The sequence below is a fragment of the Rhinatrema bivittatum genome, unplaced genomic scaffold, assembly GCF_901001135.1.
Source record: "Rhinatrema bivittatum unplaced genomic scaffold, aRhiBiv1.1, whole genome shotgun sequence".
NCBI lineage: Eukaryota > Metazoa > Chordata > Amphibia > Gymnophiona > Rhinatrematidae > Rhinatrema > Rhinatrema bivittatum.
This window is the reverse complement of record NW_021820694.1, coordinates 12,727-84,815: the sequence shown is the minus strand read 5'-3', so window position 1 is coordinate 84,815 and position 72,089 is coordinate 12,727. Positions and strand designations below refer to the sequence as shown.

At 44.4% G+C, this 72,089-nt stretch overlaps 1 protein-coding gene across 3 annotated transcripts; it reads right to left on the bottom strand.

Moving 5' to 3' along the window:
* Positions 1-40,013: 40,013 nt before the first annotated feature.
* LOC115081959 (transmembrane protein 242-like) lies at positions 40,014-71,525 on the bottom strand. 3 transcript variants are annotated; one of them, XR_003854045.1, is made up of 5 exons: positions 71,226-71,424; positions 70,723-70,823; positions 60,608-60,745; positions 42,178-42,351; positions 40,014-40,630 (listed from the first exon to the last, which is right to left on the bottom strand). XR_003854045.1 is itself a non-coding variant. In XM_029586199.1 (4 exons), exons 1-4 carry the CDS (start codon positions 71,492-71,494, stop codon positions 40,517-40,519), a joined length of 417 nt encoding a protein of 138 aa, XP_029442059.1. In that variant the 5' UTR covers positions 71,495-71,525; the 3' UTR covers positions 40,014-40,516. The 3 variants fall into 3 exon arrangements, 2 of the variants coding, with proteins under 2 accessions (XP_029442059.1, XP_029442058.1); XM_029586199.1 differs by lacking the exons at positions 42,178-42,351; positions 71,226-71,424 and adding an exon at positions 71,431-71,525; XM_029586198.1 differs by lacking the exon at positions 42,178-42,351.
* Between the last annotated feature and the right edge of the window lie 564 nt (positions 71,526-72,089).

The window sequence follows — 72,089 nt, the reverse complement described above, 5'->3', positions numbered from 1 at the left end:
TACCTCTGTTGGTAATTCCCCATGTACGGGGGTGCTTACTGCGAACCTAACCAAACAAACCTGGTGGCAAACTGAGAATTTGACAATCCCTACTACCATGTGGACTGAAACAGTCCTCAACAAAACGTGGACTGCTGCTGGAGCGCCAACTACTCTCTTCGCTGCACCAGACGGTTACTACTTCGTTTGTGGCCGCCGGGCATATGAATTACTGCCGCTCAACTGGTATGGCACCTGTTTCCTAGCCACCATACGACCAAGTTTCTTTCTCTTACCAATCACAGCGGGTGAAACGTTGGGTGTACCTGTCTATAGCCCTATGAAGCCAAACAAACGTCGCAGAAGCCCTAAAGTTTCTATTGGTGATTGGAAAGATCAGGAGTGGCCCCCTGAGCGAATTGTACAATACTACGGCCCTGCCACATGGGCTGAAGATGGATCCTATGGATATAGAACTCCAATATACATGTTGAATCGCATCATTCGCTTACAAGCAGTACTAGAACTCCTGACCAACGACTCTGCTATGGCACTCAATATCTTGGCCAAACAAAACACCAGAATAATAACAGCTGTCTACCAAAATCGTTTAGCCTTGGACTACCTCCTAGCACAAGAAGGTGGTGTCTGTGGCAAATTTAACCTCTCAAATTGTTGTTTGCAGATCGATGATAAGAGCAAAGTTATCGAGGAAATTACTGATCGCATGATCCGATTAGCTCATGTCCCTGTGCAAACATGGACCGGTATCCTTGATTGGACTTCCTCACTACCAAATTGGCTTACTTCAATCCCCGGATTGAAGGACATCTTCATTCCTCTTTTGTTTTTTATTCTAACTTGCATTCTGTTCCCTCTTTGTTTACCTCTTATTTTCAGAAATCTACGATCTATGATTGAAACCATTGCTGATCGCAGGGCTGCAGCTCATATTATGATGATCAATAAGTATGTGTCGATTTCTACTTTCCCTGATTCTGAAGCATCTGACTCTGATGATATCTCTTTTGATTCTGATAATGATTATTTTGATACTAAACTCTAAAACCACCTAATTCACCGACAGGACCACTTTTGTTACTAGGGAAAGCCGGGCTACAAAGGGGGTTGACGCCAGTAGGGCCCATCCGTCTCAAACCCGTGAAGTAACCAACGACCTAGTAACATTTTAGGGTCCACCTTACAGTTATTAGTATTGATTCTTGCTTCTCTTTTCAGTTACTTAACAGCTGCAAATGATACTTCCACTCTCCATCGGCGTTGAAAGTATCAAAGGGGGGAATGAAGGAGTTCGATTCCATGAACCCCTGAAGACTGCACAGCTGTGATGCCTCTCGTCTCATCATGCTGCAGTGAAACGCACAGCCATCTTGATTTACTAACATTTGCAACGCAAATAACACGTAATGACGTACTTACGCACTAACGTTTAGTGAACGTGACTCCATTTTGGATTCATATTTTGTATTGTATTAATACGAACGCTGTCGCGAATATCTAACCCGTCAATTAAATGACGAAACAATAGTCTGATCATAAGCTACACCTACTAGAGACCACGCTAGCTATTGCTTGTTCAGCAGTTTGTAAAATGTTTGTTCAGCAAAACCAGAACGCATGTGTGAAAGATAAGAACTGTAAAGTGTATAAAGGTTTGCTCCGAAGGGGGCGTGGCATGCAGTTGTACTAAGCCGTTGTCTTAGCTGCATCTTGCTGGCAATAAAAGTCTATCTTCACGGATCAGTTGTCTGGGCCTTCTTACTGACAGAAAAAGAGACGGTTACAATTCTTAGATAGATCTGTACCTTCTAACCGTATTTATTTCCATGCAGTCTGATATTTTGATGCATCACGTACCTTTAAAGATATGTTGGGTATACAATAACAATTGATTTATAGGGTGGTCTTTCACTTCCACGATCATTTGTGCTCCCTTAGAATCTACACAAGATCTGTTTTGTTTTATGTATAAATCTTTTTTTTTTTTATTGCTTTTCATGCATTATAATTCTGTCTCTTTCACATTCATCATATTCACTTCCATTATCCTGTTGGTGTTCTTGATGATCGGACAGTTTCTATGGCAACGTGCAGACGCCAGCGCGCACAAATGACGTTGGTTCCGGCGTTCCTGCATGACCAGTCTCCCGTAATTGAATCCACGCGCTTCTCTTATCGAAGAACAATGCATTCCCTGAATCTGGCTCTTCCGGGCCTTCGTTGTATCATGATAAAGAAAACAAATCAGAATTAAATGATAAATAGGGAGCATGTATATAGTTGTTGTATAGTCATCGTCATAAAATAAAATCCCAATGATATTTGGTACATTTGGTGGGAAAGAGATAGGAGAATGCATTGAATTAAATGAATGGTCTTGAACAGAATTAGAAATGATAACAAATCAAGCGGGATCTCTTTAAAGGAGATTCATCCGCTTAGATGCTGGAAAGGAAGCTGTGGTGAATAGCTATTTGGGAAGGCTGGCTGAATACATTAAGGCAAACAGTGGCTTATGGCTGATAATGAGCATATACTGAGGCATTTGAGGCTGGCTAGCCTCCAGATGGGGAATGCATTACTGGCCTCATTATTCTATGCACAGCCCCTGCCCCAACGTCTTCTGATCTCTCGGGGCACCTGAGGGAGGTCATGGGCCAGTCCTGCACCCATTCTCCCAGGGGAAAGGACAGGGCCCCTTAGTGGCTTTCTGGAGCCTTTCTGCACACTCCACAGTACTAATAATTGTTCAACAAATATAATCCTTTACTGGAAAACTTGATTGCAGGAAGCAAACATCACAGTTAGCACCCTTCTAGTCAGTGCACATGATTGAGCGCACGCTCTCCTAATGCGCGCCAATCGACCTCTCTGGGGTGCCCGACGCAATATGCAAATGAGCTGCCGCGGTAAAAAAGAGGCGCTAGGGGAAATTGTGTGCCCCTAGCACCTCCTCGGCAGCGGGTGCCAGGACAGGGGGCTGTCAGTGGGTTAGGAAAATGGAAGTTCCTTCCTGGGCACCCTGGCTTGATCCATCAAATCTTTGGGAATGGGGTCAGTAGTCAAATCAAGACTAATGGAAGGATCTCAGGGAGGCCCCAACCTATGACATCTCCACGACACTATATTGCTGAAAAATGACAACAGGCTTGGGACTCAAAACAGACAATCCTGGTGAAATTCCAGAGGTAGATGTATCCACCAGTAGGGATCCCGAGGTCAGACAAAATCTCCATCTGTGGTAACCCTGTGTGAGGATCTCCTTTTATGACTAGAAGATAACTACTACTGAGGGAAACAGTTTTTCTCTGCTCCCAAGCATTGACTTTCAGTCCAGGTGGAACTCTCTGCCTCCAGTTGAAGTGGAGAAATAGTTTTCAATGATGGCTGTGGGGCTGGGCCCAACACTTCTTTGCTGTATGTATTGTATGGCTTAGCCATGACCCCATTCCCTGAACTGGGATCCACAGACTCAGGAGCCACTAGACTGGGTTGATGGAAGGGTCCCTGTCATCTCCGACCTTCAGGGTGGGTAAAAATACAGAGGTAAGCAATTTGGGTTTCATTTAAGGCACCTCCCACAGCCTCCAATTGCTTCTCAACAAGTACCTTTCCCTCTGCTATGGATTCCTCTTCAATCTGGACCACCACAAGGTTTTTGAGGGAATGGGGACTCCCGCCGGTCCATAGCAGCTCTTGGCCACCCCCGGAGCACACCGCTGGGCTACCGATGCCTTCGACCGCCTCTGGAGCTCGCCGCCAGCCCATCGCAGCCCTCGACCACCTCTGAAGATCGCCACCAGGCAAGGCCGCTCCTCTTTTCATGAGAGAACCTCCCCCTCGGTGACGTCACCCCAGCGACCTACCACTGCACATAAGCAAGGCCGCGACCTTAGGCAACGCACGCCCGGTGTTGCGCGCCTCAAGGTGTGCGACCTAATGGGCATGCCCCTTAGTGAGCCCCTTTGTGCCGACCCTTTCCTGCAACACACCAGCTCACTCTCACCCTCTAAGCCCCACTCCCTCCAACCCCCTTCCCCCACCCCTGAACTCACAGAAATCTACACCCCTCCAGAAAAAAGAAAATCCTCCCTTGCCTCCCACAGCAAAGCCCCCCTCCACTCAAGTCCACGCTCAACACAGTCCACTCTCCCCCGTCCCTCCCACTCCCCTTTTTCTCACATCCCTCCATGTTCACAATGCTAATCCCAACATGCAGCACATTAACCCACACTCACAAGAATCTTTATAACAAAAGACCCATCATACACTCCAGATCCTTCATCCCAATCACAATTTCCCCCATAATCCAAATGCTCAGCCTCTCCCTGTTCTCCCTTATACTCTCTTCAATGCCCAATCCCTACAAAACAAGACCCCAATACTGCATGACATCCTAACAGACCACAAGCCCAACATCTGCGCCATCACCGAAACATGGCTCAAGCCTACAGACACAGTCCTAATCAATCAACTCCCAACACACATTTATGACATCACCTCCATCCCAAGGATCAAAAAAAGATCCTAGCCACCAAGGATCAAAAAAAGATCCTAGCCACCAAGAAAGAACTCAATTTCAAACTCAAAGAAATATACACTACCCCCAACCATCCAGTGGGAGCATTGAGAGGAGAGGATCTCCTTGCTGATGGCTGAAAGGAATCAGTAAGTTTTTGCTTGGGACATTGTCTTTTTTGGGGGGCAAAGTTAACTATTTGGGAGTTTTATTTAGTGTGTTTGTGCTTTTAATAGGCAGGAAGGCAGCGAATAAACAGAAGTTAGACTGTATTTTTAAATAGTCAGTCAGTAAGGCAGCTAGTATGCAGTAGTTAGTGTGTTTATTTTTAACAGTCTGTAAGGTAGCTAGTAAGCAGAAGTTAGTGTTTGTATATTAAAAACAAAAAAAAAGAAAAAAGTAGCCAGAAGCTAGAAATAAGCTAGGAGCAGTGTATACCTAAGTAAAAAGGTTGAAAAGTTCAGTTCAGTTACTCACCTTGGAAAGGTGTTGAGGTAGTGTGATTGGGTTTGAATAGGTACCAACATTTGTTAGAAAGCAGTGAGTCACTCTGGCTGACTAACTGAAGTGTTAAAGTTGTGTGTTTGATTTGATTAGGTACCATTATTTGTTAATCAGAACAGCAGTGAGTCATTAAGGACAACTAACTGTAATGTAAATCTCCAAAGGGATTGCACTAATTTACCTTAGAAGCACATTGGTTTCTGTTTGAAAAAGAGATTACTCCTGCAAAAAATCAGAAACTTGTTCTAGTATATAACTGAAAGTACTACGCCATGAAAACTGTGCCACCCCTCTGAAATGTAGTGGTTTTCCCATTTATGGTGGCTAAGGTGGCAAGTTTGTGTAATGGGGTTTCTGATGTCACTAGTAGAGTCACCGAGTATCCCAGAGTGAGGGCTAGAAAAAGAGGGCTCTTTCCTGCCGGGTCTTCTGAAAGGAAATAGGGCCCGAAACCCAGCCAGCCAGTCTCTCAGGGATAGAGAGGGAAAGCAGAACCCTGTAATATAAAATAAGGAAGTTCAATTTCAAAACACAAACTTTCAAGATTTATTTTCACTGTAAACAGGGGTATATTTTTTTTTTTACTGAATATTATTATTAGCAAATAATTATAAAGAAAATACCAGAGATGTAATAATAAATACTTCACAACCGTTCCCTTTCTTTTTTTTTCCCAGAAAACCTAGAGTATCAGAAATCAAATATCAAAAATCAGAATATCAGAACCAATTCTGCAAAAGCTATTGGTCTCAGATAAGTATTCTTTAAATGTAACTGGTAGTGGCACAGAGTGTGATTATACCAAAAGGTTTGTGCTTTTCAAGAACTTTGACGTTTTGTGTAAAGCTTTCTTTTCATAGATGTTCCAATGTTGTTGGTCAAAGATGAAAGCTAAGTATGAGCTGTGTTTTTGGTAAGGTATGTATCTGCATTTCTTTATTCTTACTCTGACTCTTTTCTGTCTTTTCCTCTATCATCTGTTTCAGTGTATGTCAGTTTTATCTTGCAGTACTGTGTCTCAGTGACGTGTGCACACTTAGCTGTGAGCCAGAATGTCAATGTGGTCATTCTCCTTGCTGTGGCTGGATAGCACAGAATGCTAACGTTTCTGTTACTGTAACTGTTGGACTCTGCGGAGGTTCTCGCTCTCACTGTTCTTCCATGTCTTCCTGAAACCCATGTACTGTCCATGCCCCGCCCCCTTTTTTATTTCTTTATTTTATCATTTACGCGCCATTCATTGCAGAAGTGAAGATATGCAGCGGGAGACCTTGGCAGGAGTCGGATCACGTTAAGTATGCACGCGCAAATTTATGCTTCAAGTATGGAAACGCCCATGTACTGTCCATGCCCCGCCCCCTTTTTTATTTCTTTATTTTATCATTTACGCGCCATTCATTGCAGAAGTGAAGATATGCAGCGGGAGACCTTGGCAGGAGTCGGATCACGTTAAGTATGCACGCGCAAATTTATGCTTCAAGTATGGAAACGCCCATGTACTGTCCATGCCCCGCCCCCTTTTTTATTTCTTTTTTTTTATCATTTACACGCCATCCTTTGCAGAAGTGAAGTTACACAGCGGGGGACATCTGCATGTGCCTGTTCACGTTAAGTAAGATTGTGCAAATTTATGCTTCAAGTATGGAAATGCCCATGTACTGTCCATTCCCCGCCCACTTTTTTATTTCTTTATTTTATCATTTACATGCCATATATTACGGAAGTGTAGTTACGCAGCGGGGGACATCAGCAGGTCTCGGATCACGTTAAGTATGCACGCGCAAATTTCTGCTTCAAGTATGGAAACGCCCATGCACTGTCCATGCCCCGCCCCCTTTTTTAGAAGTTCTGAGATGTGCGTGCAGCGGCATTTATGCACACTCAGTGCGCCCAAGCCCGACATATTCACACATACCCTAATTAATGCAGGCGTTGGGCTTTTAAAATTCACCATTAAGTATGACTTCTCCTTTTAAGAGTTAAAAAAATAATCCCAACACTTTATAAAAATATTGGACTGATGACTGACTTCAAAATGTCAGGCAGTAATATGAAGAAATCTTCAATTAAACTTACAATGACAAAAATCAATTTGTACTAAAATTATGAAACATTAGAGAGCAGAAGAGGACCAGAAGGCTTATCTGTGTATCCTTCCCAGCTGCCCCCGGGAGAGGACTCCAGAGGTCACAGCGAGCATCTCAGGCTTTGAACTCCACAGCCCCAGTTTCCAGACGCCGTCCTGCACCCCTTTGTAGAAGAGGACTGGAAGGCTCATCTGCATATCCTACCCAGCTGCCCCCGGGAGAGGACTCCAGAGGTCATAGCGAGCAATCCAGGCTTTGAGCTCACAGCTCCAGCCTCCAGAGGCCCCCACTTTGAAACACAGAGCACGCTCCTGGGAGTCTACCTTGGACACCATACCCTCCGAGAGGTGGAGTCTGAAACATGGGAGGCTCAAACTATTCCAGACCTTTCCTTTTGTTCCTGAATATTCAAATTGCATTTAAGGGCAACTTACTGACAAGCAAAGCCCTGTCACACACTTTCACAGCAGCTGCCAATGGATTTAGCAGTAAAAACGTCCCGGCATCGTTTAATGTGCCAAACATTTTTTTTGCACCAGAGCAAAGCTAGAGTTAAACTTTCCTGAATCTGCCCCATAGCATAAAATAGATGTTTATGCAGAACCAAGCAGGTTAGAGTCAGAGAAAGTCTGCTCACTTTAAAATAAAATGTTAAATGTGATTGTATCTTGTACCAGTCCTATCGTGATGCTCTCTCTCTGCATCTTTCCCCTCTCTGCTTGCAGCATCATTGCTAATTATCACATGGAATCTGAAAACCATGAATTGCCTTTCCGTTAGTCCTAGCCATAGTGTGCTTTAACATTTCAACGAGTGCCAGGGTCTTTCTCCAGTAATGGGTATTAGTGGACATTTCATTTAAATTAAGAACACATTGATTGCCATTCCAGTACTGTTCACAGCAATGTACAACATCAATCAACGTGCGATCAAGAGCTTAATCTTTCTAAAATCCAAAACAAATATAGACTTATTTTACATAGAGCTATATAAGAAAAGGCAATCCATCATAGTAGAACACAAGGTAAATGTATTCTTTTTAAATTAAATAATTCTGCTGGCTCTAGGCTAACTGGTGATCTGTGCAAAAAAATCAAAACGGGGCCTTGTCCCAGCCTCCTATGAAAAATATATGTTCCAGTGGCTCTAGTACAGCGCTGCCTCCTACCTCCAGCGCACCGCACCCGCTCTCTGCTCCTCCCCTCACAGGGCAGAGTCTCCCCAGAAAGGAGGCTCACAGACTTCACGAAGCACATGGATGAGACCATGCAGCTTACTGTCAGCGCGGCTGACCTCACGCTCCCTGTGCCTGTGTGTGCAGCCTGCACCTCTGACCTCTGGGGTATAAACAGAACCGAGCCAGCGGGGAACACAGACAGTTCTGGTCAGGGTTATTGGGACGGGTCTCACCAGGACACCGCATCCCTCTTCTTTACACAGAACTAAATTATAAAGCCAGCAATTATCTTGGACAGAGGAGAACAGGCTGACAAATGAAAGCACCGCATTGGATGCATTACTGAAGGAAAACGTGGCTGCTATGTTTGAGGGTAGAAACTGTGGATATATGAGGCGCTTGGCCACGTCTAGAGGATCTTTTGGGAACCTTGTAGAAGGACCTGGAAGAGCAGCGGTTCCGGTTCCTACCAGCACTGCACGTTTTGACGGTGCTGGGAGTTGGACAGGTCACAGCCTGCTCACTGGCCTGAGGTTTCACTGGCTTTATACTTCCCCTTATCGCCTTGATCGACGGTGCCCGGCAGCACTAGCCTGAGCCAGACTGAGGAGCAGAAGCCAAGCAAGGGAATCACAGAACGATCAGGCCAGCCCCGTCCTGTGTCCTTCTGCTCCTCTCTGGCAATTAATCAGCAGCAGCAGTTCATTGCTTTCTATCCAAGGGCAGACAGGGCGATGCCGGATATCCAGAGGGGAGATTTCACCTAGAGCAGTGCACCTGAAGCATGGACCCTCCTATACCGCATGGATGTTGAGCTTCTCGTTACAATTTTATTTCTTCCTCTCCGAGGTCCCTGCTTTCACAGATCTCCCCTGGAGAAAAGTCATCGTAAGAGTGGAGGACAGGGGAGGAGAACCACAACTGAAAGGTCGTGATTTCATCAGATAGGAGCTTCTCTTTCTGACATTTTTATCTATGAATGTTTATGGAAGATGTGCAAATGCAGGACTTACTCAGCACAAGGGCAGAACCCTGGAAGGAGCCCTAATCTCACATCCCTTCCTCCTCCCTCCCTTCTACCTGAGTCACTTCCTCCTACCACTCACCCAATCTCCAGTCCTTGACCCTCTTTCTCCCCCGCCAGGGCATCTCCCCCTTCTCTTCCTCACTCTTCCCCCATTGCTCCTTCCTTTCTTCTTTCCCTAATACTCCTCCCTCTCACTGAATCTTCTTCTCCTCCCTCCTACCCTCTCTCTTGCATGCTCCGTTTCTGGTCCTCTCCCTCCTATCTCCCCCTGGCTCTCAGCCCTCACTTGCCCTGGTGTTAGGCAAGGGTAGTGGGAAATCACCCCGAGGCCTCCGCCGCTGCGCGCTCTCAGGCCCCGCGGCCGACCCATCCCTCACATGGATTCCCTTCATAATTAAAAGCTTGTGCAAGAGGAGGTGCTGAGGGCGCTGCTGCGCTGCTTTTCACTCTTATTGCCACCCCTCTGAAGATTTCCACCTGAGCTGTACTCGTTACATCCCTGGGGATGCCTGCAGGGTCTCTCCTGGCAGTAGCGTCCCCCCCCCCCCCCCCCCCCCTGAAACTGCTCCTGCAGGAATGGACAGTACTTAGGACTGAAGCTTTGACATTAAGTTTCAAACACGTGCCAGTCAAAAATGATTTTCTATATACATTATCCTATGTCCCATAAGGGCCTGATTCTCAATGCCATCTATACCTACAACACATGGTTTTATGCATGGAAATGGCCCTGTTCTGAGTGCAGGTGAAAGGATTTGTACTTTTTTACACAGACTGGGGAGAGGCGTTCTGCTGGAGGGGAATCCGGGGGTGTTACATGAACCCGCACACGTTACGTCCTCTGAAGAGAAGGTTATTCTGTGCATGGACCAGGTCAATTTCTCCATAACTTTTCAGAGGGAAAGTATGCCCCCGCACACTGGTTTGACCGTTACCGTCCCTGAGTGCCTGTGGCCAGGCTATCTTATAACATGCACACGTATGTGATAAGATGACCACGTACGTTGGTGAGCACATATATGCCCCCGCACACTGGTTTGACCGTTACTGTCCCTGAGTGCCTGTGGCCAGGCTATCTTATAACATGCACACGTATGTGATAAGATGACCACGTACGTTGGTGAGCACATATATGCCCCCGCACACTGGTTTGACCGTTACCGTCCCTGAGTGCCTGTAGTAGTTTTTCTATGCAGTATTAGTTATAGAATAATTTTAAGTCATTTTATGCAAGTCATATATATAACTCTTATGATGTCAGCAGATTTTCTTTGTCTCCTCTCTCTCCGTGAAATGTGCTGAATTTGGCCACTCATCCAAAGGGCGCAAGCATAGGACGGGGCAAGGGTCAGCAGTACAGACTCTCCCCTCTCTTTCCATCCCCATTTTGCTGGGCTTCTGGAAAAAAAAATACAACTTGCCCCAGCGGATTTAAAAGCATTTAAGTTGCCCGTGGTTGTTCATTCTTTGCCTTCTGCTGAGACTGTCAATTAGTGACAAGCCTAACGAGGGTTTTAATGATGAGGTTACCTGTTCACTGCCCTGAGACCACCCTACTGATTTCATAGCTGTCAAATGGACTGGTATCAACCTGTGGCCCCAGAAACCTGAAGTATTATGCAGGATACTCCAAGCTGGAGCTTCACCACTCCCAGCCCACGTTCCTCTTAGGGTGAGCCCTCGGGTGGCAGGGCCGGCTAGACTTAGGAGGGACCTCTGCAGAGGTGGAAGCCCAGGTAACTGAAGCCTAGCAAGCAGCACACCGAAGGGTCAGCGGATGGACAGCCAGCAGGTACTCAGTTCGAGGTCAGGGTCCAGCAGCGAAACACGAAGTGGGGGTCCAGGCAAGGTCGAGGCAGGCAGCGGGAAGTGAGGTAGTGTCCAGTCTGGGGTCAAGCCAAGATCAGTCCAAAGGGATGGAAGAAGGAAAGGCAGAAACTCAGTAACTCACACCCCGAAGGATCAGACCTGTTGCCAAGGCAAGGGCTGAAGGCAGGAGCCCACCTTAAGTACGTCCTGGGTGATGATGTCATCAGCGAGGGCCACAGGGAATTTCCTGCCACGGGCCCTTGAAATTAGGCAGAGAGGCGCTCGTGCGCGCCTATGAGGTCGCCGGCAGGGATAGGACGTCTGCGACACTGGCAGTGAGGCTGGCGGCTGAGGACCACGAAGACAGAGGACGGTGTCGGGTGAGTGAAGCCCCGCGCCCAGCAAGCATCACAGTAACATTTGTTTTCAGCTTAGTAATGGGGACGTTTGAGTTCTCTCTGAGGCAACAGCACCCTCCACCCCAGCCCGAGGAGCACCCTGATAGAGGTCGCACAGCCGCTGAGGATGCCAGGCTCTAAATTATAGGGAAAAGAGCATTTTTTGTATGTAAGTGACTCGAGCAATACATTTTACAGCTCTCTGCCCCCGGGGCAGCTTTCCAACCTTCACATGTTGCACACACCAGCAGAGGAGAAGTCAAAGGCTGTGTAACCCTTCTTACAATACTCCAAGCCCGCTGCTTTTCTTGCCCCTTTTAAAATCTCTAAATTGCTTTTTGACAGTTTTCAAAGAAACAAGCAGCTGAGATGCAGGAGGAAGACTGAAGCCTCGGTCATCAGACCACCACGACACAAATACCATAAAATATCGGTGAAGGGCAATGTTTTAAATCAGTTTTCTGATGTCCGAGTATTGAGTTCTTGCTCTTTCTGTTGCACAATCTAGTCAGATGGATGTTTTTGGTAGTTTTTTCCTGTTGTATGTCAATAGATTCTGGATTGCCTTGGCACTCGTATAAGATGGCCTTTACCAAATCATAATATCTTCCCAGGGTGAAGCACTGCAAAGGCCCCAGGCTATAGGGAGCTGTCCAGGGCATTAGCAATGGTGATCAGTTCTCACTGTGGTGGGGCTGCTTAACATTAAAGAGAAGCCACATGCATTCAGATTAGGATTATCTTCTTCAGGAAACAGCTCACCTCATCCCTTCTGAAAGGAGTTTGGACAAGTTAACATGCTCCATTTTTCAATCTGTTGAAACTAAACTGTCTCAGGAATGCAAATGATGCAGAATCCTATTACTTTCTGAAAGCTGCAGCTGTGTTAGGATTTATTCAGCATGAAAGAGTCTCTAGCAAGGCGGTATCTGCTGTCTAACTCCAAGCATCAGGACACTAACACATCCACTTAGAAATTGTGTCCTAATGTAAAGAACCATTGCTGTTGTGAGCGCCCAGTAATCTGGCAGAGAAGGGGAGGGGGTATTGAGGAACTGCTTCCATATCAACAAAGTTTAATTTGTCTACATACACCTCAATCAATGCATCATACAGCAAAACCCCCATGTGCTTTACAAACCGAAACACAGAGCACAGAATGAAACAATATAAACGAATAAAAAACCAAAATCTAAACATAGAAATGACGACAGAAGAAGACCAAACGGCCCATCCAGTCTGCCCAGCAAGCTTCACACTTTTTTTTCTTCTCATACTTATCTGTTTCTCTTGGCTCTTAGTAACCTTTTGGTTCTATTTCCCTTCCACCCACACCATTAATGTAGAGAGCAGTATTGGAACTGCATCTAAGTGAACTATCAAGCTTAATTAGTTAGGGGTAGTAACCGCCGCAAAAAGCAAGCTACACCCATGCTTATTTGTTTACCCAGACTATGTAATTCAGTCCTTGTTGGTTGTTCTCTGTATATAGATCCACTTTTCTTCATTCCCCCTGCTGTTGAAGCAGAGAGCTATGCTGGATATGCGTGAAGGATGCAAATCCTTTTTTCCACATTTCCTCTTGCCGTTGAAGCTTAGAGCAATGTTGGAGTCGCATTAACCGTGTGTATGTTTATTGAATAAGGTTATTATCTCCAGGTAGTAGCAGTCATACCTGCGAGCCACCCACTCTTCATTCACGTCCTCTAGACTTTATGGATCCACAGTGTTTATCCCACGCCCCTTTGAAGTCCTTCACAGTTCTGGTCTTCACCACTTCCTCCGGCAGGGCATTCCAGGCATCCACTACCCTCTCTGAGAAGAAATACTTCCTGACATTGGTTCTGAGTCTTCCTCCCTGGAGTTTTATATCGTGACCCCTGGTTCTGTTGATTTTTTTCCAATGAAAAAGGTTTGTGGTTGTCTTTGGATCATTAAAACCTTTCAAGTATCTGAAAGTCTGTATCATATCACCTCTGCTCCTCCTTTCCTCCAGGGTGTACATATGTAGATTCTTCAATCTTTCCTCATAAGTCATTCGATGAAGACCCTCCACCTTTTTGGTTGCCCTTCTCTGGACCGCCTCCATCTTTCTCTGTCTGTTCGGAGATACGGTCTCCAGAACTGAACACAGTACTCCAGGTGAGGCCTCACCAAGGACCTGTACAAGGGGATAATCACTTCCCTTTTCTTACTCGATATTCCTCTCTATGCAGCCCAGCATTCTTCTGGCTTTTGCTATCGCCTTGTCACATTGTTTCGCCGACTTCAGATCATTAGACACCATCACCCCAAGGTCTCTCTCCTGCTCCGTGCACATCAGCCTTTCTCCCCCCTTCGAATACAGTTCATTCGGATTTCCACTCCCCATATGCATGACTCTGCACTTCTTGGCATTGAATCTCAGCTGCCATATCTTCGACCACTCTTCCAGCTTCCTTAAATTCCATCTCATTCTCTCCATTCCTTCCGGCGTGTCCACTCTGTTGCAGATCTTAGTGTCATCCGCAAAAAGACATACCTTACCTTCTATCCCTTCTGCAATGTCGCTCACAAAGATATTGAACAGGACCGGTCCCAACATCGATCCTTGCGGTACACCACTTAACACCGCTCTCTCTTCAGAGAAAGTTCCATTTACCATCACACATTGTCTTCTGTCCGTCAACCAGTTTGCAATCCAGGCCACCACCTCGGCACTCACTCCTAAGCTTCTCATTTTATTCACCAATCTCCTGTGCAGGACCATATCAAAAGCTTTGCTGAAATCCAAGTAGATGACATCAAGTGCTCTTCCTCGATCCAATTCCTTGGTTACCCAGTCAAAAAAGTCAATCAGATTTGTCTGACAGGATCTTCCCATGGTGAATCCATGCTGCCTCTGGTCCAGCAATTCTCTCGACTGTAGATAGTTCACTATTCTCTCTTTCAACAGTGACTCCATTACTTTTCCCACCACCGAAGTGAGGCTAACTGGTCTGTAGTTACCAGCCTCTTCTCTGTTCCCACTCTTGTGAAGCGGGACCACCATTCAATATATATCACTCCCCCCAAAAAAATCAGTAACATGGAATGCCCTTTTCTATTTTGTTTTATTTTACTCTGTTTAAAATTACTGCAAGGTGTGTTTGGGTTTTTTTCCTAGAGATTTGTGTGTAGCATGCCAGTTACATGTAAAAGATAGGAAATGACCTAAATTTTAAAAAGAGGCAATGGACAAACAGATTTTCTGCAAATTTGGAGTGAATTGTAATATGCATCCTCCATACCCCAGCAACATTTGAACGCTCTTGAGAAGGAAAAGAGGAAAGAAAATCTCTAAGCACAGAGAGATTTTTTTGCATGGTACGTTTAGGTCAAAAAGGATGGTGACAATAATATTATTTATTATATAGAACTTACAAATATAAAATTCAGAGGCATTTTCTAATAAGACTACCTTAAATGACCTTCAGATATGATGGGTTTGTGAAAGAGTGTCCCTAAACTGTGTGAGACCAGGCATCTGATCCACCTTAAAAGCCAGAGAAAGAGAGAGAGAGAGAGAGCTTTGTGGGTGGAACCCTGCAGAGCAGGAATGAGAATGTGGTCCCAGCTGGGAACAGACAGGCCCCACGTCTCCAGGAGAAGGCAGCTCCTGAAACATCTCTGTCCTGAAGTGAAGCTGTGTGTACACTACTGGAAGTAAGCAGTCTACATCAGAGGTTCCCAAACCTGTCCTGGAAGACCCCCAGCCAGTCAGGTTATCCTGAAAACCTGGATTCATTGTGGATATCCTGAAAGCCTGGCTGGCTGGGAGTCATCCAGGACAGGTTTGGGAACCAGTAGTCTACATATTATGAATGCTGGTGTGATTAAGTGGAATCTTTAAGAAAGGCTGGGGTCAGTATGGTACATGCCACCACCCTAAGAAGTTTACTCGGCTACCCCACAGGTCTGTTTTAACTGATACAGCATACAACTGGCCACATGCAAATACTAATAGTGTCAAAGATACCTCTACATGATCAAGTCTATCCTGGCAAGAGAGGAGGATACCTATGCATATACAGAGGACTTCGTCAGCATACATGCAGTAGGGTAAAAAACAAGCCTGGCTCATGGATCTCTGAGATCACCCTGGAGGAAATTTTGGAGTCATCTGGAGAACTCAGAGGGTCACAGGAACATAGAACCTGCAGACCTACAAGCTAATTTTTAAAAGGAAAACCACCTTAGAATTTCCCTTTGAAAATTCAGGGATGGCAGGCACAAAAGTACCCACAGGCTTTGCACCCACTTCCCCACAGGTATAACATAGGCATGGGGCGTGTTCCTTTCCCTAACCATGGCCCCTTGTCAGTGACATCAAAGTAAAACAATGTGCATGCTTTTGAGCAGTTTTCACACAAGGTAATCTAGCCTCATTAATCACGATTAAATTGGCTACATGGCTTTGGAGATGATTTACTCTCTCTGTGTGACATCATTGTTGCTGGTCTCAATTGCCTCTAGTGGCTTTTTAAAAATAGTCTGATGATAGTAGGTACTGATGCTGGTGAGTCTGTAACAGAGCCTTTCACCTTGCTCTGCTGGTCATACAAGTCTGACAGCCAAACCTGCAAAGGTGATAACCAGCGACGAATACAACAGCAACAGCACCTATTAACTTATACGGAGAGTCAGAATATGTTGCCAGTTCTAGCCAGCCTGACTGTGGTGCAATATCACAGACCTCTTGTTCTTTACATCCGACTGCTAAGGATCCGTCCTCCTCCTCCCATGTTTTTGCCTCCACCACCAGCCATGGGAGGATATTTCATACCCCTTTCTGGACAGATATGTTTCTTATTTTACTCCTGAATCTACCTTCTTTGTCCTCCTAGCATGATCTCTTCTTCAGGAACTTGGTCACCAGTGTACACGGAGCCACATGTGACCAGTGCACAAAAGAAGGTGTTCCTGAAAGGAAAGAGATGACTGGCTCCATGATAGAGGGTTGAGAAATAATTCACTCAGAAACATAAAACAATTGAAAGAGTTCACAGGCAAATCCGGTGGAGAGCAGGAAGGTCCAGGAGAGAGGCAGAAGGCTGGAGCAGCAATGGAGCAAGACTAGAACTGAAGGAGCCAGGCATGGAGCAAGAATTAAGGAGGCAGGTGTGGCGTGGTCTTTTCTTAACTCTAAGGCTCCTTTGCAGCTTCCTAGCCTCTACCTTCTATGTCTCATTGAATCTGACACTTCCTTTCAACCTGAAGTTATATGTAGCAATCAATGACTCTGTCCCTATCAAATTAAAAACATCAAACAGGGCATATAGACTAGGCCAAGCCTCAATACAGTGTCTAAGAAGTCTAGTTTATTTAATGTTCAGCTATTACATGACTCATGAGTGCATATGTAGAGTCTTTTTGCCAAAGTCAGGGATGGTGATTGTGTCTATCACTGGAATCTGCGCCTCCTCGTGACTTGCTCCTGGCACCTGATCTCACGGGTTTTAGGAGACACTTCAACACTTGGTTCTTCTTGTGACTTTTAGTTGGGTGTATCTATATTTCCTGCTAATTCTAGTCTTTATAGTTTTCACTGCTTATACGTTGACCACATGTTAGGCTACAATTTTTGTACGTCGTATTTTACTGGATCTTTTTCTAATGATAATTAATAAGTGAAATTGCAGGAGACATTTATATTTGGTACCCCAGAGATTTTAGCTTGACATATAACCATCTGTTGCAGTGGTTCTTAAACCTAGCCAGTCAGGTTACCATGGAATCCACAATTGTATGCACGGTCTCCATAACATACACATTTTATCTATTGATCTATTCCACTCACTTTTTGTACCCAGGATTTTTGTAGGATTTTTATTGTATTTCTTTTTTAATATTTTGTTACCTTGATGATGTCTTATGAAACTGATTACTGTATTTTATATTTTGTAGCCATGATGTCTTATAGGTTTATCTTATTTTAATGTTTGGTATTATTGTAATCTGCCCTGCGCTTTGGGAAGTTTAGAGTATAAATTGAATGAATGAATGAATGGTACCTTCCAGTCACCCCCTTGAACTGATTGGATGTGAGCTGGCCCATGAAGGGGCTTCAGGGATTAGTGAAGAGTTTATGGTGGTTTCGATTAGAGAGTGAGGAGACTAAGAAGTTCTTTGCCCAGGTAGAGGGAAGAGAGAGAAGCAGTTGGCTTTTCTTTCATCAGTATGAATGTCCTACCCAGAGGTTTTGATACTGATTTGGGGACAGAGCTCAACACAATTCTGAAATGATCTGTTAAGAGATCAGTGAGTAAGCTCCATATGGGAAACTATGTTCCTAACCAACTAAGGGCCAATTTCCAGAGGGTTTAGGGGCCTAAATCTGATTATTGCTGAGCGCCTATAATTTGGTTCCTAAAAAATGGGTGGCTATGGGGATGAAGTTAGGGTGAGGGAAAAGCTGCTCCAAGCAATGGCAGCTCTTCTTCAATTGGTGGGGCCTTGGGATCCCTATGAACCCCACTGTTTCCTCCTCCTCTTAGGCTGGTGGGACCTGGGGAACTCCACTAACACTGCTGCTCCAGCTGCACTTTTAATTTTTGCTGTGTCAGCCTCCCCATCTGGGACATTAGTGTCATAATGTCATAGCCAGCTGGACAGATGGACAAATTGAAAATATAAATGCTATGTGTAGGTCATATTAGATATTAAAATAGATAGGTTTACTTATTTTATATATATATATATATATCAAAAACTGGTCCCAGTAATGTCTGTACTTATTGGGAGCCCATAGATACTGAGCCCCTGCTCCAAAAGAGGTTATTACAGGATGTGGCAGCCTGCATTCTCTCTGCGTGAGCTACACTGCTTACCAATTAAACGGAGAGCGCAATTTAAGCTGGTAGCTATAATGCAAAAATTGTTGTACGCTGAGAATGTAAGTTCTGTGAGGTCAAAACTGAAATTCTATTTACCAGGACGAATTTTGAGATCTGAGAGACCACACTTGTGATGTCTTCCAGATTTCAGACCACTCAATCTAGAGCTTTATCCAGTGCAGGGCCTGTTCTGTGGAGCAGCCTTCCTGAGGAGTTACATGGGGAAATGTTTAGGAAAAAGCTTAAAGTGTTTTATTTTAATAAGGCATTTGCTTGATTTCAGCAGATATTTGTACTATGTGTATTATATGTTTTGAATTGTGAATAGTTTATTCATGTGGGTCACTGAAAATTGACTCCCTATATGCTAGTTTCAAAGGGTTAGATTTAAGTTGCATAAATCCTCATTTGAAAGAATTCTTCAGTTTCTGGAAGTAAAAATATGTCAATTTACAATGAAAATAAGAACAATTTTTGGCAGACATTCATTTCATTTGAGAAGTAGAAAGACTGCCAAACTGATACTGAAGCCCTCTCTCCGTGTTTGGACTGGAGCAAAGCTAATTAGTAGATTAATTATATGTGAACAAGGACATGCCCTGAAGTAATTAAAAATGTTTCAGCAATTCTGCAAACATTTTTTCCATTTCATAACTTTTTTACAATATTCCTTAATACATATGAGGTCATGTACTCAAGCTACAGGTAAATGCTTTTTAAGCTAGGTCTGTGTAACAGGGCTAGAGAGGAGAAATTTTGTATAGTAAGAAAAAAATGTGCTGTGAAATTACATTACAAAAATAAAAGCATTGTATACGTGCATATATGTATATATCCATATGTACATATATGTATATATCCATATGTACATATGTACATATAAACTTATATGTGCATATATATACTGTAATCCCCGTAACCCCCCCGTAACCCCGTAACCTCTATAATGTACTCCCTGTGCTGATTATCATGTTTTTCCCTTTTTCGATATTCCCTATATTCCACTCGTTATGCTTGTTCAACTACAGTTCTACTCTAGTACAATTTTGTTAATTATGTTCTTATTGTTGGCTGTACAAGGTTTAGTTAAATTATGTTCTTATTGTTTGATGTAATTTCCAACTGTTGGTTCACTGTAAACCGAACCGATATGTACTTGTACATGATCTTCGGTATAGAAAAGTATTTAAATAAATAAAATAAAATAATCCACTCTGCACATTAACTATGGAAGAGGTGGAATATAAAATGTTTTAAATAAATATATACTGTGTATAAACAGTTGTGCTTATACATTTACCTACCCCCGGCAGAATTGTAAGATGTGTAGCATTTAAAAAAAACATGAGTGATCAGACAAAATACGTCTTTTTTTTAATTATTTTAATTATTTTTTTATTATTATTTTTAATGTGTTTCAAATTAAACTATTATGCATCACAGATAAGCACAATCATTAAACAAACCATAGCAATAAGGGAAATAATAAAATGGTCCTATTCAAAAGTTTGCATACCCTTGAATGTTTGGGCTGATAATATATATTCAAGTTGACACACACAGGTTGAGATGGCAATGTAAAGTATGTATCCACACCTGTGCCTTGTTTGATTGTAATTAGTGACTGTGATTAAATAATCAATGAGTTTCTGAGCTCTTGAGAAACCCTTGTGCATTTCATCCAGGGCTGCACTGACTTTGGTGGTTACTCAAAGTTGGGGAAAGAAAAAGAACTGTCAAAGGATCTGCGAGCAAAGGTAGCTCAACTTTATAAATCAGGAAAAGAATTTAAAAAGATATCCAAAGATTTGAAAATGTCAATGAAAACCATTCAAACTGATCAAGAAGTAGAAAATTCTGTTAATACCAAGATAGAAAAATTTCAGACACAACTGCCATGAAAATTTGCTGGGATGCAAAGAAAAACCAACAAGCAACTTCTACTGAAATACAGGCTTCTCTGAAAGAAAGTTGTGTGGGTGTTTCAGCATGCATAATAAGGAGGTACTTGAACAAAAATGAGCTGCAAGATAGAGTTGCCAGAAAAAAGCCATTGCTACACCAGCGCCTAAAACAGCCCACTTACAATATGTCAAACAGCACCTAGAGAAGCCTAAAACTTCTGGAAGAAAATAATTTGAAGTGATGAGACCAAAATTGAATTTTATGGTCACAACCATTAATGTTATAAAGAGAAGCACATCATCCCTAGCATGAAGCATGGAGGTGGATCTCTGATGTTTTGGGGTGTGTGAGCTGCAGTGACGCAGGGAAATTTGTTAAAATTGATGGCAGGATGAATGCAGCTCCATCTTAATGCTAATCAGATAGTCCATGTAATGAATTAAGAAAGTAAGAGGTAGATTTTAAAAGCGTTGCTCGCGCAAAAACGGCCTCAAACACGTGTATGTGGGCTGCGCGTGAGGAACGTGAATTTTAAGAAGCTAGGAAGTACGCGCATACATAGTTGTGCGTGCGTCAAGAACAAGGAGGCAGAAAAGGGGTGGGGCATGGGTGTTCTGGGGAGGGGCCTAGACTTACACGCATAACTCCTGAATTTTGCAAGGCTGACCTTGGCAACGCGTGCCATGTTACCTGTGTAACGTTACTGCTGGTCCTGATGAGGCACAAGTCTGGAGATTTTGGGCCAGAGGGATTCTCAACAGAGAGAGAGAGAGAGAGAGAGACTTTTAAAGAGACAATCTGACACTCAATATATCTCCCTCTGTAAGAAGAGCACTTTCAACTCAAGGTGGGTTTTGGGAGGGGGGCAGTGTTACATTGGTCTGCCTAGGGTGCAAGATTCTGTAGACCCTTGAACACTGCCCCCCAAAACCCACCCTGAGCTAAAAGTGCCCTTCTTGCAGTAGGAGATCTATAGTGTGTCAGATTGGGCCTCATTTTCCAAGCACTTTACCGCGTGCGATAAATTCGCAAATCGCGTTAGAGAGAGAGAGAGAGAGAGAGAGAGAGAGAGAGAGAGAGAGAGAGAGAGAGAGAGACTTACTATAGTGCCTATGCCCTACATAGGTATTTGAATCCCTATGGGAGGGCTACCTACTAACTCGGGGTGGGGATTAGGTATGAGCGTCGGGGGTTGGGGCCACTTTCGCATTCCACATGAGACCTACGGACAGAACAGTGGTCTCTAGTGCAGATTTGCTGGCCGTCGGAGTGAGGACGCTCACTCCAAGAGGAGATTTGGGCAACATTCTCTCCACCTAGCATGTTGTTGCCCAGGTAGAGTGTCCATCAAGCTAGGTAGAGAGAACGTTGCCCAAACCACTTCTTGGAGTGAGCGTCCTCACTCCGACGGCCAGCAAATCTGCACTAGAGACCACTGTTCTGTCCGTAGGTCTCATGTGGAATGCGAAAGTGGCCCCCAACCCCCGACGCTCATACCTAATCCCCACCCCGAGTTAGTAGGTAGCCCTCCCATAGGGATTCAAATACCTATGTAGGGCATAGGCACTATAGTAAGTCAGTCTCTCTCTCTCTCTCTCTCTCTCTCTCCCCCCCCCCCCCCCCCGGAGCCGTCACCACGATAAAAGACTGAAAGAATCATTGTGCACTGGGAAAACATCGCGTGCGGCGCTAATGTTTTCGCGAAAACATCGCCGCACGCGATGTTTCCCCACTGCACGAAAGAAGCCTCATTTGCATTGGTAACGCCCCCTAATGCGTTACCAATGCGATATTGGAAAATAAGGCCCATTGTTTCTCTAAAAGAGTCTCTGATATAAAATTGAGCGTAATTTTGCTTGTGGGCCCAATACACGTGTTTATGGGTGGACACGCGCTCCTTTTAAAATTTACTTGTAAGGACTCTGAAGTTGACATTATCATCAAGAGATAAGGTGTAGGGAAGAAGCATTATGGGCTATTCTAAAAAAAAGATGATGATACTTCCATTTAAATCAGGCTTCCAATTCAGACAGAGAGCTGATCGAAGACATCAAAAAGATGGGGAAGTAGGGAGAAGTGTTGCTCATTGGAGATTTTAATCTGCCGGATGTAGACTGAAGCATCCCTTCTGCAGAATCTATTAGAAGTAGAGAGATAGTGGATGCTTTCCAAGGAGCTCTGCTCAAACAAATGGTAATGGAACCCACAAGAGAGTATGTGCTCACAAATGGGGATAATGTCTCTAATATCTGGACAGGTGCCCACCTGAGTACAAGTGATCATCAGTTGATATGGTTTGATATCACAAATAAGATGCAAAAAGGTTACAAGACCTGAGTTTTGAGTTTCAAAAATACAGACTGACAAAAGGGGATATAGAGGAAGAACTAGAAGACCGGGAGAAAATGGGTGAGGTGGAACAACAGGGGGCTAAATTAGAAGGAGTGATTACAAAGGCAACAAATCTTTATGTTAGAAAAGTAAAGAAAAGTAAGAGGAAAAAGAAACAAATCTGGTTTTCAAAGGAGGTGGCTGAAAAAATAAAGGCAAAAAAACAGTGTTAAAAAATACAAAGGATCCCAAAAAGAGGAAGACAGGGAACACCTGGTGAAACTGAGGGAGACAAAGAAAGAAATCAGAAAAGCAAAAGGTCAAGCGGAAGAAAGGATCACCCATGAGATAAAGAGAGGGGACAAAACATTTTTCAGATTATAAGGCCCAGAGTGGCAAAGTGACACTGAAAGGTGACGAGGAGCAACCTGTCGAAAGTGCCACTGGGATCGGTATTGGGACCAGTTCTGTTCAATATCTTTGTGAGCCCCATTGTGGAAAGGAGAGAAGGTAAAGTTTGCCTTTTCACAGATGATACCAATATCTGCAACAGAGGGCACATGCCTGAAGGAGTCGAGAGAATGAAAAGTAATTTACGAAATCTTGAAGCATGATTGAGGATTTGGCAGCTGGGATTCAATGCCAAGAAGTACAGAGTCCTGCATCTGGGGTGCAGTAATCCAAAAGAACTGTATGTGATGGGGGGAAAGGCTGATGTGCACAGACCAAGAGCTGGATCTTGGCATGATAGTGTCTGGCGATCTAAAGATGGCGAAGCAATGTGACAAGGCGATAGCTAAAGCCAGAAGAATGCTGGGCTGCATAGAGAGAGGAATATCGAGTAAGAAAAGGGAAGTGATTATTCCCTTGTACAGGTCCTTGGTGAGGCCTCACCTGGAGTATTGTGTTCACTTCTGGAGACCGTATCTCAAAAGGACAGAGACTGGATGGAGGCGGTCCAGAGAAGAGCGACCAAAATTGTGTGGGATCAGTATCAGAAAACCTATGAAGAGAGACTGAAGGATATGAATATGTATACCCTGGAAGAGAGGAGGCACAAGAGTGATAAGATACAGACATTCAGGTAACTAAAAGATTTTAATGATGTGCAAACATCAAACCTTTTCCATTGGAAGGAAATCAGTAGACCTAGGGGTAGAGAAATGACGAAATGCTGGCGTGGCGAGTACTCCCTTAACCATTAAGCCTGATACTTCTGATGCATCTCCATCATTGCTCTCTGCTTCAACGGCAGGGGGGAAAGGGGAATTGGATTTGTACAGCAATCAACAAAGTCCCTGAATTTTATGATCTGGGGAAACAAATAGGCATGGGGGTAACTTGCTGATGCGACGATTACTACCCTCAACCAATAAGGCTATAATTTGATTCAACATTGCTCACTGCTTCAATGGCAAGGTGTAACGGGGAATTGGATTCAAACAGCAACCAATGAGGGCTCTGACTTTATGGTCTGGGAAACTGATAAGCATGGGGTAAGCTACACAGTGCAGCAGATACTGCCATTTGCTGGGCAGACTGGATGGACCATTTGATCCTTTTCTGCCTTCATTTTATTTTTTTATGTTAAATATTGGAGGATAATTTGTATTTATCAGCCAGAAAACTGGCGTCCTGTCTACTCTGACTGTTTTTATACCTACCACGGGCACATCCTCCCAGTCTTACCCAGATCAAGGCTACCTCCGGTGCATCTAATTTTGGGCAATTGATTTCTCTTCAGACTAACTGGCCTGTAGTTCCCGGCCTCCTCTTTAAGAACATAAGAAGTTGCCATGCTGGGTCAGACTGAGGGTCCATCAAGCCCAGCATCCTGTTTCCAACAGAGGCCAATCCAGGATACAAGTACCTGGCAAGTATTCAAACATTAAATAGATCCCATGCTAATAATGCCAATAATACCAGTGGCTATTCCCTAAGTCAACTTGGTTAATAGCAGTTAATGGACTTCTCCAATAATTTATCCAAATCTTTTTTAAATCCATCTACAATAAGTCCCCTAACCACATCCTCGGGCAACAAATTCCAGAGCTTAATTATGCATTGAGTGAAAAAGAATTTTCTCCAATTTGTTTTACATGTCCTACTTGCTGACTTCATGGAGTGCCCCTTAGTCCTTCTATTATCTGAGAGTATAAAAACCCAATTCACATGATTTTATAGACCTCTATCATATCCCCCCTCAGCCGTCTCTTCTCCAAGCTGAACAGCCCTAACCTCTTCAGCCTTTCTTCATAGGGGAGCCGTTCCATCCCCTTTATCATTTTGGTTGCCCTACAGTGTAACTATATCTTTTTTGAGATGCGGCTCTTCCACAGTGAACACTGAACAGAAACATTTGAGAAAACATTTTGCTTTTTCCTCATCAGTCTCTACATATTCCTCCCCTTCACCTTTTGAGTCACAATGCAACTTTTGCACTTCCTTCTATCACTAACATATCTAAAACAAAAGTCTTGTCCCCGGGGTTGTGAGGACAAGAGGGAATGAGCAGTCTGTGATGGGGCCAAGTATGCTGTACTGAGGCTCGGAGCGGGAGGTAAGGCTCTGCTGAAGATGGAGGAAGCAGGAGGCAATTCATAGGGGCCTCCGGGGAATTTCCATAGCTGTCAGCTACTTGTTTAATAATACCATTTTGGAAGCCCAGATAAAATGTATTTCATGCATTAAAAAAGACTGAAGGAAAACAAACATCTGCCAGCAGAGTTTAATGCTGAGGTAAAGGAGACAGTTAAAGCTAAAAGGGCAGCATTCGGAAAATTAAAAGCAGACCCAAATGATGAAAATACACAAGAACATATGCACTGGCAAGTAGGATGCAAAATGGTAATTAGACAGTCCAAGAGAGACTGAGAAAAAGGTTGCCAGTTAGGCAAAAACTACTAATACAATTTTTTTCAAGTACATTTGAAGCAAAAAGCCTGTGAGGGAGTTAGTTGGGCTGCTAGGGGTTGTTAGGGAAGTCAAGAAAGTAGCAGGAAAACTGAATTAATTTTTCACCTTGGTCTTTAGAGAGGAGAATGTTGGAAATATACCCACACCTGAAACATTCTTTAATGGTGGAGATGCTGAGCAACTAAAACAAATATCTATGATAATGGATTAAGTAATAGTTCAGATTGACAAACTAATCACTAGGACCAGACGGCATCCATTCCAGAGTTCTAAAAGAAGTACAACATGAAATTGCCAACCTGTTATTAGTCATCTGTAACCTATCATTTAAAGCAGCTATGATTCCTGAAGATTAGAAGGTGGCCACTATGATGCCAATTTTGTTAAAGGACTTCAGGGGTGATCTGGAAAACTATAGACTGGTGAGCCTGAAGTCAGTGCCAGGGAAAGTGGGAAAGTGTCAACGTGGTTTTAGTCTTGTCTTAACAATCTTTTAGATTTTTTTTTTGAAGATGTAAATAAACATATAGGGGCGGATTTTAAAAGGCGCGCGAATAGCCTACTTTTGTTTGCGCTCCAGGCGCAAACAAAAGTACGCTGGATTTTAGTAGATACGCGCGGAGCCGCGCGTATCTACTAAAAAACCTGGATCGGCGCGCGCAAGGCTATGGATTTTGTATAGCCGGCGTGCGCCGAGCCGCGCAGCCTACCCCCGTTCCCTCCAAGGCCGCTCCGAAATCGGAGCGGCCTCTGAGGGAATCCTCTAACGCCCTCCCCTCCCCTTCCCCTCCCTTCCTCTACCTAACCCACCCGCCCGGCCCTGTCTACACCCCCCCCTTACCTTTGTTGGGGGATTTACGCCTCCCTCCGGGAGGCGTAAATCCCCGCGCGCCAGCGGGCCTCCTGCGCGCCGGGCCGCGACCTGGGGGCGGGTACGGAGGGCGCGGCCACGCCCCCGGACCGCCCCGGGCCATAGCCACGCCCCCGTACCCGCCCCCAAAACACTGCCGACACGCCCCAAAAACGCCGCAACGACCGGGACCGCCCCCGACACGCCCCCCCCGACACGCCCCCTCCGAAAACCCCGGGACTTACGCGAGTCCCGGGGCTCTGCGCGCGCCGGTAGGCCTATGTAAAATAGGCTTCCCGGCGCGCAGGGCCCTGCTCGCGTAAATCCGCCCGGTTTTGGGCGGATTTACGCGAGCAGGGCTCTGAAAATCTGCCCCATAGATAATGGTGAGCTGGTTAGTAGAATGTATTTAGATTTTCAGATGGCATTTGACAACGTTGCCCATGAAATTACAAAGTCATGGGATAGGAGGTAGAGCTCTACAGAGGATTGGTAAGTGGTTAAAAGGCTGGACACAGAGGGTAGGATTAAATGGTCAGTTTTCTAAATGGAGAAAGATCCTTGGTGGAGAACCACAAGGACCTGTGCTGTTTAACATATTCAGAAATGATCGGGGAAAGGGAACAATGAGTGAGCTGATCAAACTTGCTAAGGACACAAAATTATTCAAATTTGTTAGTACAGCATCGGATTGTGAGGACCAGCAGAAGGACTTTGTGAGACTAGATAACTAAATGATGGATAAAATGTTATACTAAAAAGTGCAACGTAATGCTCATAGGGAAAAATAATTAAACTACAGGTACTTGATATGCTCTATTCTGTGCTGGGAGTCATTTCCCAGGAAAAGGACCATGAAGTCCTTGTGGACAATATGTTGAAATATTTTTTTAAAAAAGCAAACAGAACTGTAGGAAGGATTAAAAAAGGAATGGAGAATAAAATGGAAAATACCACATTGTCTGGAGCCATGGAGCGAGTACTGTGTGAAATTCTGGTCACTCCATCTCCAGAACTAGAAAAGGTGCAGAGGAGGGAGACAAAATGATAAAGGGGATGGAGCGTTTCCCTCTGTGATGAGAGGCTGCACAGGGAAAGAGAGGGCTGAGAGGGGACAGGATAGAAGTTTATAAAATCATGAGTGGGGTGGAACGGGGAAATAAAGGATGGTTATTTACCCTTTCAAATGATACTAAAAAAAGGGGTACTTATGAAACTAACAAGCAACAGAGAATAAACAGATCATAGAAGGTCCTTTTCCACTTTGTGTGGAATCTAATGTCAGAGGACGTGATCAAGGCAACTAGCACAGAGGGGTTTTAAAGAGGTTTGGAGAAGTTCCTGGAGGAAAATCCCACGCCACATTATTAGCCAAGAAGACTAAAGAAAGCTATTGCTGTCTCTGGAAGGGAGTGAGAGGAATTAGATCTGCTTTATGGGATCTGCCAGGTACTTGTGAGGGGGGTGCTCAGCTTGATGGACCTTGGTTGGACCCAGCATGGCATTTACTTCTAATTCTACTCCTCCCACACTGGGACACTGCGTGTAAGTTTAGTCACATTGCAGGAAGGTAATTTTCAGTGGCCGATTTACAGATATAAAATGCGGTTTACTGCCGTGAATGCCTTTGAAGATTGTCCTCCCCATGACTAAAATGTATGCCTTAGAATTTTATGCATGGAAAATGACAACAGAAATGTTTTGTTTCTCTAAAACCAAGACTCAATAGTTGTTAATTCTCTCATTTAGGTGGGAGCCTCTCTTTTTTTTTTTTGGTCAAGAAAAAGGACCGTTTTCTACCTCTCCGCCCTAAAATCTCTCACAGATGAAAGTGTGAGATCTCCTCAGCTTTTCTCCTACAGATCTGTCTGTTAAGGGCATTCAAAGTGATCCTAATAAAGGGCACTGAGAAATCAGTTTTGGTTTATTTTGTGAATCCTTTCTTTTTTACATTCTTAGAGTGCTCTCTGCTGGACGTTTAATATACTACAGTCAGGTTATTTAAAATGTTTTCTTGGTTGCAGCTTGCAGAGTCCGTCATGAGCCCAAGCCTGATGATCCTGCACAGTTCAATGACATTGTTTGCTTTTTTATTTTTCTATCATTCTATACAGTTTCATATAAGCATGCAACCAAAATGCAATAACATATTACTAATTACTAATACACTGACACTTTCAAATAGTGCATGAACTACCCACTGGGAAAACAAATTGGCATCAAATGAGGTTAAATACTTTTGCTATGTTTTCATAATCCAAAACAACCTATTTGTTTCTTCAGCTATTTTGCCATTTTGACATGTTTTGCAGTCTTGATAGTCACAGATAGCTCAATGAGCTATAAAGAGCAAATATTGGGTTATCCAAGAAGAAAATAAGATTATAAATGATTTATCTCCAAACATTTCCCAGTTTCTAATTCCTTTTCCTATATTTGTTGTAATCCATTAAAAGCTTGCAAAATCTTAAGACAATTTTTCAGGTGTCCATGACTCCACTCATTTTAGACTCTCTTTTGTTAGCTATCTGCAATTTATTTTTCCTGATACCATCTTTTAATTAAGCCACTTAAGAAAATTGTGATGAAAAAAGATTGTTTGGTGAGGAAGATCATAAATGGTAATATCTTATCATCGTCTAATACCTGACCCAGGGGCCATAAACTGTACCTGTAACACATTTTCCACAAGGGATAATTTATACCTGAGTTATTGATGTCTAATTAAAAAAGACAGGCATCGTGCTTAGCATATAAGTCACAATGAGCCCTAATTATAAAGTTACACTAATGCATTTGCACACAGTAAACAATATTTACCCAATAAAATGCATTAATTTAGTAAATATGGAGCTAAAACGTGCAATGCAAGTTCTATGCATTATTACCTGGCGCAATGCATTACAAATGAACTACTATGCATGCAAGGCATTTTATTACCATGCAAATGTAATACATGTGAAAGGTATTTGCAGGCTGTGCTGTTCCTGAAAAGTTAGCTACACCTCAAGAGGTTTAGCTTATTTTCCCCAAGTGCATCAGCAGGCAAACAAGCTCACAGATACTCCTGGGACAGGGAATTTAAAAGCTACCTCAAAGATCCCCCAACCCCTCTATCTAAAAACCCTGGGAGCCTAATGCCCCCCTGCACCCATACTCACATCCTTCATTTAGTGAAAGGAAATCCCCTCTGATTAAAACCCACCCCCTTTAGGAAAGTTGTGCCCCTGGTAAACACCCCCCCCCCCAAGCATGAAATTCCTGGCTGTGGGGAACGCACCAGAACTTACCATGGGATTCACTACACTGCGATACTCGGTGCCCCCCAAGCATGAAGTTCCTGGCTGTGGGGAACACACCAGAACTTACCGTGAGATTCACTACACTGCCATACTCGGTGCCCCCCAAGCATGAAGTTCCTGGCTGTGGGGAACACACCAGAACTTACCGTGAGATTCACTACACTGCCATACTCGGTGCCCTCCAAGCATGAAGTTCCTGGCTGTGGGGAATGCACCAGAACTTACCGTGGGATTCACTACACTGCGATACTCGGTGCCCCCAAGCATGAGGTTCCTGGCTGTGGGGAACGCACCAGAACTTACCGTGGGATTCACTACACTGCGATACTCGGTGCCCCCAAGCATGAAGTTCCTGGCTGTGGGGAACGTACCAGAACCTACCATGGGATTCACTACACTGCGATACTCGGTGCCCCCCAAGCATGAAGTTCCTGGCTGTGGGGAACGCACCAGAACTTACCGTGGGATTCACTACACTGCGATACTCGGTGCCCCCCAAGCATGAAGTTCCTGGCTGTGGGGAACGCACCAGAACCTACCATGGGATTCACTACACTGCAATACTCGGTACTCCCCAAGCATGAAGTTCCTGGCTGTGGGGAACGCACCAGAACTTACCGTGGGATTCACTACACTGCGATACTCGCTGCCCCCCAAGCATGAAGTTCCTGGCTGTGAGGAACGCACCAGAACGTACCATGGGATTCACTACACTGCGATACTCGGTGCCCCCCAAGCATGAAGTTCCTGACTGTGGGGAACGCACCAGAACTTACCATGGGATTCACTACACCGCGATACTCGGTGCCCCCCAAGCATGAAGTTCCTGGCTGTGAGGAACGCACCAGAACGTACCATGGGATTCACTACACTGCGATACTCGGTGCCCCCCAAGCATGAAGTTCCTGACTGTGGGGAACGCACCAGAACTTACCATGGGATTCACTACACCGCGATACTCGGTGCCCCCCAAGTATGAAGTTCCTGGCTGTGGGGAACGCACCAGAACTTACCGTGGGATTCACTACACCGCGATACTCGTTGCCCCCCAAGCATGAAGTTCCTGGCTGTGGGGAACGCACCAGAACTTACCGTGGGATTCACTACACTGCGATACTCGGTGCCCCCCAAGCATGAAGTTCCTGGCTGTGGGGAACACACCAGAACTTACCGTGAGATTCACTACACCGCGATACTCGGTGCCCCCCAAGCATGAAGTTCCTGGCTGTGAGGAACGCACCAGAACGTACCATGGGATTCACTACACCGCGATACTCGGTGCCCCCCAAGTATGAAGTTCCTGGCTGTGGGGAACGCACCAGAACTTACCGTGGGATTCACTACACCGCGATACTCGTTGCCCCCCAAGCATGAAGTTCCTGGCTGTGGGGAACGCACCAGAACTTACCGTGGGATTCACTACACTGCGATACTCGGTGCCCCCCAAGCATGAAGTTCCTGACTGTGGGGAACGCACCAGAACTTACCATGGGATTCACTACACCGCGATACTCGGTGCCCCCCAAGCATGAAGTTCCTGGCTGTGAGGAACGCACCAGAACGTACCATGGGATTCACTACACCGCGATACTCGGTGCCCCCCAAGTATGAAGTTCCTGGCTGTGGGGAACGCACCAGAACGTACCATGGGATTCACTACACCGCGATACTCGGTGCCCCCCAAGCATGAAGTTCCTGGCTGTGGGGAACGCACCAGAACTTACCGTGGGATTCACTACACTGCGATACTCGGTGCCCCCCAAGCATGAAGTTCCTGGCTGTGAGGAACGCACCAGAACGTACCATGGGATTCACTACACCGCGATACTCGTTGCCCCCCAAGCATGAAGTTCCTGGCTGTGGGGAACGCACCAGAACTTACCGTGGGATTCACTACACTGCGATACTCGGTGCCCCCCAAGCATGAAGTTCCTGGCTGTGGGGAACGCACCAGAACTTACCATGGGATTCACTACACTGCGATACTCGGTATCCCCCAAGCATGAAGTTCCTGGCTGTGGGGAATGCACCAGAACTTACCATGGGATTCACTACACTGCGATACTCGGTGCCCCCCAAGCATGAAGTTCCTGGCTGTGGGGAACGCACCAGAACTTACCGTGGGATTCACTACACTGCGATACTCGGTGCCCCCCAAGCATGAAGTTCCTGGCTGTGGGGAACGCACCAGAACTTACCATGGGATTCACTACACTGCGATACTCGGTATCCCCCAAGCATGAAGTTCCTGGCTGTGGGGAATGCACCAGAACTTACCATGGGATTCACTACACTGCGATACTCGGTGCTCCCCAAGAATGAGGTTCCTGGCTGTGGGGAACGCACCAGAACTTACCATGGGATTCACTACACTGCGATACTCGGTGCCCCCCAAGTATGAAGTTCCTGGCTGTGGGGAACGCACCACAAAAAAGTAGCCAGAAGCTAGAAATAAGCTAGGAGCAGTATATACCAAAGTAAAAAAGTTGAATAGTTCAGCTCAGTTACTCACCTTGGAAAGGTGTTGAGGTAGTGTGATTAGGTTTGAATAGGGAACAACATTTGTTAATCAAGAGAGCAGTGAGTCACTCAGGCTGACTAACTAAAGTTAGACTGTTTGTATTTCCCAACCCTCCCACCCCTCGCCCACCCACCCCTAGCTCATCCCTTAATTTATAGGCAGGTGCCACTTGCACCAAAAAAAAACCCATCAACAAAAACTTTATTGAGAATTCGATCAGACCCCAGTAGGCCACTACCAGACATATAGTGAATTCACTAATACATTTAAAGGAACTTAGACACATTCCTACTCCCATAGCAACCTAAAACTTAACTAGGAACTGATCAAAATTGAGATGAAGGCAGCAGTCCAGCAGCAAGAGGGGGGCTTCCCAGTCTTTTGCATCGAGTGTCACATGTATGATTTTTTACCCACCGGTGAGAAGTTGTACATGTGCATGCGATGCAAAGAGCTCCTGGCTCTCAGAGAACGAGTCCGATCTCTGGAGGCTAGAGTGGCAGACCTGGAGGAGCTGAGGGAGACAGAGAGGTATATAGATGAGACCTTCAGGGACATAGTAGTCAAGTCCCAACTTCAGACTGGCAGCCCTGGTGCTGCCTTGGAGGAAGAAGGTCTCATAATGGGAGAGCACCAACCAGGTGCAGCAGGAAAGGATCCTGTAGCAAGGACCTGCTCTCTAGGTGATGCATTGTCCTTTCACACCGAGGATATCTCCCCAAGGCCTACTGCCCAGGAGGGAAGGGTTAGGTCGGCCGTCATAGTTGGTGATTCGATTATTAGGAATGTAGATAGCTGGGTGGCTGGTGGACGTGAGGACCGCCTGGTAACTTGCCTACCTGGTGCGAAGGTGGCGGACCTCACGCGTCACCTAGATAGGATTTTAGACAGTGCTGGGGAGGAGCCGGCTGTCATGGTACATGTGGGCACCAACGACATAGGAAAATGTGGGAGGGAGGTTCTGGAAGCCAAATTTAGGCTCTTAGGTAGAAAGCTTAAATCCAGAACCTCCAGGTAGCATTCTCTGAAATGCTCCCTGTTCCACGCGCAGGTCCCCAGAGGCAGGCAGAGCTCCGGAGTCTCAATGCGTGGATGAGACGATGGTGCAAGGAAGAGGGATTCAGTTTTGTTAGGAACTGGGGAACCTTTTGGGGAAGGGGGAGCCTCTTCCGAAGGGATGGGCTCCACCTTAACCAGGGTGGAACCAGACTGCTAGCGCTAACCTTTAAAAAGGAGATAGAGCAGCTTTTAAACTAGAACAAAGGGGAAAGCCGACAGTCGCTCAGCAGCGCATGGCTCGGAGAGAGGTATCTTTAAAGGATACTAATGATGCATTAGAATTAGGGCATCCCGACAGTGAGGTTCCAATAATTAGAAAAGTAGTCCAAGTGCCTGTAACTAAAAACTCACCTGAGCTAAAAAATTCTAACTTATCCCTATCAATTAAAAAGCAGAATGAAAATACAAACAAAAAACAAACTTTGAAATGTTTGTATGCTAATGCCAGAAGTCTAAGAAGTAAGATGGGAGAATTAGAATGTATAGCAGTAAATGATGACATAGACTTAATTGGCATTTCAGAGACATGGTGGAAAGAGGATAACCAATGGGACAGTGCTATACCGGGGTACAAATTATATCGCAATGACAGAGAGGAGCACTCGGGAGGAGGTGTGGCACTTTATGTCCGGGATGGCATAGAGTCCAACAGGATAAACATCCTGCATGAGACTAAATACAAAATTGAATCTTTATGGGTAGAAATCCCTTGTGTATCAGGGAAGACTATAGTGATAGGGGTATACTAACGTCCACCTGGTCAAGATGGTGAGATGGACAGTGAAATGCTAAGAGAAATTAGGGAAGCTAACCAAATTGGTAGTGCAGTAATAATGGGAGACTTCAATTACGCCAATATAGACTGGGTAAATGTATCATCGGGTCACGCTAGAGAGATAACGTTCCTGGATGGAATAAATGATAGCTTTATGGAGCAATTGGTTCAGGAACCGACGAGAGAGGGAGCAATTTTAGATCTAATTCTCAGTGGAGCACAGGACTTGGTGAGAGAGGTAACGGTGGTGGGGCCGCTTGGCAATAGTGATCATAATATGATCAAATTTGATTTAATGACTGGAAAAGGAACAGTGTGCAAATCCAAGGCTCTCGTGCTAAACTTTCAAAAGGGAAACTTTGATAAAATGAGAAAAATTGTTAGAAAAAAACTGAAAGGAGCAGCTACAAAAGTAAAAAATGTCCAAGAGGCGTGGTCATTGTTAAAAAATACCATTCTAGAAGCACAGTCCAGATGTATTCCACACATTAAGAAAGGTGGAAAGAAGGCAAAACGATTACCGGCATGGTTAAAAGGGGAGGTGAAAGAAGCTATTTTAGCCAAAAGATCTTCATTCAAAAATTGGAAGAAGGATCCAACAGAAGAAAATAGGATAAAGCATAAACATTGGCAAGTTAAATGTAAGACATTGATAAGACAGGCTAAGAGAGAATTTGAAAAGAAGTTGGCTGTAGAGGCAAAAACTCACAGTAAAAACTTTTTAAATATATCCGAAGCAGAAAGCCTGTGAGGGAGTCAGTTGGACCGTTAGATGATCGAGGGGTTAAAGGGGCACTTAGAGAAGATAAGGCCATCGCGGAAAGATTAAATGATTTCTTTGCTTCGGTGTTTACTGAAGAGGATATTGGGGAGGTACCCGTAATGGAGAAGGTTTTCATGGGTAATGATTCAGATGGACTGAATCAAATCACGGTGAACCTAGAAGATGTGGTAGGCCTGATTGACAAACTGAAGAGTAGTAAATCACCTGGACCAGATGGTATACACCCCAGAGTTCTGAAGGAACTAAAAAATGAAATTTCAGACCTATTAGTAAAAATTTGTAACTTATCATTAAAATCATCCATTGTACCTGAAGACTGGAGGATAGCAAATGTAACCCCAATATTTAAAAAGGGCTCCAGGGGCGATCCGGGAAACTACAGACCGGTTAGCCTGACTTCAGTGCCAGGAAAAATAGTGGAAAGTGTTCTAAACATCAAAATCACAGAACATATAGAAAGACATGGTTTAATGGAACAAAGTCAACATGGCTTTACCCAGGGCAAGTCTTGCCTCACAAATCTGCTTCACTTTTTTGAAGGAGTTAATAAACATGTGGATAAAGGTGAACCGGTAGATGTAGTATACTTGGATTTTCAGAAGGCGTTTGACAAAGTTCCTCATGAGAGGCTTCTAGGAAAAGTAAAAAGTCATGAGATAGGTGGCGATGTCCTTTCGTGGATTGCAAACTGGCTAAAAGCCAGGAAACAGAGTAGGATTAAATGGGCAATTTTCTCAGTGGAAGGGAGTGGACAGTAGAGTGCCTCAGGGATCTGTATTGGGACCCTTACTGTTCAATATATTTATAAATGATCTGGAAAGAAATACGACGAGTGAGATAATCAAATTTGCAGATGACACAAAATTGTTCAGAGTAGTTAAATCACAAGCAGACTGTGATAATTTGCAGGAAGACCTTGTGAGACTGGAAAATTGGGCATCCAAATGGCAGATGAAATTTAATGTGGATAAGTGCAAGGTGATGCATATAGGGAAAAATAACCCATGCTATAATTACACAATGTTGGGTTCCATATTAGGTGCTACAACCCAAGAAAGAGATCTAGGTGTCATAGTGGATAACACATTGAAATCGTCGGTGCAGTGTGCTGCGGCAGTCAAAAAAGCAAACAGAATGTTGGGAATTATTAGAAAAGGAATGATGAATAAAACGGAAAATGTCATAATGCCTCTGTATCGCTCCATGGTGAGACCGCACCTTGAATACTGTGTACAATTCTGGTCGCCGCATCTCAAAAAAGATATAATTGCGATGGAGAAGGTACAGAGAAGGGCTACCACAATGATAAGGGGAATGGAACAACTCCCCTATGAGGAAAGACTAAAGAGGTTAGGACTTTTCAGCTTGGAGAAGAGACGACTGAGGGGGGATATGATAGAGGTGTTTAAAATCATGAGAGGTCTAGAACGGGTAGATGTGAATCGGTTATTTACTCTTTCGGATAGTAGAAAGACTAGGGGACACTCCATGAAGTTAGCATGCGGCACATTTAAAACTAATCGGAGAAAGTTCTTTTTTACTCAACGCACAATTAAACTCTGGAATTTGTTGCCAGAGAATGTGGTTCGTGCAGTTAGTATAGCTGTGTTTAAAAAAGGATTGGATAAGTTCTTGGAGGAGAAGTCCATTACCTGCTATTAAGTTCACTTAGAGAATAGCCACTGCCATTAGCAATGGTTACATGGAATAGACTTAGTTTTTGGGTACTTGCCAGGTTCTTCTGGCCTGGATTGGCCACTGTTGGAAACCGGATGCTGGGCTTGATGGACCCTTGGTCTGACCCAGTATGGCATTTTCTTATGTTCTTATGTTCTTATACGAAGAATTTCATTTATTAAATCATTAAGTATGTAAGTGAGATAATCCGGGCTGAAGATTTAAAAGATGGGTTTTTAGATGGGATTTGAATAAGGCAAGAGAAGGAACATGATGCAACAGCTCAGGAAGACTAGTGCAAGCATACATACGGTGCAGCCAGATGGAAAGCACGAAGTCGGGAATTGGCAGTAGTGAAGAAGGGCATAGATACGCGTGACTTGCCTGATAAGCAGACTGCACAAGGAGAGGGGTAGGGAGAGAGATGGGGAGCAGCTGCAGAGAGAAGGCTCCTGTAGGTGAGTAAAAGGAGCTTGAACTGTATGTGGGAATGCATAGGGAGCCAATGTAGCGCCTTGAGAAGACGGATTAAATGGGTCATAAGAACATGCCATACTGGGTCAGACCAAGGGTCCATCAAGCCCAGCATCCTGTTTCCAACAGTGGCCAATCCATGCCATAAGAACCTGGCAAGTACCCAAAAACTAAGTCTATTCCATGTTACCATTGCTAATGGCAGTGGCTATTCTCTAAGTGAACTTAATAGCAGGTAATGGACTTCTCCTCCAAGAACTTATCCAAAACTTATGCAAAAGACTGGAAAGTCCCCCTCTTGCTGCTGAACTGCTGCCTTAATCTTGATTTTATTGAGTTCCTAGTTAAGTTTAGGATACTAAGGGATTTGGAATTAGAGTACTTTAAATTTGCAGGTGTATTTACTAATTAATCATCTAGTGTCCTACAGGGGGATGATTAAACTTTCAATAATGGTTGGTACAATACTATGATTTAGATAAAAGCCTAATAGCTTTTTAATGAGAAAATGTCTCTTGCCTAAAAATCAAGGGTTGAGTGGGTGGGAAAGGCAGACACTAGAATTAACTCTCTCTGGCTTATTACCTCAGACACATACAAACTCTAAAGAATATATCCCACTATTTCACCTTTCAACTTTTATAAGTCCAAAGATTCCTAAAGCTACTTACCAATCCTCTGTAACTACCGTTAAATGATCTTCACTCAAAGAATTGAAGAGTTCAGTCCTCTTCTACTGCAAAGGGTGTGGGGCCTCTGGAAGCTGGGGCTGTGAAATTAAATCCCTGTATTACTTGCGGTGACCTCTGGACTCCTCTCCCGGGGTATAGTAGGAGAAGCTGCAGATGAGCCTTCCGGTCCTCTTCTACTACAAAGGGTGCGGGGCCTCTGGAAGCTGGGGCTGTGGAATTCAATCCCTGGGTTGCTTGCAGTGACCTCTGGGACTCCTCTCCCGGGGGATGCTGGGAGCAGTATGCAGATGAACCTTCCGTTCCTCTTCTGGAATTCATTGCTGGAGGAATGGTCAAGGCAGTTAACATAGCTGGGTTTAAAAAAGTTTTGGACAAGTTCCCGGAAAAAAAACAGTCCATAAACTACTATTAACCAGGTAGACTTGTAGAAAACCGTTGCTTATCCCAGGGTGTAAGCAACATGGAATCTATGTACTATTTGGAATCCTGCCAGGTACTTATGATCTGGATTGGCCACTGTTGGAAACAGGATACTTGGCTTGGTGGACCCTTGCTCTAACCCAGTATGGCTATTCTCATGTTTTTTTGAGAAAGAAAGTTGGGGAGAGAAGATTAAATGGGAGAGAATGATACAGTGAGAAAATAAGTGCTCTCGGTGTCAGTGATAGACGACAGGCAAGGAAGACAAGACAAAGGAAGGAGGAGAAGGTATGGAGTAAGAAATAAGAACATAAGAACATGCCATGCTGGGTCAGACCAAGGGTCCTTCAAGCCCAGCATCCTGTTTCCAACAGTGGCCAATCCAGGCCACAAGAACCTGGCAATGGAGGACTATTTAGGGAAGGTGAAAGGAGAAATGTGAATAAATGTGTTCGTTCAATATTTAATTGTCAACTGCCTATGGACTAGTTGGGATTAGGTGGTATATCAAGTTTAATAAATAAAGCAGGGAGAAATGACAGGAAACAGTAAAAGAAGGACAAAACAGAAGAGACAAAGGAAAAGCCAACAAAATAGAGAAAGAGGAGAATGAACAGAGATGGAGAGGAAAAATGTGAGCACCACTCAATAATGATCACTTCCTAAGCAAAATGCTTTTCCCCTTTTCCTCAGTTACTAGTTTACATATCAAAACTTTGTGCCAGGAATAATATGCAGGTACAACATAAGGTTTCCAGAAGGCACAAACAGAAATTGCCATTATAGGGTTGACTTTCAGTAGAATTTCTGCACACAAAACCCAGTTTATGCACATAAATCGGCTTTTGAAATTCAGCTAGAGGCGTGTGTAATTACGAGTATGCACATGATTACTCGTGCACTTTTACACTTATCTGCAAGAGGAGTTCTTGGGGGCAGGGAAAGGATTTATGTGCATACTGATTTTCAAAAATATGTGTACAGATTTACATGCACCAAGGTGCACCTGCTTGAAAGATGGTGTAACTTTGTGTTTGTATGTTAGTACACATCTCGATTTTCAAAGTGGACTTATTTGTGTGCCTTGAAAATTTGGGATCAAGTTTTTAACCCTATGTGAGCTTTTGAAAACTACCCTCCCTAATCTGATTTCTACCACTTTTTTTTTTTTTTTGTACTCAAACCTGCCGCTGTCCGGAGTCCTGAGTCTCCTGCTTCTGTTGGGGGTGAGTGAACCGGGCTCCCCGGTGTCACCCCCTACGCTGCTGCCTGTGGTAGGCCGGGTCCTCGACCCTCAGCAGCGGCCTCAACCAGGGGGGGATGGTCCCCTCAGAACCTTCCCACCCCCCTGGGAGGCAGGACGGACAGCTTCCTCTTGTGTCTTCTCACCTTTAAATTTCCTTTTTCTTTCTTTTTTTTTTTTTTTTAAAATGAACAAAACCAATAAACCGAAACCAATAAAACCACAAAGACCCTGACTAACTATCAGTCCTCAGGCCACTCAGAGGCTGTGACTAGACCTACTGGAGACAGAGTAAGACCTACTGGAGACAGACCTACTGGACCTACTGGAGACAGACCTACTGGAGACAGAGTAAGACTGGGGGGCTGTGACTGGCACAGGGGCATATATGGCTCCGCCCACAAGTTTTAGTCTGTCTCCATCTACTGGTGCGGAGTCACAACCCAGGTGTCCTGGACTGATCCTGGTACGTACAGGGAAACTGATTTCTACCACTGAATGACATGGTCCTTCCCCACTTACATTAGGAAAGATCACCAAGATCAAAGACTGGAATACCTTTACTTGTTAACGCACAAGAAAACCCTTCCCGTGGCTAAGAAACTGCATTGTCCTGTGCTAGATATGCAACTGATGTGTACCACTCATTCTTCATCACAAAAAATAAATTAATCCACAAAACTCAGGTCTACAAAAAAAAGTCACTGATTTATTAAAGTCAGGCCACTGGCTCATGCCAGCCTGGCATAAGCAATAACAATAAATATACATCAAACACGGATAGAAAAGAAAAATAATTTATTGAAAATGCATCTCTAATACCCTGTGTTTCAGTCTTACAGATGAAACCGACATAAAAATATGACACAGCTCCTTTATAGTCTATGGGATGTAGTGATTCCACTTCAGTTAGAAACTAGATACACACTCCCATTTTTAACTAAATGTTTTCCCATTTTTGTCATTTTTTTCATCCAGTCTTTTCAGTAATAGGATTAAAAAAGAAAGGAGGAAACCATGAGCAAAATATTTAACTTGAACCATTATGCACATTTTACTTTGAGCTTTGTTTTTTGCACAGTGAAGCAATTACCACTGATTCTTTCACTTCTATACATATTTACATATTTCCATCAAGAGACAGTTTCCAGGTCCTTGTAAGGCAGCATTGTGGAATTCTTTATATAGTCCCTCACTTGGATTTGAGTAGTTTCTCCCAGCTAAAGGTCTCAGAGTCTGCCGACTGCTCTGGTGGCCTTGGAATGGCTGGAAACAGTGACTGCATTTTCTCTCGAAAGTCTTTCAGCTGAAAGAGGTGAAAGGAAAGAAAACCAAATAAGACAGATTTATATGCAATATTCAGCCATACTAGTCCCACATATCTGAGGAGGTGACTGATGTCCTATCGCACAATTTGTAGTCTACCAGGACCCATTCCTCAAATCATGTTATATGTTTGTTTACATGCCGCTATCCTAGGTGGCTGACAAAGGAACATACATAACGATATAATGGACAAACAATGTCATCAGGCAATAATTAAAAAAAAAATAAAAGTCTGACCTTTGGCCTTCTTTGCCTCCTACCTTAGGAAGTACGCTCTTCTGTGAGTCAGGTTATAAAATACACCTCATTCTTTGCATATTTACTGGCATTAGCTCATACCATTGCCTAGATTTGATATATTTATCACAATCCACTTGAGATTTAACCACTCTGCCTAACTGTGTGTCATCCGCAAATCTGATCACCTCATGTGTCGTATCCTTTTCCAGATCATTTATAAATATATTAAAACGCACCGGTCCAAGTACAGTTTTTCAAAGGGCAAAAACTATGCATAATATTGCCTGTCCCAGTTTCCACGATTTTTTCCCGGCACTGAAGTCAGGCTCACTGGTGTATAGTTTCCCGGATCACCCCTGGAGCCCTTTTTAAATATCAGGGTCAGATTGGCCACCTTCCAGTCTTCGGTTACAATGGATGATTTTAATGATAGGTTACAAATTAATTGAAATAGGACTGAAATTTCATTTCTTAATTCTTTCAGAACCTTGGGGTACATACCAACCGGTCCAGGTGATTTACTATTGTTCAATTTGTCAATCTGGCCTACCACATCTTCCACATTCACCGCAAGTATAGCTTTCTTACAAGTCACGGAGGCAAAACATAGGGGTCAGCTCATGACAGTTATCTTCATAGTACCTTCTGCTCTTTTAAACTACCTATGGAGCTGGTTTGGCACCGCTCTGTTCTCATACTCGCATGGGCACAGCACAGTGAAAGCAATGAACCACCTATAAACAGTCTCAGAAGAAAAAGTCAGCAAAAGCCCCAAAAAATCTTGATAGGATTTTGAGCATGGGAGAGAAAGTCATTTACAAACGTTACCAGCAGTCAGTGAAGTAAATAGCAGCTGAAATGGAAATTCTAGGGTAGCTCTCTAACTTGGCAGTAACATTAAATACCATGAAGGGTACGTATGAGCTTCTCTGTTAGGCGAAATGAACTCAAGATATGGTGATATACCTGACCCAGACCAACTGTGACAGGCTGAAGACGGGCATGTTTTGCCCTACAATATCTGTGGACTTATGATGCCAATTTTCTCTAACAAAAGCAGGACTAAAAGCCCATAGGAGCAAAACTAAGAATAAAATGGTCATTCAAGTTTGACGCATCTCAGGTAGCAACCGTATAGCGAGAATGATGAACTAGAGATCAAAAGACCTCCTTTCCCTGTACATTTCGGTTTAAATGTCTCTCTCAATATTTGACAGGTGTAACAGAAGCTAACCCATGCTCCATTACTTTTATATTTTAATTCCCTTGCCAGTAAAAAGCACTTACATAAGGTCCCAAAGGGAGGGAGGTTAAAGACACTAGAAGACTGAATTGCAGCAGAGGGATGTGATGTGGCTGGCTCAGATCTCATCTCGTCATCTTTTTCTCCATTTCATGTTGCAGAGGTCTGGAGGCTGCTGATCTTTTATTATCCACACTATAATTTCAATACCAAGAAATCTGGCAAACGTAAACACAGACATGACATTGCTTTTCACTAGGTTTTGAGGGGGCTCAAAATATCATGTCATGGTCTGAATGTTTCTCCAAAAACAAACTGCCCTGAGCAAGCTACTCACAAACTGACCGCTGACAGTCCATTTCCTTGTCAGAAATGAAGTGTGCTTGGAGGAGGACAGCTTTGAAAGCAACTAAACTATAGTTTCAATGTCACACTGATTCAGATTTGAAATTCTGCCTCCCAGGCCTTCTTTCAGCTTGTACTGCACTGGGAGACTAAAGGAGAAAAAAATAAAATAAACTAGTCTGGTAGCGTTTAAAATGTAGCTCTTACATCAAAGGTTTGAACACCATAATTATTGCTTCAATGCACAAAGGAAGCAAAAGCACAGACTGTCCAATTGCTTTACTAGCAAACAATGCACAGCAATTACATGAACCTGCTATCAGTGGGCTATCATTTTTTTAGATATCACATTATGTGAAATAAAAATTGCTTCAACACAGAAGTAAAATCTGAGAGCGATATCAAGGCAGAAATGTTTTCTGAATGTAAAGGGAGATAAGGAGGAAGAAAGCCAGTGAACAAGATGTGGTTATCCCAGCCAGGGGTGCCTGGCATCTTTACAAGTACTCATCTGATGCCTGCTCCAGAAATAGCACTTCTTGAGCTTTCTATTCAACGTTTAATGTGCAGGAGGTAAAATAAAAGGATTCTGACATTTAACCAAGCACATGAGGCCCAAGTTAAAAAGCTATTTCCTGCCCCACCAGTAGAGGCTCACAGTGCATGTCACGCAGCAGAGACCTGCAGGCAGCTTAGTGAGCCAGCCACCAGAAAGGTACACAAGAGTTTCTTGTTATGCTGAGCCTACAGATATTGTTAGTGCAAAACAAAGGAGAAAGGGCTACTTATCTGATAATTGCCTTTCCTCTAGTAAGGGCAGGTCAATCCAAATGCGTGGGTTATGCACCTCTGCCAGCAGATGGAGAAGGAGCAAAAGATATAGGTCCGCCCTGACATCAACCTGCCAGTATTCTCTGGAAAAGCCAAACTGTGGATAAAACTGATTATACTTGAACATTACTATTTCCAACCAACCATTCAGGCTTCCCAACAATAGGAACACTGAGCTTAGCCAAAAGAAGGAACATATCTAGTAAACTAAGGGCTAGATAAGCCACTTACCAGATTTCTTCAAAGCCCAGGAATCATACTCTGCATAGTTCGCCCGAAGAAAGGATAACCACAAATTTAAACATCGACAGCCTAGGGTGGGTCTGAGATTAACCTGCCCTTACTAAAGGAAAGGAAATTATCAGGTAAGTAGTAATTTCTCCTTCTTCAGTGTTCAGGCAGATCAGTCCCAATGAGTAGGATATACCAAAGCTAATCTCCACAAAGCTTCCAGCAGTCCAATCAATACCGCCTGCGCAAACGCGGCGTCCTCCCTAGCATGCAAGCGGCAATGCTTGGAGAAAATGTGCAAAGATGGCCATGTTGCCGCTCAGCAAATTTCTGCAGGTGACAACAAATGAAGTTTCGCCCATGATACCGCCTGACTCTTCATGGAGTGCGGTTTAATTTGTTTCAGCAAGGCAACCTCAGCAGCCACATAGGCTGCAATAATGACCTCCTTAACTCAACGGGCTATTGTTGCACATGTCGCCGGAGCTCCCACTTTACCTCCACCTTGGAGCATAAACAGGTGCTCAGAATTCCGAACAGCTTTAGACAAAGGCCCTTCATTGACTCTCCCGCTATAACAAGCCAGGGCTGCACCTGAAACTTTCAAAGTATTAAGGGCAAAACACTTAAGCAAGCCGTCCTGTAAAAATTCTAAAATCAAAGGAATATCCATCTTGAGCGGTTGAATTCCTTGCTCAGAACACCAGGCCTCAAAGACCCTCCAAACTCTAGAGTAGAAAACTTCCGGGTCCAAAGTAGAATGGAAATTACAGCAGATGAATATCCCCACTTCAACAACCAAGATCTTTCAATGGCCAAACTGTTAAGATAGAATCGACCCGGATCCTCGTGCAGAATGGGCCCCTGAAGTAAAAGATCCATCTGAGGGTACTGTCCACCACAAGCCTCTGGAGATCAGCGTACCACAGCCTTCAAGCCCAATCTGGAGCCACTAAAAGGACAGCATTGGTTTGACTTGCAATCTTCTGGACCAGCCTGCCTATCAAAGGCCAGAGCAGAAACTCATACAGCAGGACCTGTGTGGCCACTCCTGAACAAAAGCTTCTATACCCATCGCATGAGTCCCGCCTGTGACTGAAAAAGCATGGAACTTTCGAGATGTTGAAGGTCACCAACAGGTCTGGATCCGGTAACCCCAAATGGTCCACTAGAAGCTAAAAGGCCTTGCCTGCTAGCTCCCATTCTCCTGGATCTAAGTTTCTCTTGCTGAAGAAATCAGCTCTTATATTGTCCCTTTCCAGCAATGGGAGAGGCAGATATGCCTAGGAAATGTTGCTCCGCACACACCTTGAGCGCATCTACCTCCTCTGATACCTGTTGACTCTTGGTTCCACCCTGATGATTGATATAAGCCACCATCATCACCAGATAATGTAGTTCAGTACCAGAGCAAAGGAAATGAAGGTTCATTCAAAGGCAAGGGTCCGAAACTTCAGGAAAACTAACTTTGTTAAAATGGGGGAGTAACTCAAGGAATTGTTAGCTGGATAGGAAAATCTAGGCAAGTAGAAGAGCAATTGGAAAAACTAAAAGGGAATATTTATAAAAGGAAATAACCTTTTTATTAGGAAAAAATAAATGGAAAAGGCCACTGATTTTCCTAAAGAAGAAGCTGAAAAGGTAAGGGAGAAAAGGTTCACATTCATAAACTACAAGCGATCACAGAAAGAGGAAAACAAGTGACTATATCTGGAAAAGCTAAGAGAAGGTAGGAAAGTAGTCAGGAATACAACAATTCAAATGGAAGAAAATATAGCAAAAACTGTAAAACAGCGGGGGCAAGACTTTTTTAGATATGTTAGAAGGAAGTGCAAAAATTGCATTGTAACTCAGGTAAAAGGGAGGAACAAACTGAGGACAAAGCGAAATTGTTTAACAAATATTTCTGTTCAGTGTTCACTGTGGAAGGGTCAGGAGCAGGCCCATATAAAACTAATACAAATAAAACTGAAAGTGAAGTAAACTTCAATCGATTTTCAGAAAAGGTGTTCGTGAGGAGATAACTAAAAATAGATGAGGTTATGGGGCTGGATAGGATACATCCAAGGGTACTAGGAACAGAGAGGTTCTGGAGCTCTACTAGCTGACCTTTTCAAAGCTTCTTTAGAGTCGGGAGTAGTTCTGAAGGCTTAAAATTGGCAAATTTGGTTCATATTAATATAAATGGAAGTAAGGAAAAAGCTGGGAACTATAGGCTAATTGGTCTGGTATCTGTGGCGAGCAAATTAATGGAATCACTGCTAAAACAGAGGATAGTGCAGTTTCTGGAATCCAATGGACTGCAAGATCTGAGGCAGAATGGTTTTATCAGAGGTAGATCTTGTCAGATAAATCTGATCAATATTTTTGATTAGGTGACTAGCGAATTGGATCAAGGGAGAGCACTAGATGTAGTATACTTAGATATCAGTAAGGCCTTTGACACAGTTCTACATAGGCAACTTATAAATAAAATTGAGCACTCGATATATACCCTAGAGTGATTGGCTAAGTTAGAAACTGGTTGAGTAGAGGCAAATGGAAAAATTACTTACCTGATAATTTCGTTTTCCTTAGTGTAGACAGATGGACTCATGACCAGTGGGTTATGTGCTCTTCTGCTAGCAGATGGGAGACGGAGTCAGATTTCAAAGCTGACGTCACCCTAGATATACCCCTGCAGTGACCTCAGCTCTTCAGTATTCTCTTCAAAAAGCCATTGTGGATATATATTTGCTTAACAAACTTGATTAGAACTGATTAACTTGATTGAACTGATTCAAAAACTGGAGACCGCCAGCACACTCAACCAATTAAGGCAGACACCGGACAACTGCGGGTGTCTTGAACTAGGCGTAGGCAACGGCATACCCGTATTTGTTTAATCTCGAGGTTCACTTCCCGAGGTTCTCCTTATCTGGGGCAGCCGTGGGCGGGATGCTGAGTCCATCTGTCTACACTAAGTAAAATGAAATTATCAGGTAAGTAATTTCTCCATTTCCTAGTGTGTAGCCAGATGGACTCAGAACCAGTGGGATGTACAAAAGCTACTCCCGGACAGGGCAAGAGTACTGCCCTTGAGAAGGCTGCGTCTTCTCGGGCTTGAACATCCAGGCGGTAGAACCTGGAGAAGGTGTGTAGGGAGGACCATGCTGCTGCCCGACAGATCTCGGCGACAGCAGTTTGGTTTCTGGTCAAGATACTGCCTGGGTCCTAGTAGAATGAGCCTTAACCTGCATGGGTAAGGGCTTTCCTGCCTCTATGTAGGCCGCTTTGATTACTTCCTTGATCCAGCAAGCTATGGTCGCCCACGAGGCCACTTCTCCTTGATTCTTCCCGCTGTGGAGAACGAACAAGCGATCCGTTTTGCACACCGGTTCCGATCTTTCTAGGTATTGTACCAGGAGTCTGCCAATATTTAGATGGCGAAGAAGGCGTGAGTTTTCAGAGTCCTTATGTTCATCCAGAGATGGTAGGGAGGTGGCTTGGTTCAAATGAAACTCGGAAACCACTTTCGGTAGGAAAGGGGATGGTGTGCAGCTGTATGGTTCCAGGAGTGAACCTAAGGAAAAGTTCCAAACAGGATAGTGCCTGTAGTTCGGAGATGTGACGAGCTGAACATATTGCCACCAGGAATACCTTCTTCAATGTTAAGAGGCGTAGGACAGACCACGCGTTGATCTAAAGGAAGCCTCCACTAGGAAGTCTAATACCAGATTGAGGTTCCATAGGGGCACCAGCCACTTTAGGGGTGGCGAAGTTGCTTAACCCCTTTTAGGAAACGGGTCAAATCCAGATGAGCTGATAGATTGATTCCGTTCACTTCAGCTCTAAAGCAGGAGAGGGCTGCTACTTGCACCTTGAGGGAGTTGAGTGACAACCCTTCTTCATACCATCACATAGGAACTCCAGAATCATGGAGATCTTGGCTGTCCGTGGGAGCATACCGCGGTCCTCACACCAGGCTTCGAATATTCTCCAGATCCATATGTATGTCAGAGATGTTGAGAACTTGCATGCGCAGATCAGGTTGTTGAAATCACGGCTTCTGAGTAACCACGCTTCTTCAGGCGAGATCTCTCAAGGGCCAGACCCATAAGAGAGAATCAAGATGGATCTTCGTGAAGAATCGGGTCCTGCTGGAGAAGGTCCCTGTGTGGCGGTAGACACAGAGGGCTCCTCGCAAGGAGTCTTTGCATGTCTGCGTACCATGGGCGTCTTGGCCAATCCGGGGCCACTAGTAGAACTAGTCCCCTGTGTTGTTCTATCTTGCAGATGATCTTGCCCAGTAGTGGCCATGGGGGGAAGGCGTACAGTAAGTCTTCTTCTGGCCAGGTCTGGACGAGAGCGTCAATCCCTTGGGAGTGTGGCTCTCATCTGTGTTTGAAGAACCTGGGGACTTGGGCACTGAGAGAGGTGGCCAGTAGGTCCATGGTTGGGAGGCCCCAGCACTTTACTATTAATTGGAAGGCTGTGGTCAACAGCACCCATTCCCCCGGGTCCGGCTCTCTCTGCTGAGGAAGCTGCTGAGACGACGTCTTTTCCTGCGATATGGGAGGCAGAGATCTCTTGTAGGTTTTCCTCCACCCATGCCATGAGAGGGTCTATCTCCAGAGACACTTTATGGCTTCTGGTTCCTCCCTGGTGGTTGGAAGGGGAGTAGGAGAGCTGCTGGAGGGGGTAAGTAAAGGTGGCTTTTTAAGTTTATTTTTCTTGATTGACTGCCATTTTAATTATTTAATATTATGTGATGTCTGCTTTTTTGAAATATTTTATTGGTGTTTGGAGAATGTTTAATAGTATTTATGAGTTTTTAATTGTTGGATGTTATTCTGTTCATAGCTGTTTTGAAACATTTATTCTGCTTATTAGTATAGTTTTACAATTATTTCTGTGTGGGGATCTATAGCTGCTTGCTAGTTCTGTTTTTCCCATGCTTGTTCTCTCCACATGCACAGGCTTCTCATTCCCACAATCACTTTCTCTCTCTCTCACACACATACAAACACACACCAGTCACCTGATCTCTCTCATGCATACACACACACAGGCTTCAAACTCCCACGGGAAGAAGAAAAGGCCAGCCGCAGGTGCCACAGCTTCTTATAGCACCGCTGACGTTCCCACTGGGTTTGAACGTACTGATAGCCCGGTGGCAACGGCAGCAGGGAAGGAAGAGCAGCAGGAGAGATCAGGAGCACGCGACACACCTGCCGGTGCTTGGCGACACACTGGTGTGTTGTGACACACCGGTTGAGAAGCGCTGTTCTAAAGCATATAGGGACAGACAAAGATCTAAACATGTACACCTTAGAGGAAAGGCAAGATAGGGGAGATATGAGAATAGATTTAAATACCTTCAAAGTTTCCATACAAAGGGGGCGAGCCTCTTTCAAAGGATAGGAGGCTCTAGGAGTTATTGGATGAGGGTGAAAGGGGGTAGACTCAGGATTAATCTTAAGAAATATTTCTTTACAGAGCAGGTAATGGATGCCCGGAACAGCCTCAGGGGCAAAAAACAAAACAGTATCTGAATTTAAGAAGGTATGTGATAAACACAGGGGATCTCTGAGGGAGGGAAAAGATTTATAAAGTGAAATTAGTTGAGTGGATAGGCAGGGTATGTGAGCCATACAGTCTTTTGCTGCCCTCATGTTTCTAAGAGCCTCTCTAGAAATAAAATACAGTTCATAACTATGTCTTTTGGTTGCATCTGTTTTAATGTTCCATGGTTATCATCTGCTCAGCCTCCACCCCTCCCCCCCTTACTTCTATAACTGAATACACAAAATAAACATCTGAAAATGTTTTTTCTGCTGCTAACTACTGTATTCATTCCCAGGTGTTAATTTTCAGCACATCTGTGATGTTCTTGTCTGCTATATTGAGATACTGCTTTAAAATATGAGAAAAATAAATGTAAAAATACTTTTATGTGAGATTGAAAACAATATCCTAAGGATGAATGCAACATTCAGACTAAGCTGAAACAAACTGCACCAAGTTACAGTATAGTACAAGACTGGGTTATCTTTTCACCAAGTAGAAGTGACAAAGTCAACCATTTATTGATGTATTCACTGCACTTTGGGGATAATTTCCAAAAGGATCTGCAGGTGTAAACGTTACATACGTTTGTAGCAATTTTCAAAAGCCATTTACCCGTCTAAAGTAGACTTATGCGCTTAAATCCTATGGACAATTCAATGGCATATACCGTAGCAATTTTCAAAAGCCCACTTACATAGGTAAAGTGCATTTACATGTGTAAAAGTCTCTTTTAAGCGTGTAAATGCTTTTTAAGGTGGCTTTTTAAGTTTATTTTTCTTGATTGACTGCCATTTTAATTATTTAATATTATGTGATGTGTCTGCTTTTTTGAAATATTTTATTGGTGTTTGGAGAATGTTTAATAGTATTTATGAGTTTTTAATTGTTGGATGTTATTCTGTTCATAGCTGTTTTGAAACATTTATTCTGCTTATTAGTATAGTTTTACAATTATTTCTGTGTGGGGATCTATAGCTGCTTGCTAGTTCTGTTTTCCCATGCTTGTTCTCTCCACATGCACAGGCTTCTCATTCCCACAATCACTTTCTCTCTCTCTCACACACATACAAACACACACCAGTCACCTGATCTCTCTCATGCATACACACACACAGGCTTCAAACTCCCACGGGAAGAAGAAAAGGCCAGCCGCAGGTGCCACAGCTTCTTATAGCACCGCTGACGTTCCCACTGGGTTTGAACGTACTGATAGCCCGGTGGCAACGGCAGCAGGGAAGGAAGAGCAGCAGGAGAGATCAGGAGCACGCGACACACCTGCCGGTGCTTGGCGACACACTGGTGTGTTGTGACACACCGGTTGAGAAGCGCTGTTCTAAAGCATATAGGGACAGACAAAGATCTAAACATGTACACCTTAGAGGAAAGGCAAGATAGGGGAGATATGAGAATAGATTTAAATACCTTCAAAGTTTCCATACAAAGGGGGCGAGCCTCTTTCAAAGGATAGGAGGCTCTAGGAGTTATTGGATGAGGGTGAAAGGGGGTAGACTCAGGATTAATCTTAAGAAATATTTCTTTACAGAGCAGGTAATGGATGCCCGGAACAGCCTCAGGGGCAAAAAACAAAACAGTATCTGAATTTAAGAAGGTATGTGATAAACACAGGGGATCTCTGAGGGAGGGAAAAGATTTATAAAGTGAAATTAGTTGAGTGGATAGGCAGGGTATGTGAGCCATACAGTCTTTTGCTGCCCTCATGTTTCTAAGAGCCTCTCTAGAAATAAAATACAGTTCATAACTATGTCTTTTGGTTGCATCTGTTTTAATGTTCCATGGTTATCATCTGCTCAGCCTCCACCCCTCCCCCCCTTACTTCTATAACTGAATACACAAAATAAACATCTGAAAATGTTTTTTCTGCTGCTAACTACTGTATTCATTCCCAGGTGTTAATTTTCAGCACATCTGTGATGTTCTTGTCTGCTATATTGAGATACTGCTTTAAAATATGAGAAAAATAAATGTAAAAATACTTTTATGTGAGATTGAAAACAATATCCTAAGGATGAATGCAACATTCAGAGTAAGCTGAAACAAACTGCACCAAGTTACAGTATAGTACAAGACTGGGTTATCTTTTCACCAAGTAGAAGTGACAAAGTCAACCATTTATTGATGTATTCACTGCACTTTGGGGATAATTTCCAAAAGGATCTGCAGGTGTAAACGTTACATACGTTTGTAGCAATTTTCAAAAGCCATTTACCCGTCTAAAGTAGACTTATGCGCTTAAATCCTATGGACAATTCAATGGCATATACCGTAGCAATTTTCAAAAGCCCACTTACATAGGTAAAGTGCATTTACATGTGTAAAAGTCTCTTTTAAGCGTGTAAATGCTTTTTAAAATTAGGCCCTCTGAGTTTATTTTGCACAGATCTTACTTAAACAGTGAAAGGATAAAACTGTTCAGGTAATTCTCATTTCCTCTTCATGGAAGGTAGGGATAATGTACAGCACACGCTAAGGAAGTGCTGCAGGATTACAAGGGCAAGTGTGGTTTAACGATTAACATTCCCAGAAGAACCACGGGTTGCTTAACAACGCATTCAACTAAAATTGCATTAAGTATGAATAGGGTCTAGCACGGATTTATGCCCATCTTTCAATCTAGCATGCATTACCATAAAACATGGAAGGTTTCAGTAGTGGAAAGGCAGATGGAAAATACTGGAAAGACTACATTTTACATTTCATACTATCTCAGTGGCAATCACTTAAAATTTGGAGTCATGTGACACTTCTGGTTTTCCAAATTATGGCTTCTATAGATATCGGAAAGCTAAGTAGCCAGCAGCCATTGGAGAAACTTTGTCAGCAACCATGCATTACTTTAATAACTGTACATGCCAATTCTACGCACTGCTATTACAAAAGAAAAGCAAGTTTGCTTACCATAAATGGTGTTCTTACAGCAGGACAAATTAACCATGACACATGAGTGACATCATTCTATTGTGCCAAATGGACTCTTCTCTTAGCTCATAGATCTTTTGCTCTACCGAGAATGTGCTGGAGTTCCCATGTGGGTATTGCCTCATGAGTCCCTCAGTCGATTTTAGAGCTAAGTTAGCAAGTAGCACATTTAAAAGTAATCAGAGAAAATTCTTTTTCACTCAAAGCACAAATAAGCTCTGGAATTTGTTGCCAGAGGATGTGGTTAGTGCATAGTGTAACTGGGTTTAAAAAAGGAATGGATAAGTTCTTGGAGGAGAAGTCCATTAATTGCTATTAATCAAGTTTACTTAGGGAATTAGCCACTGCTATTAATTGCATCAGTAGCATGGGATCTTCTTAGTGTTTGGGTACTTGCCAGGTTCTTGTGGCCTGGTTTGGCCTCTGTTGGAAACAGGACGCTGGGCTTGATGGACCCTTGGTCTGACCCAGTATGGCATGTTCTTATATTGCTTCTTGATTTGAGCAACTGTTTCTCTGAGATTGTCTCCGATAAGATGATGATCTCCTAGGCAGGGAACATCCACTAGTTTATCACAGAAATCATTGCACAAACTGCTGACTCTTAAGTTAGCCATTGGAATGCTCCAATAGAGATAGACTATTGTATCAAAAGCTTTGAATAATATGGTTTAAAGGAGGGTTGTCCTCAACTGCAACATACAGAACTGTTGCATGGAAATGAAAGTGTTAAGCATGAACTCTGGAACACTTTTTTCCCCTCAAAGTTTTCCAGCTGTGTGGGATCTTTCCCTCGTGCAGTGTTGGAGAAGAGCAAGTTTGCTTACCTTAAACGGTGTTTTCCGTAGATAGATGAATTAGCCATGCTGTATGGGTACGTCCTCCATGCCACTAGGTGGCGGAGCTCTCAAAGTCTATCAAACACTTTTAGCTAGGTACTCCCTCCCTCCCTCCTGTATCCTGACAGGATTACCTCAGGCTCCTCAGTCAATATCAAAGCAAGGTAGGTGTGCTAGAACTGTCCGGGAAGGTGGGCGGGTCAGCATGGATAATTCATCTATCTATGGAAAACACTGTTTACGGTAAGAAAACTTGATCTTTTCACGTAAATAAGCAGCTGAATTAGCCATGCTGTATGGGAGTCCCCAACTGACGTATTGAGCAACAATATGTGTCAATTAATTTTTTTTTTTTCAATACGAAAATAGAGGCGGACAGTTCCTATGAAGGCTGTATCTGTTTAGAATTTTGCGCTTCTGTAAGATAGTCTGTTGCAAAGGCTTATCCACTGGCTGTTTGGAAAACACTGGTGGGATGTGAAATGTGTAGCGGTGATTGTGTCGCCTCTTCATAGATGTCTATAAGAAGTACTTTATAGACAGAGAGGCAATCCAGGTTGTTATCACATGTATCTGCTGTGTCTTTAGGATTGCATAAAGCGTTTGCGATTGTCCATTATCGCTAAATGGATATAAATGGAGATCGCCTTGGATGAAGTTGTCATCGTCACTGAACGCTCTTGTGTGTTGTGAAGTCGATTGGGTGACAGAGTGCACATATAGTATGGTAGTACACGATTACAATCAAGGCGTGACAACCTCTCCTTATTGTTAATTGTAAGAGGTGTGGATGGAACATGGAGTAGGTGATGGCTAGGGTAATGCAGAAAAACGGGACATTACCGATAGTATAACTCCGGGTAAGTGTGCAGGATTACATTGCTGTGGTGAAATGGAAGAGAAAGGGGTTTTAAATCACGTGATCTTCTTGTAGGATTGAAAGCGAATAGGAAAGAAACACCTGTTAAGCGAGAAGCGAAGGTGACAAGTGTGTAGAGGTGCAAGGAAGAACAGCATTAGTTGTTTGAGATTCATGTTAATATGCCACGGCACCGGTGGTTTTGTAAAGTGGACGTAGGCTTAATAGGCCCTACATGAAGAGGTATACCAATGAGTAACATGAAAGTGGTAGTTCCTTTATATAAAGGTAATAAGATGTAATGGTGCTTACGAGAACTCATAGTGAGGATTTGCATTGCCCTTGCTGCAGCGAGATGGAGGTAGAAACAAAAGACAGTCAGGTGGGCCAGTGAAGGGCTATACCTGTTGATGCACCCTCAGAAGCACAGCGGTACAATCTTCCTGATAATTGAAAGTGATGGAGATTTGTTCCGAGGAAAGGAGAAAAAAACATAGATAAACGAGTTCATCAATGTCCACGCCCTAAGGTGTAGGAAGGCATGGAAAGAATGTTTCCTCGGTCAAGTGAAGAAACTAGGAGCTGCGTCCCGGAGTATTAGGTCGCGGATTGAAAGGAGTCATAGGTAACCGTACTATGGATGTTTTTGTTTATGTTGGTTCGATAAGGCATAGATACGCTTGGTTGCATGCCTATGTGCGATATGGCAGAATCATCCTGTCTTTTTTGCATCTCTGGAGTGATCAAGAGATGAGTTGAAGTAGTCAAAGAAATGCATAAATATGCGTAGTGACCAATTGATGAGAAAGGTGCCTGGAGTTTGAGTGAGCTCAGAGAAATCAAAAAAAGCTCTCCGTTATCTGTGTACAGGACTGCACGAGACCCTTATTAGTGAGAAATCTTAGTGAGAGTATGTTTGGAGTTACCTCTGTTCGATCCCCGTTTGCAGGAGTGAAAATGTTGTTGAGTTTGTCTGGCCTGAAATCGACCATATCGAGCAGATAATTTATGGAAGTGAGATGGATATTCGTTGAGCGTGATCCAGTCTCTGAATTGTCACTTCGTAGAGGTTCCAGGAACCAGATACTCTGCTCTGTGTATTTATTTAATTTTTTATTTTTTTTTTACACAATGCAAGACGGATTAATGTGAATCCTGACTCTCATACCCTTGTAGGGAATCTTGAGGCATATGTTTGTACGAAGTCGATAGAAATTGTGTCTAGAATTCGTACAGATGTTGAGGTGAGGCTGCCTGGTGTCAGAGGGTAGTCAAGGATGAGCTCGCTCAAGATGTCAACGGAAGAAGCTACCATTATGAGTCCATTCCTGGTTTTTGGGGGGTTTTTTGCAGACCAAGAAATGTGAGGACAAGAAATGTAGAAATGGATTCCAATGGTGCCTGAGGCTGCATCGCAGGCTTTAGATATGTAGGCACGTAGGGGGAACTGTGAGGGTGGGTACCCTACATGTCCCAGAACAGTTATGTCTGTAAAATTGGCACTATAGTACTGTGAAGTAGAGTTGTAGAACAGGTTGAGAGAGTTAAAGCTCTCGGGTGAGGTAGAAAGCCTTGTCGTGAACCTTGTGATGCAGGGTTCGATGAATTGCAATGTGAATAAACTGCAAGGTGAACCTTCCGGTCCTGCTTCCTTTTTTTTTTTTTTTTTTTAGTGGATTGGAGTCCTAGATTGATTAGGCAAGAATCGTTTGTAAAGGTTGCCGTTTGGAAGCCTTAGGATGGATGACATTAGGAAACTATTGTTTAAATAGGGAAAAAAACGTAGTCCCTCTGACAAATGGTGCAGCACTATGTTTATCCAGTCACTGGTGAACCCAGTGGTAAGAAGTAGGCCGCATGGAAAATCCTGTTTCGCAGAATGGTTTCCCAACTGGAGAAAAACCTAGGTAACACTAGGTATTGGGGTGCCTTGATATGTAAGAATGTGCCTGTTTGAAAGGCAGTGCGAGCCCCGCGATGAAGGATGGGTTTTGAGAAGGCATTCCGTAGGTAGTAGTATTAATATAACTGATAAAGCTGATTGATTCAGTGCAATGAGACTAGAGATGGGGAATAAGTAGGCAACTGTATCCCCGAGGTAATGAGGGCAGGCTTATGTTTACTGAAAAAAACCCGACTGGAGTTTGGAGGTTGAGGATTCTTAGGATGCCTCGGCTGACTAGGCGTCCCAGCAATCTGAAGTGGTTTGTGTTGCTGATCAGCTTGTTGCCTCGCTGGTTGAAAAAACGGTGCTTATAAGCGGAGTAAGTTCTGAAGGTTATTTGCCCCTTATAAAAAAATTATTATTTTTTTTTAAACTTGGTAGAGGGCCGAAGATGAATGTGGACGTCGTGATAAGATGCTGGGAGTAGGTACGAAGGGATTATGTCTAATCCCGAGGCTTTGTGCCGTATTGGTGAACTGATTTCCGAGAAAATCATCTGGATGGGATGGTAATGTGCCCAGTTGTTGTTACACTCCATGTTATATGACACTAGAATTGAACCATGGAAGGTGGTTGGCTGTCAAGGTGTTCGCTGAAGTCATAAAGAGACTTCCAAGCTACGGAGAAACCAACGGAGTTCAGGAAGTGCTTCCACTGAGCGCGAGCTGTAGGTAATGAGACAAGGCGTCTTAGAAATTATGGTTCTTAGAGCCTGTCAAGTGGTAATATACGATGCAAATTGTGGTGGATAGCATAGGTCTGAGAACCTTTCCAAAGAAAGACGTTACCTCGTGTTATTTGTAGTTATTGTTTTTGGGGGTATTTTTATCGTCCAGTAAGCTATACTTAGTTGGCGGTGCAGTGGAACAGATTATGGAGCATGAGAGGTGTGCCTTGTCAACGCCACTACCCCAGAATGAGGGGGAAGATGAACATCAGTATGGAAAAACAGGAAACTTTAGTTGCACTTCCAGTCGAAGTAGTAAAAGAAGGTTCGAGGATCCAACAAGGGAGTCAGTCTTTCCGTAATGTCGTCCATTGGGAGTTATGGTAGGTTATTGGACCAGCAAGAACCTCCAAATGTCTTAGATGTCTAGTAACCACGTACGTGGAAGTATATATTATTAATTATTTTATTTATTTATTTATGGTTTGGTTTTTTTTTACCAACGCCTTAGTGTTAGTAGGTGTTTGATAGGCGTAAGTCACGCTGGGCATACGCACCCAATTCTGGCTCGTCTGTTGCCCGCATTCATAGCCTGTAGTGCCCGGTGAGCCTTGCGCCCACCATCAGGTCGTGTGTTGGGCCACTTTTTTTTTTTTTTTTTTATTTTTACACCGATGCCTTGGCAAGTCTGTTTAAGGTTCGATGTTTGGAGCCCGCATCGACTTGGCGGCGGGTGGGCAGCCTTGTTTTTGTTTGGGTTTTTTTGCATTGGTGCTCCAGCTGGTGGCGTGCCGGGTGCTATGCTGAAGGGTCGGCGCGTCGGCAGTTTGCACCGATAGCAGTGGTTTTGCTCCCAGTAAGGTGCTCTGGCAGCGGCGGCGGCCATGGTGATGACCATGTGTCGGCGGTCGCATCGATGTGCCGTTGCCTCAGCGATTGCGTCGGTCCACAGGCGGCACTTGATGTGTTGGCGCCTACGTGTTGTCACTCCGGCGCTTGCATTTGCTTTCCTGCATCTGTGTCGATGCCTCAGCGTGCCGGCGTCACGTCGACTCATCAGCACGCCGGGGTTGATGTGTCGGCGGCCGCTTGGACGCCTCGGCACGCCGGCGCTCATCTAGATGCACAGGCGACCGTTCCGAAAAGTTGGCGCTCTGGTGGGGTTTTTGGGAGCCTGAATCCTGGGTCCGCACCCCCGTGTCGGCGCTTCAGAAGCCGAAGGTTGGCTGGGTCCTTATCAGTCGCCCGGTAGGCAGCCCAGAATTGGTGTACTTGTGCCCCTCATCTACCCGGCATCTACTCGGTGCTCGCCCAGGAACCAGGGATTAACAGAGGAGGCAGTCGAGTCTGTGAACGTCCAAAAGGGGGAAGGGGTGCCCAGAGATGTTTGTACTATCTCGTGAGGGCAGGCTGCTGAGAAAAAACCTCTTTTCCTTTCTTTTTCTCTTTATATATTATTATTTTATTTTGTTTAACTTTATGTTCTTTGTTTCCTTTTCCCTATAGATGTTATAATTTTAAATAAGAGAGGAGAAGGAGAGAGAGCTCCGCGCACACCGTTGCTTGGAAAAAAATCAGACTGAGAAGCCTGAGGTAATCCTGTCAGGATACAGGAGGGTGGGAGTACTTAGCTAAAAATCTTTGATGGACTTTGAGAGCTCCGCCACCTAGAGGCAAGGACTTACCCATACAGCATGGGTAATTCAGCTGCTTATCTACATGAAAATATTCTTATTTTCTTTACTCACTTTAGTACCGACTTCATCATGACTGATTGGTGAGGTAGCTATAGCACTCCAAAACCCAGAGTTTTCTAAATTCTATACTTTAGGTCTAATTTTCTGACTACTGGATTGGAGGAAATAGAATTCTCCCACATTTGGTTTACAGGACTGAATGGATTGGAATGGCTGCCAGCTCCGCCGGAATGACTAGAATCTGGAGAAGGCCAAAGACTTCCGTGCAAGGGTTCTTATCCATTATCCAATGTACTAAGAAATCTAGAATAGGAAAGGTCCTGAGGAGTACCAAAGGCTCAGGTAGGAGTTCAGAGGGGGATTCCTGTAAATACTTCCTCTAATCCGAGAGGTGAAGGGGCACTGTCTCAAGGCTCCAGTGATGATGTAAGCGACTGAGGTGATGTCCTTGGTTGCTTCGGGGGAAGATTTCCGACTGGCTGGACTCTGCTGCAAGAACGTGGCAAGGACTCAGCCTCCTCATCAAGTTCCGATGGGGTATCCCAGGGGTCAGGGGCAAGAGGGAATCTCTTCTTGAAGGAGTAAATTTGATAATCTGGAAAAGAGAGGTTGGAGAGTGCCATCCTTGTCCTTAGCTACCAGGGAGATAAAGAAAATCTTCAAGAACTCCATCTCTTGGTCCAAGGGCTGCCATACCCTTTGCAATAATTGTCCTGAAGGAGGGGGGCAGTTAGAAATTAATGGCACCACTGAGCAGATGGGATATGGTGTCTCTCGACAAAGGCCTTACTCAAGCAGCCTCAATGGTGAAGTCGTCCTTGAAACAGGAGGAGATAAGAATATCTCCCTCTGCACCTGCCATCCTCCCTGAGTGGGTCGAAGGGACTGGTGATTTAAGGAATAGCTGCATCGGCAGCACTAAGGCCCAGTGTGTCCGCACTCTGAGGCATCAAGGGAGGTTGCATTGTTGGTGCTGAGGCTCGATGCATCGATTGCCTGGAGCTCGATGCGCCAGTGAATGATTCATCAATGGTGCCAGTGCTTCATGCGCTCACTGCGCTGCCAGTGCAAAAGCATGGTACTTTTTCTTTTTATTGGCCCCAAGCCAAACCTATCCTGAGGACCCCACAGCCAGCTGGGTTTTCAGGATATCCACAATGAAAATGCCCGACATAAATCTGGATATACTGAGTCTCCATGGTATGCAAATTTATCTCCAGCATATTCACTGTGGATATCCTGAAAACCCGACTGGCTGCGTGGTTCTCAGGACAGGTTTGGGAAGCCCTCCCATAGTACATGTGAAGAATGGCGCTTTTGCTACTTACTTGACCCCGATAAAATGGAGGGGCCCCAAATCTGCTTCAACAATGGGGAAGTCTCCTTGAGGAGCTCCTGGTCAACTCGGCATCTGGGGAGCTAGAAGAGACTCTGCTCCAGGAAGAGGAATGGCTAAGGCTCTTCAGAGACTTGCACAGGACTTCCGAACACAGAGACATCCAGCTACAGTAGTAGCAGGTGGATTGGTCATGGTCAGGTCCTAGGCACAGATAACAAGTGTCCTGTCCATCAGTGATGGACATCACCTTACCAAACACTACATCCTTGAAGCCACTGATGGAGGGCTTCTTAGCACCCATCACTTTCTGTGAAGAACTTGTTTCTGGTTTTGTTTTTTTTAAAAGCACTGAAGCGCTATTTGGGGGCTGCTGAGCCAGATAGGCAATGTGGTAATTGAAAAAAAAGTTAGAAAACTGACGAGACCAAGAGGTATCGCTTAAAAAACAAACAAACAAAAAAGAGTGAGGGTACTCGTCCCTGCTGATGCTCGGACGAAAAAAAAAAACTGAGAGGCTCGTGAGGCAATGCCTGTGCGAGAATTTCTGCACGTGCAGTAGTGCAAATGATCTGAGAGCCAAGAGAGAAGGGTCCATTCATCAGATGACGTCACCAATGTGTCATGGCTAATTAGCCTTGCTTGTCAACGAAGAAATAACACAGCTCCATCCCAGGTGGTAGTAGTAGTAGTGGGAGGGTGGGGGTTAACGGCAGATTAGACAAATATTTATCTGGGAGAGTGGACTAAGAGGCCAATTTTCAAAATGATTTACACTGGTAAAGTGCGTTGTATCTGTGTAAATCGGCTGAGAATTGCTCACCCTCAACATGGTGGAAAGCGAGTAGAGTGCATGACTTTTAGCTGCACGGGGTGAGTTTAGGTTTGGGTGGGAGCAGAGAAGACGTACACATGTAGTTAACATTTTCGTGTATACTTTTCCAACAAAATTCTACCTGCACAAAAAACAGGTGCAAGAGACCATGTGTAATTTCTACCGCTGTCAGTTTTCAAAGCGAACGTATGTTTGGAATTTTGCTTTGAAAATTGATTCCAAGCCCGTAGATAAGGATCACATGCAATCTTTGTCCCAATGTGAACAGTTTGAAAATTGATTCCAAGCCCGTAGATAAGGATCACATGCAATCTTTGTCCCAATGTGAACAGTTTGAAAATTGCCTCCATAACCAATGTCTCAGTTGAGCTCACGTCCCCTTCCACTCCTATGGATACTCACGCTGTGAACTCCCAGAGCTTTCCAGGCTGCCAGGCTGAGGAGTCCAACTCCACCCCACGCGTAGAATGAGCCCCAGCCCAAGGCACGCAAGGCAAGGGATGACCCGCTCTCTGGTAACGCAGCTGTGGCAGTGACACCCTGAGATAAAAGGTTAAAAACGGCGTTGAAAAGCAAGCCCGAGGTGAAGACGTTAACCCATACCAATGCAGCGCCAGTTCTACCCATCCGGAGGACAAACAGGAATTTTCAGCAACATTCAGGCTTGGCTTAGGAAACTGATATAAGGCAATTTTTAGGACTTTCTACAACACATTTAACTGATATGGATGACTGTGTGTGTGATTTAGCAGAGGATACGACTAATTAGAATTCAGAGATATGTAAACAATTATGCGCAGGAATAAATCTTTGCAGGAATACATCTCTGCAGTATTGTTAAATATTCTCAGAGCTACTTGATTTTTCTTTTTTACAGCATGAGAAAAAAAAATACCCCAGGCAGAATATTTAAAGGTACTTAACTCTTTACACAGCTCAAGAATTGTTCTGAACACAAGCCTATCTGGTGTGACTAATATGCAGTGAAATGTAAAGAAAGAGAGAAAGGAGCAAGTAGGCTTAAATAGATAGGGATGGGGGATATCCTAGTAAAATCAGCTTTCATCTCTAGTGCTACTTCTTGGTCTGAAGTCACAAGAGTGCAAATTCAGATTTTTCACTCAGTTTTATTATACTTTTATCATCATCATTAGCATTTTTGCTGAAATATTTATTAAACCAATTTCAGCAATACAGCCAATTCTTCCATAAAATTAGCAATGCACAATTAAAGTGCAAACCAAATGTGTAGATTATTTACCACCCCTCCCATCAAATATACCCTACAGGAACGAGGGAGAGAGCCAGAAAATACAAAAATGCACTTTTATTCCTTATGCATAATTAAGAGCCTGCAGCACTCCATAGCTTGAATAGCTTCCTAATTGCTTGAAATGTAGCAAGAGTCTCATTTTTAATCACTGCTAAATGACACAAGAAACAAACTTTTCCTACCTGATACTGTAGAAGATGCCACCCCTGAAGGCATAGACTTTTGCCAGGGTACAGCTATTTCACATCTAGTCGCTAGAATTATTTACAAACAGCCATTTTTTCGTAGTGATATCCAAATTAGAATCAATATTGCCTAAGAAGAACAATTTAGGATCCTTGTGTATTGTGCTCCCTGTTATTTCAATAATTAGCAAAATCACTTTATCCTAATGAATCTGTATCTATGAACATTGCCACCATATATGAAAAAAGAGAGTCTCTGCTCCCACACCGTCTCCAGCATACATCCTCCACTCCAGGACAGTTCCCGAGCTACTGCTCTGGTGTCAGCTGCCCATTCTCAAACAGATCTCTTCTTAATGTCCATAAAGCAGAGCACCCAGCCCTCCTCCTGAATTTCCCCCAAGCCAGATTATGCATGGGTTAAACAGACAGCTCTTTAAGCAAAATAGAATAAAGCTTAAGAATAGGACCCTTACAAGTCTGAAGAGCAGAACACAAACCCTCAAAAAAGGATTTCCCTTTCATAAGGTCAATCAAACCCTTTTACCCGAGAAATAACACTGTTCCTTAAGATGATAAAATCTCTCTTTAGCCATAAGAGAAAATATATTCATTAAACCTGTAAAGGCGACAAACCATCCCTGTGACCAGATGTGCCCAAATGGCATAGGCCTAGTTGCTCCCTTTTCTGAAGAACTCAAACCCTGTGGAAAAGATTTCTTATAAGCAATCCATGTCAATGGAGAAATCCTTCTCAACAATTATTTATTTATTTATTTAGAGATTCTTATATACCGCGGTACGTATAGATATACATCACCTCGGTTTACAGTAAACAATAAATTAGCAACAGGCTTTACATACAACAGATTATACAGGAAGTAAACAAATAACAGCAACAGGGTTTACATAAATAACGGGTTTCAGGAGTACATACTATAACTCCTTTAACTATAAAACCAATGCATATTCTATTTCAACAACGAAGCAGGGGAGAAAAAAAAATGCCATTAACCTGTTAAAGGCCTGATCCAGTGTCAAGTTAATGTCAAGTCACAGGTATTGCACATAGGGAGAGAAGGAGAAAATGGAGAACAGAGCAATTAGTAGATTGAAACAACCATGGGGAGTGAAGTTGAACAGGGAGCTGGTGAAAAATTAAACAGGAAAACTACATTTCAGATTAGTCAATGATCATTGAGTGAAGGCTTGTTCAAACAACCAGGTTTTGAGGTTTTGTTTGAAAGTTTTATGGCAGGATTCGAGACGCAAGTCCAAGGGCATATTGTTCCAGATGTTGATACCAGCTATGGAGAAAGAACGGTCTCTTGTGGACAAGTGTTTGATGTGTTTGAGTGGATGAGAGGCTAGTTTAGCTTGGTGGATATTTCTTATTGGTCTGTTAGATGTGCAGAAAATAAACTGATCAGAAAACCATTGCATCTCTTGGTTGGGTATTGATTTATGGATGAGTGAGAGTACTTAATAAGGATTTCCACCAATCTCAAACTTTCAAGGACAAGAAAGATAAAGGACTGGCTGATCCAAATGGAGCATGAGCTTGTGAAGGTAACTACAATAATATTTGTAAAGGAACAGACCCCCACCAACGTTTGCTCATGAAACCATTAATCCATAAATGCATCAAACAGCTAAGTGCATGGGAGAGAAAAGCATTTGTGGCAGGAGGTGGCGTTTAGAGTGGTGCTCTCCTGCCCGTGGGATTGGGCTGGATCAGGCCGTAGGGGAAGGGGAGGAAGATGGACGACAAGAGAGGGGAGGATGGAAGCTGATGGAAAGAGACACCTTGGGCAGGCAGGAGTTTTCAAGCTCCAAGGGACGGGGACATAAATAGGTATATCCTGGAGCAAGGAGGAGTAAAACTAGGGGGGCGGGCTCCCCAGGAGGGGCCCACTGGCTGCCCAATCAGGGAAGACAAATATGGTTAGGCTGTTGCGTCTTGGTGCGATGGCGGCACTGCAAGCTCAGAAGAGAGCGAGCTGCAGGAATGCCCAGGTGGGGAGCTGCTCACCCTCAGGACCCAGCCCAGGAGGAGATCCTGCTGAGGCCAGGTCCTTGCCCAGGGAGAAAGATCAGAGAGCTTGCCTGCTGGGGGGAAATAAGAACTGAGGTTGGGGAGGCAAACAGACAGAACTGTAGGGGTGAGAGGAAAGAGATGGGGGAAGGGAGGATAACGGCAAAATGCAAAAAAGTTAAAAAAGCAAATCAAAACACGAGAAAACTAAGAAAAAATACAAAATACAGAGAAAAATTGGAAAAATTTGGAAAAACAGTAAAAATACCAAAACAAAAAATTGGGCAGGGTGGGATGGAGTTTCTCAGCTCCTAAAAAGTTTTGCTTGGCACCTAAGTTTCTTGAAATGTTTCCAGCCAATACCATTGTGGTTTAAGGCCTGTCTGATCAATGTTTTACGCTTACCTTGACAATGCTTATGGATAGAGGATAGAGCTTGTCCATGGCTCTCCCGATGCGAAGCCCCGCTTCCAGAGCCTCCCATTCCCGAAGGCGCAGCAACTTGTGCATAGGATGGAAGGGAAAAGCGCAGGCTGGAGCCCAGAGTCCCGCCAGGACCAGGGCCAAATGCACAGGCAGAGTGGCCGTAAGAGAATTTGCTGGGGGCCCCTCGATCCCTAACTCTTGAAGACGAAGGGAATGAGGGGCTCCAGATACTCCCGGTGAAAAAGCTGTAGCACCCAGGGGTCATCCCCCTCCAGAAGGGGGGGGAGCGCGTCTCCGTCAGCTCCGCATCCTGAACCGGAGCTACCAGAGGGGCCTGAAGTAAAACATGGCCTGGACCTGCTGGAGGGGAGGGGGCACCGCCAAAATTGAATCCTCACCCCTGCACCCCCGAATCGGGGGTTGCCGAAACTCCCAAGATGGCCGCAGTTCCCACGGTTTGCCGACCCGGGAACGGCCTAGCCGTGCGGTGTGAGGAGCGTCCGCGGGCTTGATTTTTTGCCGCAGCCGGGGAGGGACCTTCTCCACCCGGCAGACACCTAGAGCAAAGTCCCTCGCGTGATGAAGGCTCCCCACACACGAGGCAGCATTGCTATCGCGGCATCCTCTGAGGAGAGAAGCCACGAGCAGGAAGAAAATCAGCTGAGCTGGGCTGTGCTGCCGGGAGGAGTGGAGGCAGCGGATCAAACCCTGCACGCTCCTCCAGATAAAAAACCTCGGCTGCTGGCAGAAGGTAGAAAAGAATGCCCAATGCACAAGTACACCACTTTTTTTTTTTTTTGTAGTACTTTAAATAGGGGAATGGCACATCCTTAGGGGCACAGCTGGGGAAGAGACGTCCCGGAGCACGGCAGCCAGGTAAGGGGGGGGAGTGACTGGACCACCAGTTTCACCCCACCTGCGGATCACCGGGAAAGGGGCCTAGGCTACGGAACGCAAGGGGCAAGCCCCCCTATGCCCCGCAAGAGCGAGGAGACAGCGCTGTCTCCTGTGGCAAATCTTTTTTTTTTTTTTTGTAAATAAAAGACAATGAAACAAACATAGAAATGACAGCAGAAGAAGACCAAACGGCCCATCCAGTCTGCCCAGCAAGCTATGCACTTTTTTTTTTCCTCTTACTTGTTATGCTTGGCTCTTAGTACCTTCCACCCCCACCATTAATGTAGAGAGCAGTGTTGGAACTGCATCTAATTGATTTTATTATTGAGTTTGTAACCGTACTTAGTTGGCACCTGTTAGAATGTACGATAACCTACCTATACATACATTATTTTGTGCCTGATTGTAAACCGTTGCGATGGTACCTAACTTAGCGGCGGTATAGAAAAGTGTTTAAATAAATAAATAAAATAAAAATAATTGAATATGTAGCTTAGTTAGGGATAGTAACCGCCTCAATAAGCAAGCTACACCCATGCTTTTGTTTACTCAACTATGTAATTCAGCCCTTGTTGGTTGTTTATATATAGATCCTCTTTTCTACATTGCCCCTGCCGTTGAAGCAGAGAGCTATGCTGGATATGCGTGAAGTATCAGTCTTTCTCCCCTGCTGTTGAAGCAGGGAGCTATGCTTTGAAAGTGAAGACTCAGACTTTCTCCCCTGCCGTTGAAGCAGAGAGCTATGCTGGATATGCGTGAAGTATCAGTCTTTCTCCCCTGCCGTTGAAGCAGAGAGCTATGCTGGATATGCGTGAAGTATCAGACTTTCTCCCCTGCCGTTGAAGCAGAGAGCTATGCTGGATGTGCGTGAAGTATCAGTCTTTCTCCCCTGCTGTTGAAGCAGGGAGCTATGCTTTGAAAGTGAAGACTCAGACTTTCTCCCCTGCCGTTGAAGCAGAGAGCTATGCTGGATATGCGTTGAAAGTGAAGTATCAGACTTTCTCCCCTGCCGTTGAAGCAGAGAGCTATGCTGGATATGCGTTGAAAGTGAAGTATCAGACTTTCTCCCCTGCCGTTGAAGCAGAGAGCTATGCTGGATATGCGTTGGAAGTGAAGTATCAGACTTTCTCCCCTGCCATTGAAGCAGAGAGCTATGCTGGATGTGCATTGAAAGTGAAGTATCAGGCACATTTGGTTTGGGGTAGTAACCGCCGTAACAAGCAAGCTACACCCCGCTTTTTTGTGAATGCAAATCCTTTTTTTTTTTCCATATTTCCTCTTACTGTTGAAGCTTAGAGCAACGTTGGAGTCGCATTAACCGTGTGTATGTATATTGAATAAGGGTATTATCTCCAGGCAGTAGCCTTCATTCCTGCGAGCCACCCCTTCTTCATTCACGTGCTCTAGACTTGATGGATCCACAGTGTTGATGGATCCACAATGAAGTACTTGCTTGATCTGGAAAAAGAAATGAAGGAGAAAACCCGCCGAGAGAGGGCTACTAAGAAAGATCAGGAAACCGCAGGGTGAGCTGTCGCATCTGCTGGAGACAGCAAATACTGAAGGGCTGCAGGGTAGGCTCTGTCCTGATATAGGATACCCCTTTCAGTTTTGGTCTGTCTCCATCTGCTGGACAGGAGGCTCAACCCATGGTCTGGACTAATCCGGGTACGTACAGGGAATCTGCATTTGATGTTCATCACTTAGATCAGTTATATTGGGAAAGCAGTATAAAAATGATTTTAAATAAATAATTGTTAATGTGACCAGTAAAGTACCTTCTCTTCTAGCTTTTTTGCAGCGTCGCATAAGAACATAAGATATGACATGCTGGATCAGACCAAGGTCCATCAGCCCAGCATCTTGTTTCCAACAGTGGCCAGGTCATGTCACAAGTATCCGGTAGATGTATTTCTTGTTGCTCACTCCCAGGGACAAGCAATGGCTTTCCCACATCTAACTGGCTAATAACGGTTTATGGATTTTTGCTTCCAGGAACTTGTGCAAACCTCTTTTAAACATCAAGATGTCTTAACTGTTTCTTCTGGCAACAATTTACAAAAAAAAAAAAACCCACTGAAGAAAACTGACCCCAACATCGATCTCTATAGCATCCCATTGGCCATCTTCTAATAATGAACTTACAGCGAAGACCTGATTAAAAAGAACTTACACGCGCACGGATGTAAGAAAATAATAGCATGAGAAATGTCATATTGGGTTAGACCGAAAGTCCATCAAGCACCGCATCCTGGCTCCGACAGTGGCCAATCCAGGTCACAGATAGCTGTCAGGATCCCAAAGAATAGAGTCAACCCTTTATAACCAGGCATAAGCAGTGGCTTTCCCCAAGTCTACATGGCTAATGGACCTTTCCTCCAGTAAATTTGTCCAAACCCTTTTTGAACCCTGCTACACTAACTACTTTCACCACATCCACTGGCAATTAATGATGCAGAGTGAAAAAATATCTTTTATGGTTTGTTTTAAATGTGCTACCAGCTTCATGGAGTGTCCCCTAGTCCTAATGGAAAAGGTAAATTTTGTTCACCATGTACCTATTCCACCCCACTCAATTTTGTAAATCTCCGTTAACCGAAATCCATGGCTCCAGTGTTTCTTTATGAATTCCTGTTGAGATGAGATGTCTGACTAAAAATAGAACCTCCAATTACAAGATAAATATTTTTGTGATTTCAAATTTTGAATGGTCTTCGATTTAATGTTATCTACTATCTTTCAGTTAACAGTCAAAGTGGATTTATAAATGTAATATACCCCTGAGGAAGCTCTATGGTGAAGCACCGGCCATGTCGGATTTATGATCTATTAACACGGGACTGTTTCTTACTTTTAATATCTTCAAAAAAGACTTAAAATTTTTTTTTTTTTTTTGCTGACAGTTAAAAAGGTGGATGATTGATAGGTCTGGGCAGTCTTAGCACTGTGGTGCATATCACGTTGTCAGGCTGACACCTTTTTCAGAGCTGGTTATCTGAGTTTGAAAAATCTTCTATATAAATAAAAATGTTAAATAGTTTGGAAAAAATCGCTAATCTCAGAAACCACTGAACCGATTGCTTTCAAATTTGCACACAACCTTCATTTCGCATACAGGAAGGTTCTTCTGTCCTTACATTACAGATATGTCACACCTGTGACAGGTAAAATAGGTTTAAAGATTTTTTCCAGAAAACAGCGACATCTGCTGGACGTAAGCGCCATCTGTTACACCTTACACTAACACACACTACACTAATCATTTCGCCAGTCCAGGTCCACGTTTCACTTCCATTTTAACACATTCACGCACTTTTTTCGCCGGAAGATAACTATTTCCTTTACAGATAAAATACACCCACCACCCTCCTCACACATGCCAAATTTATTTACTTCCCACAGCCTCCCAACACACACAAAACCACCCTCCTCACACCCCCCACACACATGCCAAAATGTATTTACTTCCCACAGCCTCCCAACACACACAAAACCACCCTCCTCACACCCCCCACACACATGCCAAATTTATTTACTTCCCAGGCTCTCACAACACACACAAAACCTGACAGAAGTCCGGGAGGCTCCAGCGGGGGCCAGGACTGGTCCAGGACACATCTCCTGCACTACGGCCGTCGGCTGCCAGCAATCAACATGGCACTGATGGCCCTTTCCCTTACTATGCCACTCGGGGACACCAATGGCGGCAGTAGCCCATGTGACATAGTAAGGGCAAGGGCCCCTTGGCGCCATTTTCAGGACTGGCAGCTGGTGGACCTTTGTCCTTACTATGTCAGAGGACCTACCGCTGCCATTGCTCCTCCCCACTGACATAGTAAGGGCAAAGGGCCGTCGGAACCCGTTTCAGTGCTCGCAGCCGACGGACCAACGCCAATACATCGCTCCCGGACCGCTCCTCAACGCCCACTCCACCGACTGACATTTTTATCAGGTTTTGGGGGGGTCTGGAGGGTGGTAATGAATTTATTGCGAACATCTTGGGGAGGGGTCACGAGGGGGGGGCAGGTTTCATTCATTCAGCAACTCGGGGGGGCAGGGGGGTGGGCTACTGTTTTTCACAGGGCTGGGGGAGGGGGGCAGGAGAGTGTGGGGTGCTTAGTTTAAGAGAACTTTTCTCATAGGGTTGTTTTTTGGGGGAAGGGGGAGGTTCACACACAAATACATACACTAAACTTGCACGATCTCGGGAACGCACCAAAATAGCCCTCCCCAGACCACAAAACAAATTTGGGAGTGCAACTTTGGTTAGGCGCTCCCTTATTTGGCTACATAAGGCGCACAGACGCCCAGGGACAGACCACATGTAGCACCAACAATTTTAATTTCCCAGGTCTTGGGAGGGGGCAGGAGGGTGGGGGGTTATTTGATTTAAAGGGTTGGGATTGGGGGGGTTCCCACAGAAATAGAAAGACAAGTTTTCTGATCTGAAGGGTAGGCAGTAGACAGGGGAAGGTGACAGTGAGGGGAGGGAGAATGAGGGGAGAGGTGAGTGTGAGGGGAGAGAGTTGGAGTGGGGACAGGGGAGGGAAGGGGGGTGAGTGACCAAGGGGGAGGAGGATGAGTGACTGAGGTAAATGAGCAAGGGGAGGGAGGGAAAAGAACCTGACTCTGCCACTGCAACGCGTGGCGGGGTACCGCTAGTTGAAAATATTTTTGGTATTTGATCCCATATTGTGGATGTTTTGGTTTCTTACCTAAGATTGGAGTCGTTTTGCATCTTCAATTTTGGTAATTAAAGTCTCCCATTATTATTGTGTAGTCTAATTTGTTACTTTTTGTTGCCTGTACATAGAAACATAACATACATAGAAATGACCGCAGAAGAAGACCAGTCTGCCCAGCAAGTTTCGCACTTTTTTTTTCATACTTTTCTGTTACTCTTGTCCCTTTAAATAATTTTTTGGTTCTATTTCCCTTCCACCCCCACCACAGTAGTTAGCAGTGCTGGAGCTGCATCTGAGTGAAGTATCCAGCTAATTGGTTTGGGGTAGTAACCACCGTAATAAGCAAGCTACTCCCACGCTTGTTTACCCAGCCTGTGCAATTCAGTCCTTGTTGGTTGTTTGAATATAAATCCTATTTTCTTCATTCCCCCTGCTGTTGAAGCAATGAGCTGCACTGGATATGTATTCTAAGTGAAGTGTCAGGCTTAATTTGGGGTAGTAACCGCGGTAACAAGCAAGCTACACCCATGCTTATTTGTTTTACCCAGACTATGTAATTCAGTCCATGAGGTAGATGTCTGACTATAAAACATCTTTTCTTCATTCCCCCTGCCGTTGAAGCAGAGAGCTATGCTGGATATGCATTGAAAGTGAAGTATCAGGCATTTTTTGTTTTACATCTTAGGAACTCCAGAAGGAAGCTCTCTTTGGCACAATGCAAATACTGAGGCAAGCACCCTGGTTATGAGAGCAGTTGATGCCTAACATGGTGTGTACCACACAAACTCATTTGGGGAACCTACCCCGAGATGAATTTGGTTATACATTTACCAGTTTCTAATCCAACATAACATAGCAAGGTCCAGACCCAGTCTGTTCAAGAATCTCAGGTGTGGAGCACTTACTGATGTCAGGCACAATAACAAATCAAAAAACGAACCTAATGCATTTGAGGATCACCATTTATAAGACAAGAAAAAAAAACTGATTAGAATATATCTTAAACTTAATCAAACCTTATTAAACCAGTTGGGGTTTTTCTTCTTTACCATGGACAGAGTTGTAAGGAAACCAGCTAGCATTCCTGCAGTGGCAACACTACCAAGAAAAATGCCACCTGCGAGAAAATAAACAAAGAACCTCATTCAGTCGGAAACAAAAAGGATGATTACATACATATTATAAATGAAGCACAGACAGCAGCACAATGATAGCAAATATTCTATTCTTTTTTTTATTTAGACTCTAACCTGAACGTAACTATTCTAAACATAGCAAGGGTAAGGAGAATCCCTCGTAGAAAAGCCGTGAACAGCTCTTCTTCCTTGGTGCTTGAGGTTTTCACAAATGTAAATTGCTTTGCTGCTAAGGGAAAGAGCAGCTGCGAACGAGTAGGGTTTACTTATTATTATTATTATTATTATACAGGGAAAGGGGGGGGGGGCTAAGGGCAAAATTCCCCAAGGCCAGGATGGGAAGAAGCCGCAGTGCCCTCCCCCCTTCTCTGCCTTTCGGGCACCTTTCACGAGCCGCAAGGGGCTCTCCGGGCTTTCGGGGTGGGTGCATGTGGGGAGAGGCGGAGGCGACTTTCTGCCCTCGGTCACGGTGTCTCTGTGAGCCGCCATGCTGCGCCCCGCTGACCCGGAAACAGAAAAGCAAAGGAGGGGGAAGGCCAGGCTGCCCCGGCGGAGGAGAACGTCGCCGCCATGCTGCGCCCCGCTGACCCGGAAACGGAAAAGCAAGGCGGGAAGGCCAGGCTGCCCCGGTGGAGGAGAACGTCGCCGCCATGCTGCGCCCCGCTGACCCGGAAACAGAAAAGCAAGGGCGGGAGGAAAGAGAGGGAACGCCAGGCTGCGCCCCGCTGACCCGGAAACAGAAAAGCAAGGGCGGGAGGAAAGAGAGGGAACGCCAGGCTGCGCCCCGCTGACCCGGAAACAGAAAAGCAAGGGCGGGAGGAAGAGAGGGAACGCCAGGCTGCCCCGGCGGAGGAGAACGTCGCCGCCATGCTGCGCCCCGCTGACCCGGAAATAGAAAAGTAAGGGCGGAAGGAAAGAGAGGGAACGCCAGGCTGCGCCCCGCTGACCCGGAAACAGAAAAGCAAGGGCGGGAGGAAAGAGAGGGAACGCCAGGCTGCGCCCCGCTGACCCGGAAACAGAAAAGCAAGGGCGGGAGGAAAGAGAGGGAAGGTCAGGCTGCCCCGGCGGAGGAGAACGTCGCCGCCATGCTGCGCCCCGTTGACCCGGAAATAGAAAAGTAAGGGCGGAAGGAAAGAGAGGGAAGGCCATGCTGGACCCCGCTGACCCGGAAACAGAAAAGGGAGGGGGCGAAGGGAAGACCAGGCTGCTCTGGCGGAGGAGGTCGTCGTCGCTGCCCCTTCCCTTCT

Excerpts from the sequence above, each read along its gene's own strand:
- LOC115081959 (XM_029586198.1), bottom strand. The coding sequence starts at position 71,331 with ATGGCGGCTCACAGAGACACCGTGACCGAGGGCAGAAAGTCGCCTCCG. Across the intron at positions 60,746-70,722 it reads ACCCCAACTGGTTTAATAAG|GGTGTCACTGCCACAGCTGC; the intron begins GTTTGATTAAGT and ends CTTTTATCTCAG. Across the intron at positions 40,631-60,607 it reads AAGCTCTGGGAGTTCACAGC|CTGAAAGACTTTCGAGAGAA; the intron begins GTGAGTATCCAT and ends CACCTCTTTCAG.